At 46.4% G+C, this 60,059-nt stretch overlaps 1 protein-coding gene across 3 annotated transcripts; it reads left to right on the plus strand.

The window, feature by feature from the left end:
* The first annotated feature begins 974 nt into the window (after window positions 1-974).
* Window positions 975-54,455, plus strand: sobpa (sine oculis binding protein homolog (Drosophila) a). Of its 3 annotated transcripts, XM_036542335.1 has the most exons (9): window positions 975-1,275; window positions 8,655-8,726; window positions 11,439-11,604; window positions 15,584-15,790; window positions 20,853-21,004; window positions 21,529-21,552; window positions 41,007-41,102; window positions 47,907-49,928; window positions 53,739-54,455. In XM_036542335.1, the coding sequence occupies exons 1-8, from the start codon at window positions 1,180-1,182 to the stop codon at window positions 49,917-49,919; spliced, it is 2,826 nt and encodes a 941-aa protein (XP_036398228.1). In that variant the 5' UTR covers window positions 975-1,179; the 3' UTR covers window positions 49,920-49,928; window positions 53,739-54,455. The 3 variants fall into 3 exon arrangements, with proteins under 3 accessions (XP_036398228.1, XP_036398229.1, XP_036398231.1); XM_036542336.1 differs by lacking the exon at window positions 8,655-8,726 and having other exon boundaries at window positions 11,469-11,604; XM_036542338.1 differs by lacking the exons at window positions 8,655-8,726; window positions 21,529-21,552 and having other exon boundaries at window positions 11,469-11,604.
* The last annotated feature ends 5,604 nt before the right edge of the window (window positions 54,456-60,059 follow it).

Below are 60,059 nucleotides of genomic sequence, written 5' to 3' on the forward strand. Positions count from 1 at the left end.
GCTTTCAAGAATTGTAATATGTGCATTAGACATACATAAGTGCTGGGAATCATGATGTCGAGAAGTGGGCAGCAATGTATGATGGTTTTCAATCTTAATGTGGAAAGCAACACATAGGACTGACCTACTGAAGATACACCTACTTCACATGCAAACTGAGCTCTGTGCAGTGATTTTCAGTGTAAATGTTCCTGTGTACACTTGAGACAGAATTACTACAGTAGATTTTCTCATTAAAATGAGAAGCTATATTTGACAGAGCCAAATCAGAATATTTCCTCAAATTAAAATGTAACTGTAATACATACAAGAGAAGCTGCTGTATGTCTAGAATATAAGAAGCCATATCCTGAGTGTACACCCATTTAGTGCCAGTTATTTGACTAGGTTTCTCATGAAATCAGATAAAACGTTTGATCAATCTGGTAAATCAAATTATTTGTACTGACAGTTTACTCTGAATACAAATGGCATTTTCTTCCAGTATTTCTTTGAAAAGTTACATCTTCTACATCTTTATAGGTGATTTTTTTTCTAAATTGTTCTTGTGTACAAGGGGGACAGACAGCTGATGAACTCACAGTAAGACCATTCCAATACCGTCACTCCTGAACAACAGATAAATGAATTTCACACACAGGCATACCTCGGAATTAAGCAAAATTAATAGCCACATTTCTGAAACGGTCTTCCATAATATACCCTTCTTAAACGCACCCTAAGGAAGTGGAGAAGAGACCCTGGTTAAGCTTGTGCACGGAGATGAAGCACCAATAATGGGTTTGCGGATTGCCTTCGTTGGTAGCGTGCTGCGGTCGGGCGCGGGAGGAGTACAAGTGAAAACGTATCTGTGGAGAATTGGGAGGAAATAGCCTTCCTGGGATCAGCGCCTCATATAGGGTTACAGTCGAGGCCCCTCCCCCCTGTCTGGGGTTGTTCTCAACCCCTCAGCAGCTTCACAGAAACGGCTCACACCAACTCGCGCACAGACTGTGGAAAATTGGAGGCAGAAGATGGCTGACTCAACCGGGCATCGCGCACCTTCAACGGCATCACCAACTTCACCCAGGCTATCCTCACGATTGACACCCGTCGCTACACAGCTGTAAAAAAAGCAGCCCCACCGGACACCCCATTGGGCTGCCACCACCGCAAATATTGACAGAAATAATAGAAAAAATGGCAGAGATGGAGAAAGAAGGCAGACCCCCAGAAAATAAAAGAAGCAGAAAACCGGCTCACCCGGTGAAAAGGGAAATCAACGAGGAGATGAAGGTAGGGTCGGATTGACGGGTTGTGTCGCTCGCTTTTTCAATTTGCGTGGAAACAAGGGAAGCGGGGAGGCTCGCCTGTCATTTTCGTGGATGTACGGAGCGCGGTTCGGCTCCGCCTCCAGGCTTGAAAACAGACCAGAATTCATAGTCCGCTTGCTATTTTGGATAACTGAAGAACTTTGATATTTTTGTCTGCGCTCTTATGTGTACATGTGTGCTTTGTTTACGAAGCTTGTGAAAATGTGTTTATTAACCGCGCATAACCAAGCTGTTCCAGCTTTTCGTCTAACAAAGTAGCTACCCTGCCTTTTGTAGTAGCTAGCTGGCAAAATACAAGTTGAATGAAAAGACATTTATTTCCTTTGAGTGTGCTTGATCTCACAATATTCACCAGATTTTAGACAGACATACACCTGGTAATTGTAATGGAAATGCCAGAGATGTGTAAAAAGTACACATGAGTAATTATTGCAATATCCGTATTTTCCCCTACATGGTTCCAGTGGAGTTAATGGAAAATCCAGTGCGTCAGTGTCGGCAGCGCTGCTGCTGCTGCTACTACTACTATTACTACTACGTCCGCGGCTGCTACAAAACAATGATATTGATAGCAGTGAAACATGTAAGGATGGGGATGGACGCTTCGGTTGTTCTCTGACATTTTCCTCGTCCAAAATAATTTTCCAGAGGAAAAATGGGTTCTCGTGCACGCCAGCGAAGCGATGCCAGCCCAGCTGCGGTCGCACAGAAGCGCTGGAGGCGAGCATTCCAGATGTGCCTCTATCGGCTGCACGCGCTGGACAAGAGCACATTGTCTCGCTTGTTGTGCAGATGTTAAGTTTACAATACGGCTGGGTGCTGAACCCCTGTTTTTTGATTAATTCCTCGTGTTCGTGTCCTATTTTTGATTTTCGGAAGAAAAAAAAAATTACTCAACCGTGAAAATATGTAGGGGAAATATCGCGGCTTTGTCTGCGGGTGTTCATGTGCTCATTGTTTGTACACATCAGCCGTTTCTGAGGTGGAGCGAATGTTTGCTTTTTTGGTTATTTATTAAGCAACGGTTCATTTAAATACGCATGCATCATAACATGGGGATCTTATATCAAATTAGATTCGTTTGTCCGGTAACATTGTGGACACGTTTTGCTGGATGTGGTTAAATCCCAGGTGCTCGCGTGCATTACAGGGGGGGACGTTATTCCAGGCGCCGGAGCGGTGTGCTTTCAGGGTGCATTTCTGACTTCTGCTCAATGGCGTGGAAACACCTGCCAGAATAGCTTCAGAAAGGGTTTACTTGTCCACGCGCCGGGCTTCCTTCCTCTCGAAACATCCCGTCGTTGCAATTATCGACCCGAAGGGAAAGGCGCATATCCCTCGTGACCGCGGAACCCCAGTGGACTTCATTCTCTTTTGGCATAATTATTAATACACACATTTTGAAATCAGTTTTGACAGCTTTCAGTTAAGGCGCATGAATGACGAATTTGAGCTACCATAATAAATCATAAAGTGTTAAAACAATAACACGGTATTTGGTTCGACTCAATTCTTTCATGGATTGGGCAATTTTTTTAGCATGAGGGTTGTTGTAGTGGGTTACCAGGACAACGATTAAAAATCATTCATTGTTTTACATGCAGAGATTTTTTTGTTATAAAAGGAGCAAAGTTAAGTTGAAAATAGCCAACGGAGGTCGCGGGTTTTGAGTTCGGAGTGAGTCCTCGTGAGAGAGGAAATGCGGTCTTTGTGTAAACTGTGTGGATTGCATCTTTTGGTATCCATGGAGTGTAGAATTACAAATTAACTAATTTTAATCAAAACACGAGAAATGTTATCCTTGCTTGATATAAAGGCTGCCTGTTCTGGATCTGGTGAGTTTGTTTTGTTTACTTTGGCTCAGGCTCTCTCGGCGGTTTGGGAGATAGTTGTTCTTCTATAACAGATGTTTGTCTGAACCGCCGAGAAGAAACAAAAACAACATTGTGTGAACGGGAAAAATTACACAATCTTTTTCTAATGCGATAATAGTAATAAAAACGACATAAAATTAAATCTGGCAAAGGATGATGATTTTTTTCCACTCATGTCTTATGAATACCTTACTGATTCCAAAGCAAATGCTGCAATCTCATCGTTTTAGAATGTAAGCAGTAAGGTACTATGAGGTAATCTGCATCACTGAATCGAATCAAGTCATTCCTTGTGCAGTGATCAAGTGCGTACTTTGAAACGCATGATCAACAGTCATCAGCGCTGTGTGCTGTAATGTATACTATAGCCCTCAATTTTCACATTGACAGTAATTTACAGTGTTTTTTTTAAATGTTTTGATGCGTAACCTCAGGGGGTGTTGTTTTTAATTGTAAGATTGGGAGTGTGTGTGTGTGTGTGTGTGCGTGTGTGTGTGAGTGTGTAACTGTATGTGAGTGTGCATGAGTGTGTGTGAGTAGCAGGCACATTAACAGACTATAATGTGAACATCAGTCACTGATACAAAGCAATATGATGTGAAATGCTGCAGGTATCGCACTATCCAGGTGTGCTGGAAATCCTCCCTTTCCCTGCCTGTGCAAGGCGCACCTACCGATAATGTGCTGACCGCACCCAGAAACACATGACTTCACAGTGTAATGAATGAATCAGTGTGTAAAGTAGAGCCATGCCTGAACCAGCCTACCTGGAATCAGAGGTTTGGGGGTTCACATTCTAGGGTACGACTCTTAATAATTTCCTCATTAACAAAATCAGTTCTGTGAATGGGGCGCATCTGTTGACCAGAAGCAAGGCTCATCTCCCCAGTGTGCTCTCTTTTCAATGGAATTACAAATCTGATACATTCTCAAAAAATCAATGCATCTCAGGTCCCTGGGACCCCTGCGTTGGAGGGCAGTGCCAAAAGGTGCCACAGCAGACTGGCACGGTCGTGGCCAATCAGAGCTGGTGCTTTGATCTCGGCGAATAGGGAGCCTGGAATAGAGAGGTGGGAGTGGTGGGGTGGGGTGGGGTGGGATGGAGCTGCAGTTGTGGTGTGGAGGGGGGGGGGGGGGGGGGGGGGGGTTACAGTAAGTGCTCTGCATCTAGCATGTCACAGGCACTGAGTGCACCCTGCAACACTCTGTCTCACTACATTCCCAGGCACGCCCATTGATGAAAGATTCAGCGGACCCGCTTATTTGAATCCGGTGTATTTTTAACCGGCTTCTAGTGGCGGAACAAAAAGCATGCCTTTTTGTGCTCACGCGTTAAGTGCAGCGGGGAACCCTTTGGTTTTTTGCTCTGATGATTACACAGAAGCGAAGGATGTGTTCTTTACTTTCTTTAATCAAACGGTCAATCAAATCTAAGGGCTGGTTGCTCTGGATTTTCAGCAGACAGCTTCACAACCTTTCAAACTCACTGAGGACAGCATAGCTTGAGCTACTGGTTGTGTTGGACCATCAGATTAGCGGTCGGTCCAATAAAGCAAAAACTATGGATGGAAGAGGAAAGGACAAACCTGTCAGGTCGTTACACCTCATAGTTTCCTTCTCACACTACAGGGACAGGTATGCATTGACCTTAAATTCCAGCACCAGCTGACTGGGGCTGTGGTTTGTTCGGGACACAAGAGGGTGAGCCTTAATCCCCGTTGAGGTGAAGTGGACAGACCCCAGGACTGTGACGTGCAGACTGTTTCTGGGGACTAATCCTGCAAAGAAAGGACCAGCCTGCATCTTGCAGCACGGCTGTTAACCCCGCCTTCCATAGCCACACCCTACACTCCCTCTACCCAGCCCACCAAGCCCTGCTTGTCTAATCTGCCAAACTCTCGCGCACAAATACAGTGCTTGGTACCCATTTTCCTACTATAGCTGAAACTGTGTTTGATTACTGTAGTTTGTAATGCTCCACCCCCCTTCCCCCTTGCCCTCATAACCCCAGGTTTGAGTCCTGACCCCTGATCTCTTCTGCTGCACTTTCACTGCCTCGTTCAGAAACAGCGGAGGGGAATCGGGTCCGATAGTCCGGTATTGTGTGAGGTCCGCTCGTCCATCGTCGTTTTAAGTTCAGGCTGAGAGCGCCCGAGTTGTTTCAGCGCTGTCTCAACATTGTTTCGACACAGTGTGACCAACTCCTAGTCCGGAGGGACGAAAAAGATTGTTCGTTCATTTGAAACATTTCTAAAAGTATGTTTCTCTCCCCCCCTTTCCCCTCCTCTCCCCCTCCTCTCCACTCCTCATTAAAAAAAGAGAAAAGAACACAATGTGCCCTTGTGAAGGATCATACCTTGAAAAACTAAACAGTCTGACTGTGTTTCCTTCATCTCCACCGCTTTCATCTGGACCATGGTAAAATAAGCCGTGGTAAGTAATCGGGGGTAAAGCAGGGAGAAAGGAATGTATACAGCAATAGGCAGTCTAAGCTGTAAAAACTGAAACCCGAGCAGCAGAGCGGGATCGGATATCAAGGCAGGAAGGTAGGAGAAATGAAAGTGGAGCAGGGGAAGAGGGCGAGGGAATGGAAAAGTGGGCTTGGAAAGGGTTGGAGGCTGGAGGAGGGCCCCCTCAGGGAAACTTGGCGGGGGATTAGGGAATTTTATCATGGTGTACTGTGACCTACTCCGATTTCTGCCCACATGGCATCGGGTTCCCCCCCTCCCAGCCCTGTGCACTGAAAGAAAGAAAGGGATTGCTGAAGAGACTTTTTTTTTTCCCTCTCTCAGGGTAGGGAAAAGGCCATCCTTATTCCGAGCGCCTCCAAAGTATAAAGTTTTCTTGTTTTTCAGAAAAAAAAATGACACACAGTATAGAGTTTTCCTCTCTTCTGAGCCCCAGCCATGTTCTCTCATGTCTCCCGGATAGAACTGAGACACAGCCTCATGCACACACACACACACACACACACACACACACAAGCACACACACACACAGAAGCGCGCGTGCATTGAGGGCAGCCAGCATGCGGTGCTAACATGTCGAAGCTCGACTCTTTGCCCTGGCTCTCTCGCCTCGTGGGCCATTCCTGCGCCCTGCGATACAGAGCTATTACTGCCCGCCGCCCGGATTCTGTTCCACGTTCTTTATCTCCTACTTTCTAGAAGTGGCAGTGTGACAGAGCGGACACAGACAGAGAGAGGAGAGAGAGAGTGAGTGCGCGTTAGGCTGGTCTGGGAAGGGGAGAGGAGGGTGGAGCCCCATGAAGACAGACGGTGTTTCTATTTAATAGCACGTAAATCCATGATTAATGTCTGCATTGCAGATTCGCAGACTGGGTGTTTGTCGGAATCTGTTTGATGGTGGAAGGTCTGTTCAGCAGGGAGTGAGGGGCCTGGGGTGCCATGTTTTGGGTGATAATTCTCTGTTTTACCTCTGTACCCATCTGTGCTGCGGGGTCGCCAGTATGCGAACCATGCTGACAAGCCGCTGTGATTCCGAGGGCTCCGTTTGATCAGTCAGACTCGGCCGCTGTGCTCCGCGCCAGGCTTTGATCTGCCTCACCTGGCATTTCTCCTGTCAGCCAGCCACTCCTCCGCCTTGCGTTCCAGCCAATCACCTCACAGGGCAGAGTCAGGTGACAGTCTAATCTTTCTACACGACGATGTTCTGCCGTCACAGAGCATCTGTTTGTCATTTCCTGCTTAATTAGTTTTTGTCAGCTTTAAGTTTTTCATGAGCGCAGTAGTAAATACATTTGTCAGTGATTTTTCATTTTTATTGTGGTGGGTGGTGGTGAGGGGAGTGTAAAAGCTGCTTCAGTTTTAAGATTGATTTTAGCTAGCTGATTGTAACCAAAAATGATTTACAGGGTATTTTGGAGGATCCATCCGTAGACACTGTGTTTGAATTTGAATGGATTGTCAGTTACAAATGCAATAGTGTGTGTCCGTGTTGTGGAACTCTCTGAGTTTTAAATGACCATCCACCTTCTCCATCTTATCTCTCGTCAGGCTAGTGGTGTTGGCTGGTTTTTCAGGAATTTTTCCTCTGGATTAACCCTTGGACCAAAGGACACAATCTCTAAATGATTATTTTATTCATTTAAAGAGCAATTTCTGAATGGTAAACACTAGTACTTTTGTGTGTGTCTCTGAATGCAACTTAATGAGAAGTAATCAATACTTGGCATCATTAGGGACACCTAGTGGCTGAGTTGCAGAACTGGTGTGGAAGGTGAGGGGTTGAATCTGTGAGAGATGTCAGTACAGAATATATATTTTTTTCTGTCCTCATGCTGTTGTCAGGGTAACACCTCAGAGCATGTGCACCCTGCTGACCTCTTGCATCTGCCAGCCATTGTGGAGGATGCTACCTGTGAGAACATGTTTTAGAACCCTCAAAAATACCATTTTGATCAATTGTATGTGTCAGCGTTTTGCTCTACTAGATTTTATATTCTGTGATTTTGTATGTGGTAAATACATACTGTGTTATTATTATTCAGAATTGATCCTTTCAGGTTTCTGTGGAAAACATTTTTACTTTGTCCATCTTTCAAGGCCATGTTCCTTGGATTCCTTTTCAGTCGGGTTTTGGAATTCATAACTATGCTTTATAATTAATATCATTTAATTCAAGAGGCTGAACAGTATGTTTGTAAGTTTAATTAATGTGCTTTTTCGACATTAAAATCATGATCAAAAGCACATGATCAGTTGACTATCTGCAGGGTAAGAAAAGGTTTTATCTTATATTCCCCTAATAAGTGTTTATAACCTTATCTGTAAAGAGAGGAAAGATTAAAAGATCAGTGTTTATCTGTGACTGGTCACAAAATAGTGAGGGAAGGTATTGCAGGTCTTCTCAGATCATGATTAATCTAGAAGCGAATTTTATGGCACATGATCATTTTAATTACACACTCATCCTTTAGACTGCCAGAAATTCTGTACCTCTTCCACACATTTTTCACGCTTTCTGCAAATTGGTAATCTGGTGAAATCATTGCTTGATTTGCCAACCATTTGTATACACCAACCACGTCTCAAGACCGGTAGCCTAGCAAGGTCATGTTGTGGTGGAACAGGCAGCCTTTCCAAAGTATTTAAAATAAGAAATGCTAATGGCTCCAAACCAGGCACTTTAATCCAACTGCTCTTTGTTTTATATTCAGCTCTTTTATAGTAACACTTTGGGGCTTTGTGGATAAAAATGGTGCCATGAAGGTTACAGCACTATTTCTGAGAGCTTATTTACGCATTAGCAGGAAGGATGTGTTCTAATTCAATCTAGTGGCAGGTTTTGGATGAGTGATTATCGGGAAGCCACTGTGCTGATATCTGCCAGAAAGAGTTAAGAAAGCACCTTTACTGTTATTGACAGTTTGCATTGTGATTGACAGTGTACAGCTTGATTGATGGTTAAATGCTTGAATGTAATGAATTGACTCGTGTCTCATCAGGTGCGAGTCGGGCAAGGTCAACTACAGGCAAGCGAGGCGGGGAATCTCCATGGCAACCCGCCCTACTCCATGGTGAGACCCTCTGTGTGTTAGAGTGAGAGAAGGTACAATGAAACAGACTCTTCTTTCAGCGTGAGACAAAGGTTCTTCTCTCCGAGTGATATTAAAGTTCTGTCAGAGATAGACAAAGGTTCTACTTCTAGAACAGTGTGTATTTTTTGTCAGCACCAGGCAAAAGTTCTGTCATTACGAGACAAAGATTCTTTCGTCAGAGCAAGATGAAGGTTCCGCTTTCAGAATGGTATGTATGTTCTGTCAGTGTGGGGCGAAGGTTCTGCCACTTTGAGACAAAAAGTTTTCTCAGACTGGGATTAAGTTTCCATTAGAAGGGTCCCACTGTCACAGAGGGTAGGGTTAACCTGTCTCAGCTTGGGTGGATGAGCTGGTGGCTCTGTATTTTGGCAAAAGGGCAAGCCTCTCTCTGTCAGGGGTGCATAGCTGAGTGAAGCGGATGAGGGGGCAGTGAGAGAGGGGTCGCTGCTCAGGTGCCAGGTTCTGATGCAGATTGTTTCAGCTCCCTTAGCGGCAGGCAGAACGCCCTGGACCACGGTCATGCCCAGACGCTCAGACAGGACCAGAGGGAACCCGAGAGGCCGACAGTGGCCTGAGTGAAAGCCTAGCTTCTGTGTGCTGACCTTTCGTGGGCTTGGCAGTTCTCATGCAGAGAGGCTAGCTTGTAAAGGCCAACAAATGTGGATATTTCTGCTGATGAATAATGCTGTGTCATTTTTTGTCTAAGTGGTTGAGATGCACAAGAATGTCTCTGGTGGTTTTATGGGCAGCAATGCAGTGCCTGCAGGGATGAAAACAGCTAGCTGTCTGTGTGCATTCGTCAGTAGAGGAACTGAGCAGTATTGTGGAGTCTTGGAAGGGACCCTGGATGTAAGATCGAACATGGGAAAAGATTGGATTGTATTGTCCAAAGAAGCGCTCCAACGAATGAATGATGTTATCATGACAAAGTTGCAGTGATGCTTCAGTAATGTGATAATGTTTCAACAGCATTAGAGAAAAGTTATGTAAGAATGCTGTGTGTTCCTAGATGAAAAAAAAACTAGCTGGACTCTTAAGAATGGCCAGTTGAAGGGACTGGTACAGTGATGTAGCTCTCTAACTCAGTCAGAATGGACTTTGCATGTGCTCTGTGACTAAGCTCTAACAATGGGCTCTGCCGCTGTTTAGGGATGTAGATCTCTAACAGTCAAAATGGGTTTTGTCTGTGTTCAGGGAAGTAAATCTCTAACACTGTCAGAATGGGCAGTGCCTGTGTTGGGTGATGCTTATGATGGCTGGGGTTTTTTAAGCTCATATTTGGAGGGACTGTCACCCACCATGATACCACCAATAAACTACAGTTAAATTACGGTAACAGTTCAATTTGACAATACTTTGCAACAATGCTGATATTTATTTTTAAATTTGAACTGTCATGTTGTCTGTTGTTTGTGTGAAAAAACACATGAGGTTACTGTTCGCCCAATGTCAATGTAGTGGATATTAGAGTCCTGCTGTTTATAATATTGGAGTGAGGTTGAATTGGGTGGACACTTGAAGCACGGTCCAGCAGAGCATGTGATTGGGTGGTTCGTCTCGCCGTGGCGGGCACAGTGAGAAATCCTCCGCAGCTGCCTCCAGGAAGCGCTGTGGTGTCTGTGGTGTCTGTTGATTTTCCTGTTCTCTGAAGAGTGTTTGTGTTTGTTTGTTTTAGCTGAACTCGCCGGTTTCGGCCGCGGTGTAACCTGACGCTCGACTGAACGTTCCACAAACTGCCCAGTGTGGCCGTCTTGGAGCTTCCCTCTGTCACTCCACCCACTGCCCCCCCACCCCCCCTCAGAAAACAGGCCTCCCGTGTAGTTAGCATGTCCTTATGTGCCATTCAGTTTCACCATTGTTTGATTTTTATATCCCTTAGGCCACTTAGATAAGAAGATATTACACAAGAGTCATGATGTGCTGATTTTGCTCCTCCTGGCCCAGTGAACCTATGGGATGGGCAGCATGGTTAGCTTGATGGAGGAACTGACATTTCGAATGAGAGAGTGCAATCATTCTTAGCAGAGAAACGGCACAGGAGATCCAAACTCTGTCACGTTTGAGAACGGCACTGTCGATCAGAGAAAACGAACAAGAGATCCAAACACTGACAAGATTAAAGGAAACACTGTTGATCAGAGAAAGCCCACCAATCAAAACTCAGTCACAATTAAGAGCAACAGTGTTAATCAGACAGACCGCAGAGGAGATAAGAACTCGCTGAAGTTTTAGAGCTGCGCTGTTGATCGGAGAAATTGCACAGGAGATTGGACCTCAGACACAATGAAGAGCAACATCATTGATGGGGGAAGATCACGCAGGAGATCACAACCCAGTTAGAATTAAGAACAGCACTGCCTATCAGAAACTGCGCAGGAGGTCAGAACTCAGGCAGGATTAAGCGGAAACCTGCCGTGGCTCTGTGTCGACAGAAGGGAATTCTCTGTGTCCTTGTCACCTCTGTAGAGCGCACACACACTGAGGTAGCACTGTAGCTGCAGTTGACTGACGTCCTCTGATCAGGCTGTACAGGATCATGGGGGGGGCTTCTGGGTGGAGGAAGAGGCGTTGGGGGGTGGCGAGTGTTGATGAGGGTGGGGGGCGGGGGTTGCTTTGCGTGCACCTCATGCGGCGCAGTTGGTTTTATTAAATTGATTTCTCCCCCTAAGTGAATATTAATTAGAGTGACAGATTGCGGTTGTTTCCGTGTCTCTCCTGCAGAGTTTTGCTGAGAACACCATGAACGAGCTGCTGGGATGGTACGGGTACGATAAGGTGGAGCTCAGAGACTCTGACGACATCGAGATCCGGAACTACCCTGATGGAGAGGCACGGCAGCACATCTCTGTCCTGAAAGGTAAGAACAGGTGTCCAGCCATCACAGACAACCAGAGATAGCTGAAAGGTAAGGGCAGGTATCCAGAAATCACAGGTAGCCATACATAACCTGAAAAATAAGAGAAAAAAAGCAGCTGTCCATCAAGCTTAGATACCCATGAATACCTTGAAAGAGCAGGTGGTGACTCACCAAAGGTGCCACAGATAGGCGAGGTAGCCCACGTAGCACCGAGGTAGCCTTGGGCACCCTGAGACCTGTGAACCAGGTGATGACACCCTGGTTCTCCTTCTGACACGACCCTGACACGAGCACTGGGTTGTGATGTGCACATTCTCACCGGACCCCTCTGAATTGCCACATAAAATACATTTACATAATTATTTAAATTAAAACTTGGAATGTATAGCCTAAAACTAAATTAGAATTTAGAATTTGACAAAGGATGCGTTTTTTTTTTGTGTATATTCAATATCGATCAAGCCCTCCATTTCATTTTAAAATGCTCTTTGCTGTTTGTTTTTGTCAAATTAACAAGATTGCATTGTCTGGTATCTCTGGGCCCCGTCACTTTGTGTATTTCCGTGGCTACGGCGCAGCAGGGACACAATGGGGTGATAATTCCCCAACCGTCCCGAGCCGCAGAGAGAAGATTAGGTGTTAAAGACAGGCACGGCGCTAAGAGGAGCCACCACCTCCCGACAGCTGCCCCGTGTCGGTCACGTAATTACATTCCGACGTGAAACAAAATGCGTGCGCAGATTACAATATTTATTATTGTCTGCCGAAGGCCCTGTGAATCATGAGATTAGGCAAGAAACAATAAAACCTAATTAAGTAACTCATTTATCACAAATCCCTAGTAAATATTGAGTGAGAATTTCTAAAATTGCTTAAAACATGCAAACAATTTATTAATTAGGCCTAGCTCTTGCCCATTGGGCCCATGAAACATTGCCGGTCTTGCTTGAGTCCATTGGAAATGCCTTTGAGCCTGCTGTTTGGGTCAGGACCAGTGTTAGAGCGAATTCACTCACATATGACATCAGTTTCTGTGTCAAAGTTGAAAAGTTTTGCTGAATAAAACCCCACTTCTTCTCTTTTTGACATATTGAATGGTGCAATTTTTGCAGCTGTAATTTCCATACTGTCAGGATGCGATTTGCTGAAAGTGTTGTTTTCAGTTCCTAGGTCTAGTTGGACTGCAGCGTCTGAGCGTGCAGGTCTCTTGTCAGGCACGTCACAGTCCTCACGCACAGCTTCACAGCATGTTACCCTGGGATGGACATGCGGATCACCCCATCTGTCTGTAACGTTGTGCTCATGTCAGCCCGTCAGCCACAGAATGTCCCTCCTGGTGGCCTGGGACACTGTGACCATATGTTGTTGAGGGCTCTCTTTCTAAAACACAACACCTTGACCCCAATACAGATGATGAGGCTTTACTTATGTGCCATATCCCCTCCACAATAGGACTGGAGCTACTTTTTCAGCTGCCAGTGGTTCCCTGCTCTCTTAGCCCAACTCTTCAGTGGAATTAGTGTAATAGCCAACACATAGATTTTGGCTTTACTGTGATTCACAGCACTGTGCCCCTGTCTTTTGCTCACTTGTCTTAAATTGTGTGAATTGTGTTCCTTGTAAGTCGCTTTGGATAAAAGTGTCTGCCAAATGACTAAATGTAAATGTAAGTGTGTGAACAGATATAAATGCAGACAGAAAGCTGAAAGGGTTAATCCCCTAGCCGTATCAGGGATGTGCCGAAGGGATCTCTGTAGCACGTTGAGTGATGTAACAAGATGGTCTTTCACTCCTCCCAGTGGCCTCGTTAACTGTGCAGCATAGATAACCTGGCCTTTAACCCCCTGCCTCCGCCCACTCGTCCCCCAATCCCCCCTCCCTCCTCACTCCTTCCACCTCCAGCCCCCCATGAACTGTCCGTGTCCAAAGTCAGGTGTCACCACGGCGACAGGGTCATCATCATCGCCGCATGCTCGCGGAGTAATTTAAAAGGAAAGAAATCAATAGCGGTATTAACTGGACTCTCCCCGGCTCACACTCATGGAGACTTTGGCACAGGGCAGAATGACAAGAGGCATGCTGGAAGGAAGATACATACATCACTGGTAGTGTCACTGCTAACAACCCATGCACAGCGATTATTCAGCTGTTCACTTGTAGGACTGCTGAAAATTTGTCAGATCTGTTTTTTTTTTTTTTTGCGTTACTCATGACAAAATTAATTTGGCATTTATTATAAATATTATTACTTGGTAAGCAACTTCAATGGATGAATTATTTAGGGTATGTCATTATATATAACATGTATAGAACTGACAGTATTTTTGAAATCCATATTATGACCAAACGACAGATGGGTTGTTTTTCATCAATCTGTATGATCCAACCTGTAGCAGTAGTCTTTTCTTCAGAAGATTTGTTCAAAAACACATAAATAAATAAAATAAACTGTTGTTTATTTATGTCTTCACTCAAAACAGGGAGAATGCTTTAATTGCTTGTCCAATTTGTGTGTGAGGTATTTCAATATTTAATTTTCTTGTCAGGGGTAATCACCCATGAATGGATTTTGTCCTGCGTGACACTATGTTTGGTAGCAGTAATTTTCATCTCACTGAAATGAATGAAACATCGTTAAAAATCTGACGGTTTTGGTGGATTGGCATTGCATTGCGATTGTCATTCAGGAGCTGTGATAGAGCTGTCAGTGCTGACAGAAGTGCTGTAGCTGTGCCACGCTCCCTGTCCTCAATCATACACGGCAGTGCTTAGCGCAGACTGAATGATGAGCGGTAGCTTTTATGTAGTTATCTGTGTGTTTCAGAGTATATATATATATGTGTGTGTGCGTTTGTGTGTGTGTCTGTAATTTTTACTTATTTATATTATTTTGTAATCCATAGTTGGTTATTATGCTTGCCTCTGCTAGCACAGAGCTGTAAAGGAAAGCTTGTGCGATTCTCCTGTTCACAACCTTGCAGCCGAGAGCTATCTCACATTATATAAGTCCCATCGAGGAGAGCCATTATGGATTGGAGGATTGCTCTATCCTTCGGTCAGGAGAACTGAGCAACTTGCACGTGTCTGATAAATGACTCGGAAGCGCGAATGTGTTGTGAGGTTATGAACCCTGGCCAATGTGAGGCCGTCCTTTCGTGGTTGTACAAATCCAGCTTTGTCCCGACCGTGGTGGGACTCTGGACATAGACAGAGAATGTTGGGAGGAAGCATCTGAACAAACTGAGTGGCTCCCCCCCCCAAAGACAAATATGTTATACATTTCTGAGTCATACAGCCATTTTGTTGTTTAACCTGATTACCCAGTTTTTTTTGCTCTATTTATCATTTTGGTTCTGTTTTATCATTGTAAAACATACGTTATTACTTTTCACAGTAATGCAGTGTTTCTCTCTGTTAAAGTTTTGCAGGTCTCTTTAGATTGGTAATGTCACTTCATAGCCTTGAAGCACGTCAGGTTATGTTCAGACACCAGCACATATTATTTTCTAATCTTAAGACCATGAAATATTGTTGATTTTAATATAGCTTTATAGCTGACAATGAACAAAAGACCATAGCTTTCAACAGACCACAAGTTTCCATCTGAGATTGCCCCTGGTCACCACTGTAAGGCTAAGCTGTGTGGTGTGATTTACTGGACTTCTTAAACTGGGCAGCTTAATTGCAGGAAGGTGTTTGGTTTCTGATTGCATGACCACCCCCCCCGCTGTGCACTCTGAGACAGAGATATACCCACAGTCATACTCCGAATGTTGTTGATCGTCAGTGTACATGCATGTATGAAGGAGCCACTGTGTGAATCGCTGTATTTGTGATGAAATCTGTGTTTGTGTGACACCAGCTGATAAAATTCAGCTGTTGGTTGAAGCTCTTTCTCCATTAAAAGAAGTGCCATGCAGAGCGTCGCACCGCCATAGGAGGCGGGGAAGATAACTTGGCCTTTTCTGTTCCTTTGTAGAAAACTCTTTGCCAAAAGCCAAGGGGCTGGATGATAGTGCCGGCTCCCCGACAAACGCCAACAGCTCCCACGCTGTGCCCACCCCCAGGAACGGAGTGATGGAGTCATCCAGCGCCCCTTCCTCCTCGTCCAGCAGTGCCAAGGAGCATGGGAACGTCCCCATCATCGTGCCACTGATCCCGCCCCCACTGATCAAGCCACCAGCAGGTGAGACGCCCCGGCGCATCTTTCACACCTAACACGGCTCCCAGACCTCCACCTTTGGTAATTTATTCATGATGGTGGCCATTGTTGCCATGTATGTCCATACTAGTGGAGCATAGCTGAAGCAAGGTCGGGGCGGGTCCATGGCTTGGTCTGTGAGTGCAGGATCGATCTCTACTGCGGTATAGAAATTGGCAAGCAGCTCAACAGAAATCAAACCAAGCTGGATGATTGATTGTATAGCAAGAACAGTGTTGCTTGGCCAAAGCAAACGTGGTTTGAAAGAAACCATTTACTATAATCTCCCCCTCATGTTCTATTAGACACCTTTAACATTTTAATTCTCGTACTATTCACACCTTTCGTAACTCTGTCAGAACTTATACACACCCTTCACTTTAATATACATTTGGGCTCCTTTAACACATAATGGACACCTGAAGTCCTTTCACATGTTAATGCTCACCTGACCTCAGTTCACACCTTCATACACACGTAAGAGCCTTTGAAACACTATACCTTCCTGTGCGCATTTTATGCCTAACACACACCATTCGCACCTGCTCCTCTCACACCCCACACTCACTTACACATTTCTTATACACGTATACATGTCTTACACATCACATGCTGCACATCATATACACACTCTAACAAACAGTTTACACCTGGTATTAGGAAAGTGAATCTAACAGAGGGAGAAACTGGACACAACAAAAAACATATGAATTTACAAGTTTGATCAACCTGGTATCTGTAAATCTGTTCCTGTAACTGAAACCCTTGCCGAGAACGGATCAGAAGATGACGAAGATGATATGTCACCCAATGTACCTGGAAATGAAAAAAAAAGATATATTCCGAACAAAGATCACTGTGTCTGAAAGGGTGGGAACAGTGGGTAAAAGACACAAACACAGCTTTCATTACATGTAATACTTAGTATCACATACATAGTATCTCTCATCTGAAATGTGAGCTGTGTCAACCTTGTGCCATGACTCATGTAGTCAGCATGTGACGAGGCAGGATACGTTTGCTACTGTGTCTTTAAGTGATGATGCTGCCACCCTCTTGGCTCTCGGTGGAAATTTACCACGGCCCACCTGAACAGAGCGTTCCGTTGTGCCGCGAGTGTGTATGTGTGTGCACGCGTGTGTGTCATGGCACGGAAGAGTTATCAGCCCCGACGCGAGTGTGCTGGCATCACCTGAGTCGAGGCCCCTTTGGATCGGTTTCCACCCTCTGCTGGCGTGGCCGCACCACGCAGCGGCGTTGGGGGAAACAGATGGCGGAACCTCGCTAACGGTCCGACAGACTGGCCGCTTCCCCGCCATCCCCTCTCTGAATTATTCATCTGCTCGCTCGGGGGCGAGGAGCGGGCACTGGCCTGACTCGGATTTTGGATTTCCCCCGGCAGCGCACCCCGCCAGAGCACAGAGGGACTTTTGAAGTGCAGGTATGGGACAGAGGGCCCAAGGACCCGGGTCTTTGCTGCAGGAACATAATTACCGCATTTCGACTTGGCCACGGCTCGTTGGCGAACGCACAAGCCAGACGAGAGGGCCTGTTTCAAGATGTCTAGATTGCCAGAAAAACTCAAAAATAAACAGCTGACCACAGGGACTGGTTTGTGAGAAAACATTCTACCCCCCTCACCCACGACACACGTACACACACTCACACGCATGCAGAGGACCGTGGTGGATATTGCTCCAATGTAGGGGTGGTTGCTGGTGTTTTTTGATACCCCCCCATCATCATGGTCTGATGCAGTAAAGAAAATCTGTAGCAGCTCTCCCCTCATAATTTCAATGGCAAAGAAATACTTGGTCCCACACCTGAGCTCTTTGTTTATGTAAAGCAGGCCAAATTTCTTACCGTATATATACACTGTAGGGAGATGCAGTCTGCATCTCATTTTAAGTGTAATGCTTTGACATGGGCTGGGGAATGTGGGTTGTTGAGATTGGTGCTGAGGGTTGGAAGGCTTTTCTGGGTGTGTTTGAAAACAGAAAGGAAGAGTGATGCGGGAACATGGAGTTTCACTCATCATGGCCTTTCAGGGGGGAAAAAACCAGGAATCCTTAATAGCGTGGCAGCCTCTGAGTTCTCTCTGTCTGCCACTGAAAGGTCTCCTTGCACATGGGCGGGAAGCACAGAAGAAAGTGCCATAAAATATTCAGCCCGCGTCTGCAGAGCTATCTTTTGGCCCTAGGGAGTTATTCTCCTTAATTGCAAATTAGTCCTCTCTTTAAACCTGAATTCACTTAAGATGCATTAAGCTTAACAAGAAAAAAAAGCAAACTCAGAGCAAACTTGTCTTGGTCCACTGATCAGAGATCAGGAGGTTAAGCGAGATATGAAAGATTAATGGAAAACCTTTTTCTTGTCCCCTTCCACATACTTAGAGATTGCGATGTGATAACTGTACATTGGTATGAATGGGTCTCAAAGGCAGATTGAGTCCATGTATAACAGTGAAGAATAAAGACTTATGGAACAGGAGTAATTACTAGTACCCATGGCTACAGATTTTGTGTGTGTGTGTGTCAGGTCAGGCTACTTTTGAAGCAATTTAAAAGGAATATGAATGACCTGGTCAACAGCCTATTTTATATACGGTTAAGCTGATAATTACTCAGAAATAAGAAATATCATTAAGTGCGCAGCTTTAAGGGCATTTTATGCATACTGTTGTATACTTCTGTTACTTCTGGTCTGAAAAGTCATTGTGCTGCTGTCGTATTGTGGGGATACTGTGTGTTCAGATACTGAACAGGTATCATAATCGCATATATACAGTAAATAAATACAGTATAGATACAGTATATAGATAAAGGTAGACAGTGCCTTCTTCAGCCCCATCACTGTGAAAGAAATATGTTTTTCACCCGCAATCTTTTGTGTCTCCAGCAAATGTTTGGTTGCAGATATTTCTACTGAATTCCCCCATCTGTTAACATGCTTTCACAGCCTCCCCAGCCGCAGCAGCAGCCCCTCAGGCAAGAGGCAGAGTCTCGCTCTGCCTGGGAGGAGAGAGCTGTCAGGGGGCATCATGGGAGTGATCCGCTGTCACTCAGCTCTCGCTGCGGCGGGGGCACGGGGACACGCCGTGACAGGCGGCGGTGGGGAGCGTGGGGGGGGAGGAGCGGAGCAGAGCAGAGCGCAATGCTACGGTCGTTAACGGTTGCCCGTTGATGTTTTCTGGCCCGGTTCCAGTATGGGAGGTGGAGTCGAATCCTTGGATCAGCACATTTGATGAGGCCTTTCCTCATCTTCGCTGGGCAGTTTCATTTTCGCCCGACAAATAATCGGTGTAGCTCACTGTGTGCAGTGTTACTTTAGTGCCACAACTGCATGGACCTGCTGGGTCTCTTCTCAGCGCTCACATCTCAACACCCCTGTTGACAGTTGATAATTAGTGTTTTTTTCTCTGTGTGTGTTGAACTCGGTGTGGTCTCCCTGCTTGAATTGGGATGTAAGTAAGTACACCCGGTACACTGGCACAGAGCTGTGCAGTTGTCCTGACTCTTAATAGCGCAGTGCCACGGTGCATTTGCCAGAAGCAGCGAGTGTCGGTCTGAGTGTGCTCATACCACACCGCGCCGCGCCGCCCCCAACACCCAGTCTTGCTGTCAGCGCTTGGACACGCCCCCTTCCCCGGGCTCCGCGGCAAACGTATTGATTTGCCTCCCTTTCGTCCTGCCCCTTCCTCGGAATGCGGGACTGCAACCATAGTAACCATGGTGCAGGCTTTTGCATCCTTTGACAGAGCGAAGGCCTTGAGTGAAGGTTCACCCAGCGAACGCTCTCAGACACCTGGGATGGGACACCGGATCACTGATTGGTTCAGAGATGTCATGATTATTGAACGAGAATGCACCTCGACATTAGCCCCGGGGAGGGTAAATTGTAGTCCTCTGCAGGGTATGAACAATCTAAACTATTTGTGAGCCCTGAGCTGACAGAACGTAACAGTGCCTCTGACAGTCTGTCAGGGCCTGCCACTGAAGCTCATGCTAGCATGTGTATTATTTTAAAATATATGTATATTTTTCTTGTCTTACTGTAAAGGCTGTCTTCAACAGCATTGTGTTTTGTTTGATTTAACGTTCAGACATTTGTCTTTGGTGTTGCTTGGCAGATGTGCTGGTGCCCTGTCTGGCCCTGTTTGTGTGCCGACTGCTTTTCAAACAGACACTGGTGTAAGTGGTACGAGTTGTCAGGGTTTGAGCCCGGCATCATGATTATAGCACAAGTCAAACTGGAGAGAGAGCTGGACTCCTGTGGGTCCATTGTCTGACCTGTCTGAGAGAGAGAGACAGCTGTGGAAACTGTCCTTTGGACAGGCACTGTGGTCCCCACTGTAGAGACCAAACCATACTGCAGAGTTACGAAAGGTTAGAGGCGAGCTGCTGGACGTGACAAGACGAGGGAGAGTTAATCAATCATAGAACAGTGACCATTTGTTGCTGCACATGTGACCCAGATCTCAACAGCAGTGCAAACCTCTCAGTGAACTGACTCATACACACACACACACACACACACACACACACACACACACACACACACACACTCCAAGGGCCTTAACACCAGCTGCTGTGGTAGACAGGGCCAGAGCTTTCCCGCTGAATCTCTGGTGTGTGTTTGTGTTTGCTCTGGGACACATCAGAAAGTCATTGTTCATCTGCCATTGCTTTTTCAATTGTAGTGTTTGGGAGAGCCTGAGTCCACCAAGTGGACTTTGGCCTCTTTTACCTTCCTCTATGCGCTGCTTTGCCTTACTGTGGCTGTGTGTTTCAGAGACAGGTGGAGAGGCTGACCGTGTACATTCTCTCCATCTCTCTCTTTCACACGTACGCATTCAGTCTTCTTGTGAGTATATGTGTATGTGTGTGTGTGTTCACTGAGAGGTTTGCACTATATACTGTATGTGTGTGCATGTGTTTGTGTGTGTGTATGACATACTTGCGATCACCTGTACACACCTGCTCTGTACCTGACTTTTCTCTGTCCGTTTGCTTCTCTCTGTCTGTCTCTCCCTCTCTCCCTGTCTCAGAGGAGGATGTGTCCAATGTGCAGATCATGTGCGCGTGGTGTCAGAAGGTGGGGGTGAAACGTTACTCCCTCAGCATGGGCAGCGAGCTCAAGAGCTTCTGCAGCGAGAAGTGCTTTGCCGCCTGCCGCCGGGCCTACTTCAAACGCAACAAGGTAAGGACCTGCTCCTCTCAACCAGTCAGGCAGGGCGCAGACCAGACCACGTGACCGTTGTGGTGACATCACTTCCTCTTTGCTTACACATGGATTTACAGGACAGAACTGCAGTGGTGAAAGACTTGTTTTCTTAAATACTTATGCAAATAAATTAGTCAAATTGTCAGAGATGTTTGTTTATTTTAAATGGATAATTCAAGGTCCTGTTGATCCAGCAATTGTTGTGCCTTCCATTCTCAGCTTGGGGGGATTCTGCTGTGTTTTCCTATAAAATATTAAGTGATATGATTAATGACTTTTTATGCATAACTGAGTCCTAAATAATATTGTTTGTGTTCTTCCAAAAAGTTATTTGGAAATTGTAGTTAATAATGTTACAAATTGTAGTCACACCCCAAAGCCTCAGGTACTGTTGATAATTCAGCAGTGAAACAGTGTTGTCATGAACAGGAATTTGAAACTGAACTTGTTAAAAGAGGAAGTGAAGTGTACATATTCTGCTCTCTTTTTTTGTTTCTAAGCTGGGATATTTAAGGAATTATCCTGTAAGTATAATGTATTTGCTTTTTTCCTTGTTTGTCTTAGATTAATTTTCCATCAAAACATGTCACAAAGGCTTCATAGCACTGTATAATGATAGTGGGCGGAAGGAGAGCACACACACGATGTCTGTTGTGAGTTATCTGTGGGATCGTTAGGATCGCTGTGCACAGATGCAGACTCCCGTCTTTCTTTTTGTCCCTGGTTCTGCACAGCATGAGAAATGTCACTCCGTATTGCACTCCTGTATGTTTCACACTGCTCAGAGGTTTATCTGTGAGGAAAGCACGTCGGATTCAGGCCTCTGTGGCTCCCCTTGAGCTGAGCAGTGCTCTACCGTACGGTCGATCACACGATCCACTCTCCCGCTAGACAAAAACAGCATCGTTTTCCTCCCACAACGCAAGTTTAGTGGCAGTAAAGAATGATCTTACTCAGCAGGAGCGTTTGATCGTTGGGTGCAAATATTAGAAATATCACTGGAAATGAACTTGAAGAATTAGAGGATGCATGCATTCAGTACTAGATATTAATCAACGTTTCTCCATGAATTTTAAGCAGGAGTGAAATTGACTGAACTTTTTCACTGTCAATTGATTTGAGTACATTTATGTATTGGTATCCGCTCCAGGATGTCATTAGTTATCATGCACTCATAAATTGCTGTCGTAAACATAACTAAAATTTTCATAGATAATGAAAGTAAGTATTATTAATAAATGGAAGTATTATAACAGCTTGTGCATGTATTTGAAAGGGCATTTATATAGATAGTGCTTTTTCTTAAAATACTTTCATAGCTGCTAGAGTCACCCCCATTTCACAGCTCCTCACCTGTCCTCACCATTTCTCCATTATTATCACTGTTTGTGTACTATAATGTGTAGTCGGACAGGGGCTTTTGTAAAATAAAAAATGAGAATTAAAATGTTTTTCATCTAACTGGCTTGTATAAAGACATGTCAAATTAAAGCTTTAATTCAAGCTCCAGTAATGTGCAAAGCATATATAATAAGTTAAAAAAGACATTTTCAACATGCCCAAATTGACCTGCATAACAGATGCCGTTAATTTCACATTTTTACAGATTCTAAAACGTAAAGTGTGCTTTGTGCCCTGGACTCTGCACTTACATTCTCTTAGTCATTTTCATGCAAATGGTATTGCACTGTCCACATGGAATGCTTGTCAATATGTATGAGCAATGCTTTTAATGTCTGTTTTAATGTGTGGTTATATCACACTTTACCCACTTTCTTTCTTTCCTTTTTTCTTTCTTTTGGTAAATGAAAACATCAAAAAAGTGTTTCAGTTTTTCATAGCATATTGTAGTTTACAAACATGTCCATCACACCAGACAGAAGTGTGGGCACCCTTGACAACCTCAGTTTCACGTTTCCACAGGGTCATGTGATAAGTAACATGGCTAAAGAGATACATGTGCAGGAGAAGAATATTTGGAATATTTTTTGAATATTTTACGTTCCTGCTATAAAATGAAAATATGAGATTAGCACATGAGATACACAGATCAGGTACAGGTAGTTCAGGTATGCATGGTATCCTTTATTTTTGGGCGATGGGTCATTGATGATATTAAGGTGTTGGTATCCCCATTGGCCTCTTTGCAGTCTGAACACTGGGAAATTTGTGCTTAATTCTATAATGGAGTAATTCTGAAACTCATTCATTTAAATGTAATTGTTACTTTGCACTTTCTATTTGGGTAACAATACACACACTCTGGTGGATGCTTGGATAATTGCAATTTGTCATATTTTTACCATAATATTACCCATTTATTCTGATGTGATTCTGATCCAGTTGATTTATATCCAAAACGTTTTTTCTGTCAAAACTTTCACAGTGTATTAAATTGGTAAGGACAGAACATGTGAAGCCGTTGCTTAAATCCGTCAGCTGTGAGTTCAGGGAAAAATGGGGTTGGTGCACTTGCACTGAATCTCAGCCTGTGTGTCCTTTCATAACATGTAGAGTGTCCCAAACGTAATGTGAATTCTGTAGGGTTTTGCAACAGGTCCGACCCTTTCTCTACAAAAGATCTCAGTGGCCATTCTCTTTGCTTCATTTACATGCAATTACGTTGTGATGATATCACCAGGGTAATAGGACTGAGTGAACTTCAGAGTAGTGCCTGCTGCGTGTGTTCAATATTCATTTCATCCACCCTGCATTTTGTCACATTTTTGTTTGATATAATCCCCGACTGTCAGTTGGTTACTGATAAACAGCAGGAAAAATGAAAATTAAAAATCTCCCTGATAAAATAGTCCCAACCCCCATCTATTATGGAGACCCGGTATTTATTTACGAATGACCCTTTTCGACTGGCTCCACAAACAGGGCCGTGCACCGTGTTGCCGTGTGGAAACGTGTTTCGGTTCGGAGACAGGCCGAGATATCGACGTGATGTCATCACGTGTTCTGCGGTTTTGCCTGTGAGTGTGCCCCGCCACGCGTTATCTCCGCTCGTTGAAGAGAGGTCGGGCAGTTTGATAACCTTCATATCTCTCCAATAACACGGCCGTCGGCCTGGAAACCCAACACCACCGCCATGCAGACCATGTGCTTTTCAGCTCTGCTGGGTGATCATGTTTTCCCGACATCTCAGCCTTGCTTAGCTTAGCCTGCATGAGCAACATGGACGACTCAGTTTGGTTTCAGCGGTATTAGAGGGTTTCCTGGAAACCTCTGCTCTTTGATTTCCATGGAAAAAAGGCATGTGTTTTTACGGGTTGAAGATACCCTGCTGTGGTGGCACGGCTGTAGGATTGCTGGCTGCATGTGTTATCAGGCCTGCATATCTGCTCCAACATTGTAAGTCTCTGATCATCTTTTCCACTGTGAAGCTGAGGCCAAAGACCTGGTATGGTGTAGTTGCTTTTTCATTGCATTGCCCTGCACCTAGAGCTGTAGCACATGATGGCCCTGAAAATGGTACAAAATTCTTTTGTGGACATTTTATATGACATTTTTTTATTAAATTCAGGTGGGTCATGACTTGGTTGTACACTTTTTTACATTGCAAAGTGTAAACCTGATTGAAATGATTGCCTGCTTTTCCCCTGCAATTCAAGGCCAGGGCTTACCTGAAGTAAAATACTCCTCTTCTATTCTTTGTAACACTTAAGTCCTATCATTTGATTGTTCATTGCTTGCTGTGATCATCAATGGTACTGTAGCCCTTTGTTCATCTCTTGAGTTTTTGTGCAGACAGAGGTAGTGTATACACACCTCACCGCCCACAGCACACTTGTAATCAGGCCCACACTCGTTGGCTGAAATGATGTGGTTAGTTTTTGTACTGTTGAAAAAACACCCGGAGACAAAACTACAAGCTGACCTCTACAATGGTGTATTGGTCTGTCCTCAGGAGTTAAAGAACTCACTTTCCCAATCACCAGCAACAGTGTACACCTCTGCAAGATTGCATGTGTTTGAGCGCTTCACTCTTAAGACTCTGCCCCACAAAAAGTGTGCCCCCTCTTCAATACCCATCACTACCCTCAGCATAGGGGCACCCTCTCACCCCTGCCGAGAGTGCAGAGTGTTATATCTCAATGCCCAGCGCTCCTTCCAAACTAAACTCCATTACATCCCTCCCCTGTTTAGCTCAGCGTGGTGAGAGATGCTGGCTTTCCCAGCATCCCCAGCTGTTTTTCCTGTGAGGCTCAGAATTTTGACAGTTGAGGTTTTCCGGAGCGAGTGCTGACAGGCGTCACTCAGCCAAAACGCCAACACTGTCGACAGTGCTTTTGTCTACGTGTCAGAAACATTTAGGACACTACCTGCAGGTTCTCTCACTCTCGCTCTCCCCCTCTCATCCTGAAAAACAAACAGAGAGGATCGTGTATCAGAGAGGACACATTCTGTCTGAAGCATTTGCTTACTGGAGACAGGAAGGGCGGCCTTCTGATGCTGTTTCGCATCCAGAGAAGTGTAAGGAAATCTACACACCTGATGTTTATATCATATGCTCAATCAGGAAGCCATCACGGAGACGTTGTCTTAGATCCAGAAGCCTTCAGAACTAGGTTCAAATCTTAACAGAGCATTCTTTTCAAGGATGGATTGACAATTTACTGGATGATAAAAAGTAATTACAAATGTATTAAGTCATTAGTACAGATGGATACATGGTAAACAAAATCTGCTGCAGATGCACCCAGGTCTGCTGTCTCGTCAGCAACTTCACGCCAAGCGTTATCATGTCGATAAAACTGTAAAAATGATGTGCTGCAAATGATGCCACTTTAATATTTGCCCTTGAAAATGCTGAGCTGTTGGTTGTACCAGATTATAGGCCGAGATATTTCTCCTCAGTCTGGGAAATATCTGGCCTTGGGTGGGCTGGTTTCCCCTCTTAATGTGGTGTTGCTGTCTGTTGTCTTCATTTCGCCGCTTAAAAGTTGTCATGGTGATATAGGTGATTGGTTCCTGGAAAGCGTGCATAATGAAATGTGACCACAGTTCACATTATCTGGCCCCCGTCAATCGCCGGTTGCGTCACGCCGAATTGTTCCCTGTGTCGCGTTACACCGAAAGCCACACTGAAAGATGGTGTTGTCTGTGCTTCAGCCCCACCCGGGGAGAGGATTTCACACGCGAGACCAGTGCCACAGTCAGGTCCCCTCAGTCCTCTTGACTTCAGTCTCCACTACCAGTTCTCTCTGGTCCAATGGGACACTCCCGTCCCCCATGTGGACATTCTCGGTTTCCTGATTATAACGGGATAGAGGCTGTGTCCAACACTCAGAGGTCCATAGTGCTGGGGCTGTTTCCGGTTTCTGCGGTAACAAATTGGTATAGTGAAATAACCCTTGTGGACAGGATTTTCACACAAATAATATATTCCCAGAAGTTTGGTTACCTCCATAGTCTTTGTTTACGTCTCTTGAATCTTAGAAAATACACCTTATGATGAAGGTCCAGATGTCTGTTTTGAATCTGATTGAAGGTCCGTGAAAAAAGATACAACATACGTGAACACTCCAACACACTGCTATAGCAAATTATGTTATTGTTAATAAATGAAGGGTATTAACCGTTCTCAAATGCAGTGATCAAGAGCAGAACAATGTACTTTGTCATTTGATATTTGGAGAGAGATTTCAGTCTGTACCCTCTTGGTGCTGTTGTGTTCCCCAGCCAAACCCACATGCTGCATGCCCTACAGAAGACTGCAGTTAGCCCTGCAACATGTGTTTGTGCATGCCTATAGAAGCACCCCAGAAGATTTCAGAACCATTTTCTATACGTTCTGGAACTGAAATTTGTTGTGCACGTCTGAAATTATACGCCGCATGCGGCTCTGATTTGGTAGTTTGTCAGAAAAAAAAAAAACATAAATAAAACCAGCATGGTTAAATTAAGCCATCAGGGGTGTTTTTACCGGTTATTTTTGTTTAAAACTGGAAAATGCAAACCCTACTCACAAATTATGCTTCCACTTCAAGTTAATAATATTGGAAATTGCAGCAGGCAGCAAAGCATATTGTTGCGTGACTGTTGTTAATTCAGGATGGTGTGAGTATGTTTCCTCTCTGGAAAGCATCTTACCATAACCGAAATCTGCGGGCTCTTCCTTGGGGTTATCCAAGTCTCTCATCTAAGCCATCTCTCTCAGAGTTATTCAACATGCTCGTGTGTCTGTTGGCTGAAAACAACAACATTCCCCTCTTGCCTTAAACACCTGTCACCTGTCACCTGCACCCAGCTTCATCATCTCCCGCCAGGGCTGTATGTTCCTTTGAAATTGAAGTATTCGTATGGTTCCACGCTGATTAAAATCAAGGATCGGATATACACAGGATTGGATGGGATTGATTTCGGTACTTTGTGGACATTCACTTGCTGTGGCAATCCGTGATAAAAAGTCCTTTTGATTGTTACCATCTGGTAGCCGTGCAGTGATTGGACCTCCATTCAGCCCCCATGATGAAGTCAATCAATCAGAGGAGATTTCATCATTTGGGAAGGGCTGCAGTAAAGCCCTCCTATTTCTCTAATTGTGCGTGAACCTCATACCTATGTTTGTTCTCTTTACACCTCTCAGTTCTGGGACCGGGCATAGCAAAAGTGGAACCATAGAGCAAATTCATGAATTTCGCTCACATTGTGACTCTGACTTTAATTAATGTCAAAGTGGAACAAAAAAAAAATCAGGTGACACATTTAGCCCTCCAGTTATCCCACCCCAACCCCCCCCCCAACAACCACCTCCACACTGTGCTGGCCCACCCCTTTCTGTCAATCATCAGCATATACACCCCCCCAACCACCCTCCTCCACAATGTTCTCTCCTCTCTGCTTCAGGCTGCAGCCATGTCACTGCTGATGATGTCACAACTTTGTTTTGTGTGCTAGAGGCATGCTGGGTGATCCCCAGAGGCCCGTGGTGGGGAGTCAGAGAGAGGGGAGAGGCACCTCAGTATCAGTTACATGTTAATGGAGCAGGAGGCAGTCATCGGGTTGCCTGACAAGTGGGAGTGAAGTGAAGAAATCGTGATTGAGAAAACTCCACAGTGGGGTGACCCAGCAGATCAGTGGCGGGCAGTACACATTTTCCCCACACAGAGCAGAGAGAAAGGAAACCCTTATTCACCAAGGCCTTTTTTTTCACAGAGGTTTATGCTGATTCCAGATCCTTCCTGCTATATTATATTCATGCATGATGAAAATGATACATCTGCTGCCTTTTTTTTATATATACCGCAAGGTCGGCCGCAACATACCCTCCAGTTTTTCCAACTGCGGAGTAAAAATGTTGCCTTTTCGCTTGTCAGTGCTTGTCTGAAAGGGAGAGCGTGGGGCCTGGTCGAGGTGTCGGGTTTCCGTAAATACCTGCAGCTGCCTCGTCTACGCAACCCGACCCGGCTCTGTGGTCACTGTTAGCGGGGGGCTCAGGTTTCACCCCCAGCCGTTTCCAAACATCACCCTATGTACAAGGAATTTCCAATTTTTAAACATGGGAGAGGCTGGCTTGCCACGCACAACAAAAGCACAAAGTGTCACCATTCCCATCATCCTAGGCTCCACCCATGAGATCAAGACACAACAATGTCCTTTGGCTGAAATTGGTCGGCCTGTTTCTTTCATGAAACCCTCTAACTTGTGATTTACTGAGATTTGTTGTGTCATGTGGTGCATCTTATCCAACAAAAGGCCAAAAACATGTGAATGTGGAACTTGGGAGTGTAAAAAAATGAGAATGCGGGTGTCCTGGCACTGAGAACATATAAATGCTGAACCAGTAATCTCAGTCTGTTCCCACAGATTTAAGTAAGTCTTGAAATTTGCAACAATGTAAAAATTCTGTTGCTGTTATCTGGACTTCTGGCCTTGCATAAGGCGCACCTCATGACATGACATTAAGTAACCTCAGTGAATCAAAGGGAAAGTAGAAGAAAAAAGTATATGTTGCAATTTATGAAATACAATTTACATATATGTCACAATCAGCATCTCAATTACAAATGTACAGACATAACACTTTAGGAAATACAATTATGGATATATATTCCTGCTGTCTTCTGAGATACAGTGACAGGTTTTGCTGCACACTGTTCAAAAGGACTGAAATTGGCCTTTGATTCATCGTGTCTAGTTTTCCCACCATTCAATGAATGTGAGCTCGGACAGCGCGGCATGCCAGAAACCTCTCTGCCGTTTTATAGAGGGAGCAACCGCTCCCTGGAAATAGTTCCCCGTGTCTAAAGAGGCTGTGTGGCGCTCAGCGGGGTTGCGTGAGAGCTCTGCCCCGAGCCCGGTGGCCAAAACCCAGGACGTTCCTCACCGCACTCGTTTACCAAGTCGCTCGTTTAGAAATCACTGCTTCCTTTCTCTGCTTCAGATTGTGAAAGGCTGAGCAAGAGCCAAGTGAAATACAGCCCTCAGCAATGGCGGCAGGTTAAGGTCGATACTTTGGTCTTGTGCACACTATATATCTCTTAGTATGATGTAGCTCGTGCTCAAGGCATTGCGGTCAAGAATTTATTTAACTTTCTGCTGAGATGAAGGTTTACCTTTGTAAAGGTATTCAAGTGTGGTTCTTTAACAATCCTGATTTATCCCTGTTACTACATTTATTGAGTGCGGACTACAGAGCAAATTTGTCCAGTTAAAAGTTTGTTTTAATTGCCATTTATAGGGCTTGAGACAGTGTTGAAGAAGCTCACTGAATCAGTCTTCAGATCCTGGTTTTATCCTGACAGGTGCAGGCTTTAACTTGAACTTGTTCCCAGTTATTTATTTATTTTTTTGTTTGCTTTTACCTATTTGGGATGAGTAAAAAAAGGAACAACTACTGATAAAATTTTGGAAAGGAAAGGTATACCTCTGTGTATATATGAGAGAGAGAGAATGTTGCCATGAGTGGGGAGAGATGAGAGATAGGAGATGCAGATAGACTTGGCAGTCGCCTTGGTGCAAAATTGTGTCTCATGCATACACACACACACAGAGTCACACACACATGCAGACATACACACACAGCCCCCAGACTCCATATGCCGTCCGACTTAGTGGAAACATGGGGATTTGAATGGTTGCAGTGACCGAGGGAAAAGAGTCCGTATAGCCTGAAAGACTATAGTCTGTCTGCCAACCAGCACTACCTAGAGGAACCAGGGATATAAATCAAAAACAACAGCAGCAGCATGACCCAGTAGCATCATGAACCTGAAGTGCAGGTCTCTCACAGGAATACAGCGATTGGTGTGATTTCTGAACAGAGCAGTGACACATACAATGTCCCATGGATTCAATCAGCATTAATCCTTCCCTTTAACATACAAACACTTATTTTAAATTATTTTGATACATTTTTGCTTTCAGAAAGAACCTTGTAAGAAATGTTGGATCTCTCAATAATGTGTGACCAGTTAACATATACGGGTATCAGGACGTACAGTGTAATATATAATATGACATATAAGGTCACTATTGTCAGATAGATCTTAGGTGCAAACCAGAGACTGTAATATGACAGATGGGCTGACTTTTAAGAGTTTCCTTGGTGCGGGAGTGTTGCATTACCCAGTGTCACAAAGAGCTCCCTCTGCATGGCCTACTTTGGTTCCGGGGTGCGTCTGCACCTCCTAAGAGTGACATGCTCCGTCCCAAATCGGCCTGTCTGTCTGCCAGGCCCGCGGAGCAGCTGAGGGCCATGTAGTCGTCCCTGTCAGTTGTCATTGCTGACATATTGTAGGAGAGAGGCAGAGACAGATTCGCGTGTGACCCAGCGTCTGCGGGACAAAGGAGCAGCACGGGCGACATTGGCAGCATAGCGCTGCGCGTTCGTCAGGGCACAACAATGCGAGCTCGTCCCTTTCCATTTCAGTCCGGACCGCCGGCGTGCCATATATAGCCGTAATATAAACATGTATTTAAATTCGAATAAAGAAAAAAACAAAAACAAATGAAACCTCAGGACTGGTTTGCGTCATGGGAGAAATGGGGGAGAGGCTCACCGCGAGAATGATCAGAGCCCCTGGCTACGGTTGCGCAGAGCGGACTCGGACACCACTAAATCTGCCCTCAAATACGTGGGCTTAGCCAGCTCTCCTGCCAAAGAAAACAGGACATTATTGCCTGTTCAATCTCACCGATAACCAAGGGAAATGCAGTGCCGGCCTTTTAGTGATAATTGTTAATGATTATGCCTCCAGAATATGACAAACTCAATATAACGATTTCCCATGAAGGCCTGTTATTACTGAGACCACTGCCATATATACATACTTTAATGAAACTCAAGAAAGGGCAAGAAAAAAAAAGCTCTATATCAGTAGAGCTTATAACTCTGTGGTGAAATTTAAATATTTAAAATGATTTTTACTATACAAAAAAAGGAGATAAAAATGTTTTTCAGCGTCAATCATCAACACAGAAACCCCAGGGAGACTGATTAGTCACATAGTTAGATTAATGAAACTCACTCTTCGTATTTTCTTAGGTTTGTTGGTTCAATATCTTTAGAGTAGCTAAAGTGATGAGCTTGTCCAGGTACAGACCTGTCTTACAGGACACTAAGGGAAGGTCAGGATGAGATCCTTATTATTAGCATTTAACACTCATTTAAGAAGTGAAGGGTTTTCTGTTGTTTATGCAGTGCCTAAACATGGTTGCAGATTCCTATTTCAACTTTTAATGTGGTCAGATTCAACCTCAGTATGGTGACATGTACAGTCAAGTCAAAAGAGGTGGATGAATCCTGAAAAGGTCTGTAAGATTTTTAAAACGTTAAGATTGACATACCAAATTCACTTCACGTCATTGGCTGTGACAAATATGATTTATCAATCCTGACACTTTCCCGGGGTTTTTTGTTTAGCACAGAACTGGAGTCACCCTCTCACTTATGGTACATTAACAAGGGTCTGGTGTTGAGCCGGGTGTGAATACTTGACAGCCATTAATGGGCATCACTGTAGAGCAGGAAGGGCATGCTACCTCTTTTAGTTTTTGTACGCTATTTTCACTTGCTTAAATGTGTTATTTTTAGAACGAAAAACATAAAAAACTAAAAGGATCCAGTGACATTCCATTGTCTGCAGCCCCTCCCCCTGTACCCCTGGGGCTGTGCTGTCGCCATGGACACCACAGACACAGTCACTGGGCTCTGAGCCCCTAAAGGGATTAACTCAAAAACTATTACCATCACCCCTCAACCTACTGTTATCACCCCCATCCTCCACTGAACAATACCTTTCACCTAATGCCATCCATCATCCCATCATGCTTCTCTAACTAATATCACCACCCCCTGCAACCCTGCAACTAATATAACCACCCCTGCTACTAATATCACCAGCCCCTGAAACTAATATCACCACAATTTGTAACTTATATCACCACCCCCTGCAACCAATATAACCACCCCTGCACCTAACATCACCACACTTTGTAACTAATATCACCACCCCCTGCAACTAATATCACCACCCCAGCAACTAATATCACCACCCTCTCCAACTAATATCACCACCCCCACCCCCTCCAACTAATATAACCCCCCCCCCCCCGCAACTAATATCACCACCCCAGCAGCTAATATCACCACCCCATCCAACTAATATCACCACCTTATCCAGCTAATATCATCACCACTCCACAATGTTATCACCCCTTCCAGCTAATGCCATCAACCCCTTGGCTGAACAGCAATGCATTTCTATAAACAACATTGTATTCCTTTACTGAACACCAGTACCCACCCAATATTATTCAGCACCCCAACTACAAAGTATCTGCACCCATTTCACATTGCCATCATCCCCCTCCAAAACACCCTCTGCCTCTCTAATGAACACCAAATGTCAATGCTCCCATTCCACTGAAATTCCCTCTACATCACCAACACCCTCAATACGAAACATCAGTAACCCTGCCCACAGTCATCCTGACCCCTTCCACTGAGCACATCCCATCAGCAGTGTTTGCTGGGTAATTGTTCAGGTGAAGGAATACAGCAAATCTGAGCTGAGATGGAGGCTGATAAGAAAAAGATGCAGGAGCACTATCTCTCCTTTCATTCTTCCCCTCTCCCTCTCCTCCCCCTCATCTCTGGCTTGAATCACCAGCAGATGTTTGTTCTGAAGTATTAATGAGAACGTATACATTAGGTTATCGAAAGGATTTGTGTGCCGGAGGTTCTTATGGTGGAGTGGGCAGATTGGCACGTGGTTAACTGTGTGTAAATGAATGTTGACACGTGGTTAAATATGCATACGTTAGTGTTTGAGACTTGGTTAAATATGTATCAGTGTCTGAGTGAGTGTAGGCTTCGGATGAAAGCTCTGTGGTAGGATACATTTGTCACTGACAGATGTGTACGTCAGTGAAGACACAGAATCAAAATGAGTGCACCCTTGACCTTTCAAAAGCTTGTTATTGATTCTGCTTTGAGCTGCTGAGCCCCAGCCAGCATCTCTCTGCTGTTCAAACATCAGGAATAGAGGTGGTGATTGACTTTCACCTGATCTCAGATCAGTGAGTCGCATGTCGCAACCTTCGGTGTTCTTCGAGCTGCAGCTCGCTTGTAAAAAGGCTTCAGTAATGCATGTGTGATTGGCAGATGTCTGGTCCTATAGAGGACCCAATTTCAAAGTGACATTCGGTAATAGGATAATGTAGCGCGGGGAGCTGCACAGCATGGTAAAAAGCGATCTTCTCCTTATTCCTGGTGAGCCGTTCACTGCCGATTGAGCTCACTGTCTGCTTTGTGCTTTCTGAAGGATTATCCATCTCCATCTCACTCTGTGTGGGGGCACTCACACTGTGTCTTTCTGTGCCTTTCTTCACCTGTTCTGTACCACCTGCCTGTTCCCATTTCCTCTTTGTACTTAATTATCATTAAGTATCACATGCTCATTGTGAAGCATGTTTTTTTTTTTTACTTCACCTGTTCATTCTGTGGTGAGCATGCATGTGCTTTTAAGGGGCCAGTGATGGGCTGAAAGTCTAGTGCTGATAGAAGCTGGCTTGATGCAAGGTCTATGGGGTCTTTTTATATTTTTAGGCTTGGTCCTCTTTCAGATCAAAGTGTGTGTGTGTGTGTGTGTGTGTGTGTGTGTGCACGTGTGTGTGTGTGCACGTGTGCGCGTGTGCATGCACTGTGTGTGTGTATGTATGTGTATGTGTGTGCGTGTGTGCCTGTGTGTGTGTGTGTGTGTGTGCATGCATGTGTCTGCATACGGTTGTATGAGTTTATAACACTGCTGTGAGAATAAAGAGATGACTTAAAATGAGCTTTGCCAAGATGAAAATCAGCTCACCGTCTGTTTCCACTGCGCTGTCTGTCACTGCTCCCATGTGCTGGACCCATCCCAGTTTGGAAGAAATTAGCATTTCAAAGTGTTTTTACTTGTTTGTGCTGTTATGCACCAGAGATGGGCTACTCTCAGGAAATGTAGCGTTCCATTGCGCTCTGTGGTGCCACATTTCAAAAGCAATCGTGTGTTGTAGTGCTGAACCTATTATCTCCTGTTTCTGTCTCCTCATGACTGAACTCACAGAGCTCATTCTCAGAATCCTGGCCCTGGTACCAGTTTTAAATGTGTTCAGGGGTTATTGAATCAGACGTGTTGTTTGCTTTACTTTTGTAACACTGAAAGGAGAAGCCTTTTTTTTCTGTTCCCTTCGAAGGTGTTCCCTGCAATAACTCTGAGGGCCACGGGGTCCGCAGCACAGAATGAATTCCCCTTCTTTTCCCACTTTGTCTTTCTGTCTTTTTTCCATCTGTCCATTTCAGTCGTCCTCCCTCCCTCTCTACATCTCTGTCCCCAGCCCATTTTCTCTGTCTGCCTGCCCCTGTTAATGTTGAAGATATCCAAATTCCTCTCCAACAGGGAACATGTGGTCTCCAAGTTCTTCCCTCACATGTAATGAGATTCAGGTCTTCTTCAGCACCAGCTTCCATGTTTGCAGGTTGTTCCCATTGTTCCTGGTTTGGTTCATGTGTACAAGGATAGGTCCAGCTCCCTCATAGCCAATGCTATCATTATGGCCTGTGTAGACAGTGGTTCCATTATAGTACAGCTGTGGTTCCACCTTCATCAAGTTGCACACACATTTTGTGAGCTTGTGCCTCATTCAGCCCCGGTTTAGAATGAAACAGCAGCTTAGCCTGGGCAAGAGAACTGACTCTCGGGTCTGTTGAGTTTTGTGGTTTTTAATGGGATTGGACTGAGTGGAGGGTGATGTGCGTGCTCAGTATTTGACAGGGGATACTGAGGCTGTCAGAGTCAGCGTGGAGGACAGAAAAATGGAGGCAATGCTGGATAAGAGAGGACACCAGGTCACTGTACAAAAATGCCAAGTTACTCACACACACTACTTATTTTCTGTAAGTCAGTAGAAACACATTTTTATGAGTTGAGATTAGAATTAAATAGGGCGGCCTCCTCCAAAATGGTATGATTTCCCCATGTATCTTAAGGCTTTTAGATATCAGATATCTTGATGGTAATCTCAGCCAGGTTCATGCAGGTCTTAAATCTACTCATGGCAGCAGATTTCTGAGCCTAAAAAACACTAAACCTCCCTGCAGCCACTATATCTAACAGGACATAAAGAGAACAGACAAGAAGTGATTTAACTTGTGCATGCACACAAGCATATACGCACACACACGCATGCACACAAAAACAAACACAGATACACACACACACACACACGCACACACACACACACACACATTCTTCGTGGAAGAGTATTCATGCCAGACAGATACTGGGAATAACAGTGAACTTTGAGACAAGGCAGAAAATAAAAGACTAATTCAAACTTCTAATTATAACTCCCGACTTTGCTCCTCCATCTGCTTTACAACACTTGCCCCCCCCCCACCATGTTTTCTTTTTTCCTCCTTTTCTGAAATCTTCCCAGAGACTTGCACGTATCCACGCTTCTCTTTCCTGGAGGATCCTCAGGGCTAGAGGGGGAATGTCACATTGCTCCTGACAGGCACAAAACAAGGCCATTTCCATAAACAATGCACAACTTGCATGGCATCCAGTGTAATTTGCCAATTAGGAGTGAGGCGAGCCTCAGTTGAGGGTTTGGATATGGGCGCACCTGTCTGTCAGAGGCAGGCAGGGCAGGAACACTCAGGCCTGCTCACCCTGCCATGCTCGAGTGGGAGAGCAGTGATTATTTCATAGCTGCCAGCCATTAAGAGAAAAAACTCTGCTGCTCAAAGTGGAGGGATAAGAGAACAGCAAAACCCTGAACACTGAGCATGCACGCACACAAACACACAGATACACACACACACACACACACACACACACACACAAGTACATACACACATACACACACACACACACACTTACACGCACGCAAACACAAAACACACATACACTCACAGACACACATATACACACACAAGCTCACACACACACACACACACACACACACACATATGCACATACATGCGTGCACATATGCACAGATACGCACAATTTCACACGCATGCATATAGAGACACACTCATACACATTCACTCACATCTCAAATATATATTTTCTTTCCTGGCTGTGGCTTTCTCCAGCAGTTTTGTTGGGTGTGGCCTTGTCTTAGGATCACCTGGTCTATGGTAGCTATATCATAATTTATACACAGTTGTTTTAAAAAAAGATTTCACCCATTCAGAATATGTACACATCAGCTTGACACTGCCCCTAACTAAGGTAGAGGTTTAAGCTGTATCTCTGAAGTCACAGATACCCTGATATGCAGTGTTTCAACAATTCATCTGGAGAATCTAGCCATGATACCCCTACATTTTGAAGAGTTAAGACTGTAGCTTAATCCCTGAAAATATATAATCCAAAATGTCCACACACATGCGCACACACACACACACACACACACACACACAGGCAGCCTGGGGAGGTGTTGCAGTGTCACAGAGCAGCCAGGCTGGGAAGGCCGTACAGCATTGCGGAGCAGTCAGACTGACAGGAAGCACACCTGTCTGTGCTGGCAGTGCGAATTTGAGAGATAGACAGTGTGGGGCCGTGGCACACGGTGGGAGTCTTGGACCGAAGCAGCCGGATTGCTTCTCTCCGGGCCAGCCTTTTCCTCTCTACATCAGACATCCATGTGTGCGCTGGTCCACGCCGGCCAGGGGCCAGCAGCCCTTTCCCTGCGCTCGGCTCCGTGTTCTGAGCTTCTGGGCCCGCTCGGAGCTTCTGGTGCCCGCCGCTTACCTCTGTTCCTTGGCAGGCTGGTGCGGCCGATGTCTGGTGCTGAGCTCGCTGCATGGGCGCGCTGGCGGGGCCACAAGCCTGTGCCAGGCGCTGCGTCTGGGCATCCTGGCAGGGCTGATGGCCGTCGGGCCGGCACGACTGCGCCAGGGCCTCATTAGCGCTTTATGTAAATGAGCTGGCGGCGGGCCAGGGGAGCCGTAGCTTTAATGCCGCATGAAATGGAGCCTGCATAATGACACGTGAGCATCTGTGTGTGTGTGTGTGTGTGTGTGTGTGTGTGTGTGGTGTGTGTAGTGTATGTAGTGTGTGTAGTGTGTGTTGGTGGTGTTTGTGTGTGTGCAGGTGTATATGTATGTGGTGTGAGTGGTGTTTGTGTGTGTGGGTATGTGTGTGCAGGTGTATATGCACGTGGTCTGTGTGCATGCGTGTATGGTGTTTGTGTGTGTGTGTGTGTGTGTGTGTGTTTGTGGGTGTGGATATGTATATAGTGTGTATGCACGCGTATGTGTGTGCGCATGTATCTCATCTTTTCGACTCATTGCCCTGATGGCATAATCAGTTTCCATGGGTGACCGAGGAGCAGAGGGCGTGGTCGCAGTGCAGTGGGGGGCCCCGGAGCGGTGCTAATGGTCCGCGCTGTGCTACTGCTGTTTTTGCCGGGAGAGAGAGGCGCTAATGAACCAGAGAGTGCTCTCAGACCAGAATCCTGTTCCCTCCATCTGATCCCCGTGTGAGCTTAGGTCGCTCTCCTGCTTGCTCTCAGTGGAGCCTCTTGTGCTGTTTCTATAGACTGAGCTCCTTTTCCATATACACCAGCAGAACATCCACCACCTCAATGCCCCCCTACAAACACTGAAGAACACACAGGAGAAGAACAATGTTGTTGCTTCAAGGCATTGTGTGGAGACCTCATGCAGAGCTTTATTGCGCCAGACCAGCAGGTACATATATTACACCTGATTGCACTGTAGGACAAAAGAATATTTTAGTTTTTAAATTTTGAGATAATCTTCCATTTTCTGTCCATTCATATTTGGGATGAAAATTTTCTGGGATATGTTGAGGTAAAAGGCAATGAAGAAACTCAGCCATTGAGGATTATCACCTTAACGGCTAAGGAAACTGCCATCTTTGGAAAACATTACAGAACAATGCTGCGTGTGTGTAATGTAGATGCTTCCAAATTTAGCCGTATAGCCCCTCTCTCGCTCTTGCTCTCGCTCTGGATAATGTCTTGCTAATTTAGAGGATAAACATCCTCATTGATCCAAAATCTCAAAATCCTGGTATACAACTTTATCCATAATAGCCTTAATAATCCCCATAATAACCTGTGGACAGAATCTCGCCCCAGAAATATCACGTGTCCGTATTTCGCTGTGACAACCTCTTCTTAGGAGCCAGGCTCGCCATTAATCCCATTCTTTGTGTGCATCAGTTTATCTGACACCTTTGTTGTGACACTGAATTAAGCCGCGGTGCAAACTCATGTACGTGCTCAAAGACCACCCGTTCGCTTTGAAGACACTGCTTGACTAGACAGCGCCCTCTCAAAGGTCGTGACAAAGGACAGTGGGTTTAGCGTCTCTTATTTGGGGATATTAAGAGGATCATTAAGCTAGTGTTAAGAAAGGAGGGAAAAGTGAGGCATGTGTGCATACATGTGAAGTGTTTAATTATCAGACTGAGATTAGACCTTTGCATACTGTACTTGTGATGTGATGTTTAATTATAGGTGAGGAATTAGACCTGATCATAACCATTTCTGATGTTTAATAATTGGAACAGAAATTAGACAGGATCACAGATGTTTGTGGTGTTTAACTATGATTTTCAAAGAGAAACGAAACATGGTCACATGTCTGTGTAATTTTTAATTGTCAGAGAATAGGTCCTCTTAACTGTGGATCATAGACTTTAAAAGGCAAAATGTATAGTATAAATGACAGGGATCCACCACAGTGCAATGAGAATAACATTGGCAAGGCTTTTGCCAATTGGCCCTGAAAACCAAGAGAGATTGATGCTAGAAAGTTACTTCAGGGGTGACTTTTTTCTGTAGTATTAGCTCCCTTTCTGTCTGTGTGTCTGGTCTGCTTGTCTGATCTGCCTGCCTGTCTGTATATATGTCCTCTCCTCCTCAGCTCTTTATGCAGTTTTTTTTTTTATCATAGGAAGGAACCATGTTATAGGAGAATGTATAATTGAAGTTCCAAATGAAGATTTTGGAGGATAATTTTCAGACAATCCCTGCGCAGTTAATCAAACCTAGATTATCCTGTCCCATCCACAACTATGAAAATGCCATTTACCACTTCCTTTCTGCGCCAGTTGTTTGTGGAATCCTTCCTCCATCTGGTCTCCCCCTTTCTTTTTGCTGTTTATGATGTCCAGCTGGGGGGAGTCCACAATCTTGGCCCATAGCCAGCCGCAACCCCTCAAAGCTAAATAAAAGTACTGCAGTAACCACATCAAACACAACCTTTACACTTTGATTGCATGGAAATTCATATTTACTGAACACAGTGTATTAATAGGTATGCATTATACAGCATTGCCCCTCAGGTTGCAAAGATTTGTAGGGTCACCACGGTCAGCAGAAGTTGCTGATTTCTCCGCTATGTGGTTCAGTGCATGCATTTAAATTGGGCGTCTTATTTTTCCTGTACCTGAGATGACATACAAGTTCATAATCAAACACATTAGCATCTCACCTAAGAGTGATGATCACCTGTTACTGTTTCAGGGGTATTAGTACGCTACACTGATACTCATAGACTGAGCAACATGAAGTTACTCATGTGGTTTTGGTGTGAGCACGTTGTGATGAGGCTAGTAGATGACCCCGTGGTAGTCTCTCTGCCACACTGTAGTACATGAATCACTACAGTCAGCTGTCTGTCAGTTTTTCAGCTAGCATTTCCTGATCAGAATTCCCCCCTGCTTTTTGTACAAGGTAAAGACTTTAGGAAAAAAACAAACGATTTGTAATAGTGTTCAACTGTAAATTTTCAAGGGCCTTAAAGTGAAATGTACATGAACACTTTGTGTTTATAAAGGCAGTCAGTGGATCAGTAAAATGGTGTATACCTAAGATGCATTTAACACTGCAGAGTGCACCGTGTGTGAACGCGCTAGGGCATACTCTAGGCCTAAGTTTTGACCCACATCGACTCTGTCCACTGGCCTGAGTGCTGGCCCAATGGGTCTGATGGTAGGGGGCATTGGGGGGGCCATCCAGGAAGGCAGATTACGGAGAAAAGTTAGAGGGAGTTAGAGGGAGCGGTCTCTCTGAAGAGAGAGCACAGATGCAGCTCCACCAGCACATGGTCCGCTCTGCTGTTGGTGCATGATCCCGGCTCCAGTGGAAGAGAGAGGGAGGCGCTTGTCGATCCCAGCACAGACGCAGTCTCTTTTACACCTGAATGTTCTTTTCTGTTGCCATGCCGACTCTCACACAGGTCACTGGGTGTTTTTTTTTTTTTTGGGTAGATTTTGATTATGATTACATGTGTGTTCAGATTTTCCACAGGCAGAAGGTGCATGCCCACTTATCCTGTTTCAAATATCATGATTTCCTGACATTTTTTTTCCTTTTGTCTGCAACATTCCATCCTTTTGTTGTTGTTATTTTTATTATTATTATGATTTTAATTTAATTTTTTTTTGCTGCTCAGCTCTTTATTTTGTCCGTCCGTAAAAGAGGCCGTTATTTTTCCCCTCAGGCGAGAGATGACGACGGCCATGGTGAGAAATTGCCCCAGCACAGCTATTCTCAGGACACGCCCAGGCTTGTCTTCAAGATTAACAGCGATGTTCTTGTAAGAATAAAACATTTAACAACAGATAGAGCATAAGTTTGATGGCTAATGGATAAGCGTAATGCATTACTGACATATTTTGATTTGATAGTCATGCCTTTTGAATGTGTTTAATATTGCAGAAGTGTATTTTTTTCACATGCTTTGACTCTAAGCTTTTTTTGCATCTTGGTAGATGAGCAGATTGCATACATTTTTCATTCAAGTTTCTTTTATGTTTTTACATTTTCATTCTGCGTTTTACTGTATGATTCTGGTGTTTTTTTGCTCTCCGTTGAGGTTTTCTCTCAGATGACTGTAAGTGATGAAAAATGTTTAAATAATCCACTAGTAATATGTCATCTTGTAGCCTTCTTAATTTGACTTTAGTCTGTTGGATTGACAACCCAAGACCTGACCTAGCTTTCAGATACAAGCCTATATCCCCCGAGAGAACCTGATATCACAATCCTCTGACAACACTCTTCCCTCATTCCACTAATAACTCAAATATCACAGCATTATATAATTTCCCATTGTGTCAGCGGCCACAGTGTTTCCAGTACAGTAAGTGTTCGTCAAAAGAACTCAGATCACGTCTCCTACAGTAACATTCCATTAGACTTCTTTTGAAGGGACCAAAACCTGTTATCAATTGATTGGGTTATGTTGGGCACAAACAGTGAGCCTTGTTTCTTGGTATTGGCCGAGGGATTAGCAATTATTTGGTATAATTTTGATTTGATAATTTCGATGGTGTTGGCTGTCCAGTACAGTTGTTGGACACCTGGTGTAATTGTGTATTGGGGAGAAAAGTAAAGGGTGGGAGGAGCATCTCAAAGAGAAGAATGCTAAGAATGAGAGCTTTTTTATTTCAGTGCTGTGAGGAGGTTGTCACTGTGTTCTACCCTGTCAGCCTTGAGCTCGACATTTTGATGTGGAAGCACAATGCAACAAATTAGAACAGTAATAAAATAGTTACAGCAGGTGAACTTTGGATTTTGTGTTTGGTCCGGCCATTTTCAGTCTGGCAGTTAGTATCACTCTGATTACAGCTTTTCACACTTAATAAATATATGCAGTAACTGTGATGGATAACCAGCCATCAGCCATGCTTGCTGAGCCTGCTAGGAAGTCTCTGGGAGACTTATACATAGAAACTCATGGAGATGTTTTGGTTATTTGTGGCTCTGCAACAGCAGTGTCAGAGGACAGTGAGATCGCAAAGACTGATCCTGGATCAGCCACAAAACAAGAAAAATATGATCCCTACCATAGGTCTTCTGCGGTCCAGTTTCACATGAAGAGAGATTGTTTTCACAGGGTACTCACTTGCGTTATCATTATTATTGCTATTGTGATTATCATTATTGATTTATTTGACCAACATGCTTATCCAGATCATCTTACAGAGCATTGAAAAACACACAGGTGCATAGTACAAAGAAACAAACAGATTGCCATTTCTTACATTCACTGCTGCAATCTGGTATTGCACCAAATAATAAACTTTGGTATTATATTAATGTGGTAAATATTTGGGCTGGATTTGCTTTGAATTTGATGTTTTTTATTACTATGCATGACATCATAGTAATTTAACATTTTAACACAGGGACGGCTTGTTCTTTCATCTCCTGACCTGAAATCAACTGTTGAGTTTTAATTAATATATTTTCAAATATTTTTTCTATTTGTTAATTTACCTAGGACAAACCAAGAGTTTAAACCCTGCCTACTTGGCAGCCAATCACACACATGCACACACTCTGTCAAACACACTCAATATGCTCAGGGGCAGCGTAAGACAGTCACCTGTGCAGGCATATCAAGGATAGTGTGAGAGAGTCTGGCGTGTTGCCCCCTGCAGGTGAGAAGTGGTTGCTTCCCGTAGTCATTGAGCATTGAAGTAAAACAGACAGCCTCCCTGGAGCAACTAATGTGTCCTTTCCCTTGGGGGAATGCCCTATATTCCTTGGGGAAACACCCCTTATTCCCTGGTGAAAGAGCAGTTAAGATCTCTTTCCCTTACCTTCCATTACATTACAACAAGAAAACACCCACATACACACATGCACACACATGCGTGCGCACACACACACACACACACACACACACACACACACACACGTGCGTGTACACACCCACACATGCATAGTCAAACACACGCATTCACACACATGCTCAAACACACACAGTCATACACAAACAGGTTAATGTCCACCTTCTGGTCCGTGGCAGTGATAGTTAAGACCCCAGCACTCTAATGCAGGGCATATCGGCAGTCACACACGGTACCGTTTAAACTGCTTTTGAAGTGGCTGAGATGATGTGCAACAGATCCATTAGAAGTAAAGTAGGTGCTTAATGTTTTTGACCTGCCGTGTATTTTCCACACTCAGGGAGACGAGGGCCGTTAATTGCTTAACGAATGATCGGGCGAGCGTCGTGCAAGCGCCGTGGGTAATGCATTACCGCGATCCGAGTACATCTTTATTTAATCTGTTAGAAGAAGCGCTGACCTGGTCCGCCCCTGATTCGTTAACAGTTAATCAATGTTGGAGCGAGGCTGTGTAATTACACAGTGGGAGTTGGGGGTGAGGGGATGGGGGGGTGCGGGGGTGCGAGGGTGCGGGGGGTTGGCAATGAGATGGGGTCCATCTCGAGGGAGTCTTAATGACCCAGTTCATCTGGTAACGACCGTAACGTTAGCCACGGTTAGCCGTCAGAGCGCAGGCAGTCCGGCGCAGGCGCTGACGATCACTGATCGCGGTGTCACACAGTCCTGCAGTTCCCGGAGGGAGCCTCCGTTTGTGTCCGCGTTAAAGCGGAGCGAGGACACACGTCCGCGTGCAGCACTGGAAACACACGATAATCCTCTGGGCGAGACCGGAACGTGCGTGGCCCTCTCATGATTTCCACAGTCGTGTTCTTTCCAAACGAGGCGGCAGATTATGATGTCATCACAGGGAGGGGCTGGTCAGGCAGCTGGCCCGGCCCACTTCAGGACACAGTGCAACACAGTCTTTAGCACCTTCAGACAGAGAGGGGCGAGAACACAGAGTACCAGGACAGGACACAAGGGGGAGGAGCACTGGGCATAACGGCTAAGCAGAGGACAAGAGAGGAGAGAGTGAAACAGGAGAGGAGAACAAAGACTCAGACAGGTGACGAAAAGAAAGAGAGAGACCGGAAAAAATAGTACTATGGGTTTTTTTTTTTAATTTTTCAAGCAGGTCCAAAATGTGAGCAGGTGCTTTCCCCTCCTTCTGTTCTCCTCTCCTCTCTCGCCTACGCTTTTTGTTCATCTTGTCTTGTGATGTCATTATAAGTTACAGTGAAATGCTGGACCATTGTAGGAAAAGACGAATAATGTCTAAATATTTGTGTGATTGACATTTGTAACAAGTCCAGTTCAGAAGGCTCTTTGCTTCAGTGGAGAAGAGTCGGAACAGGCCAGTCCAAGGGCCAGAGAGAGGGAGAGAAAAGAGGAAGAGTGTGAGAGAGAAACATGAAAAGAAAAAAATGTCCCGTCCCCCCCCCTTGTTCATACACAGCTGGTGCGACAGTGATGGGCGTAATTACTCTAAAGCACGCGGTTTAACCGTGCTGATGCACGGAGTGGCTCGGTGGCCGCAGTGGAAATAAACGACCGTAATTACCTGCAACTGCAAACATCTGTGTGCGAGAGAGAGAAAAATAACTCCATTAGTGTAATGCGCAGTGAAATTTGCCCACAGTGCTGTGACTCCTAAAGTGTTTTCCATCTGTCTTGTTCCCAGAAAATTAAAACACATTTATAATTTAAAATATTCAAATGCGCCACCACTGCTGTGCGCGCAATGGTTTAGAGCCGTGGTCCTTTTTTCCCTGCTTCGGGTCCGAATCAATAGCCACATTTAAAAGGAAGGCTGAAGATGTCAATGAACGTTTTACTTGCGTCAGTCAGTCCACGGTATCCGTGGTGATACAAACAATCCTACTATTGTGTCCAGCTTGTCAGTTGGAGCAATTCCTGTGCGAATGTAGCACAGCCTATCTCAACAGCAGAGAAGTGCCTTGCTGCCTGCCTTCTCAGAGCTGCGATGTGGTGGTCTCTTACCATACCCCTGTTTGATATCCTTTAAGAGCCAGGCTGTTCCACTGCACTATGACCAAAATGACAATCCCTCTCACTTGCTCTCTCCTGTGTTCTCCTCTTCTAACTTTCTATCTCTCCCACACTTTTTCTCTATCCCTCTCTCCCTCCCTTCCTGTCATTCTCGTCCCTCTATCCCTCTCTTTCTCCCTCAGTCTCTCTCTCCCTCCATCCCTCTCTCCATTCCCCTCTGCCTCCCTTCCTCTCACTCCCCCCCCCCCCCCCCCCGCCATCCGTGCTGTGTGTGTAAAGCGAGCGCTCTAACAGAGGCATATGTCCAGCACAGCCGCTGCGAGGCACCTTGTGGTTTAGCGTGCACCGAAACACATAAGTCTTTGAGAGACTGCGTCGCAGCAGGACTGGCTGGCTGGCGGATCCTCTCCGCGTAAAGCACTGCGGCCTTCCGCTTCCTCCCACCCCAGCGGCGCGGGACTGTAGTTTAGCAACACGCTGCAATCGTTAGATTAGCCCGCCCGAACGCAAACGGTGCTAGAGGACAGAGTGTGAGCAAAAGAAGGAATCCGAGAGGAGGACAGTTAGAAGGAGAGGAGGGGGCGGAGGGGAGGGAAAGATCTCTCATGCCTGCATCTCAGCAGAGTAGCCAAATGAGTTTCACACTTCTCACGTGCTCATAAAAAACTCCTCCTCTCTCCCTTCGTCCAGTCAGTCAGTTTGTGTTCTGAAACACAGCGTGTGTGTCAAGGGAGGCTCATATACCTCCTCGCTGCTGTAATGTTACCTCATGTTCCTGCCATAGTCAGAGGGGACAGGAGGAGAGTACAGGGTGGCCTCGCCTCAGGGGGCATGGGGGCATCGCCTCGGCCCTAAGTGCCAGATGTCCTGTGTGACAGTGCAATCCGGCTAATGCCTCCGGCCCAGGTGACAGGGACTCGTCCTTGTCTGTCTCAGTTTGGATGGTGGCCATACTGGTGGACTCAGAGAGGTGCAGGGGGACTCAAATTTGTGAAAGAGAGGGAGAGAGAAAGAAGAAGGGGTGAAAGAAAGAGGGAAAGGTCAAAGACAATGGAGAAAGAGAACTGATCTCCATATGACAGACTGGGGGTGTGCGCATTATAGCAAGCATATAGTGAGCAAGCATCTGTAGCGTGTGTGTGAGTATGTGGACTGTATGTGAGTGTGTGGCAAAGAGTGAAATAGACTCACAGAAAGAGAAATATTTATATTTGAATGAGTGTGTACGTGTGTTTATGTGATGGACAGTGAGAGACAGAAATTGTCAGAGCAGGAGAAAGAACGTCTTAAGTTTGTAAGTTTGCATTTGAGTGAGTGTGTGTGTGTGTGTGTGTGCGCGCGCATGCTGAGCTCAGTGCTAATCGAATGGCGTCACGCTACACATTAGTGTTCAGTGGGGGATTATGGCCTGGATGATGGATGGCCATCGTTGAGGGGCCTGACAGCTGATTAATGCCTTAATTATCTCTCCTGAGTTGCTGCCACTTCCCCTTTGAGCCGGTAGAGTAAATGCTCTGCTGTGCGGCTAACCTCACCGTGCTCCACTCTGCAATCGACTTGTTGGGCTTGGAGGCCTCTGCTCTGCGCGTGATTACTTAGGCTGTTCTGCTACACGTAGTCTGTGAGGGACTCCAGAATGTCCGTGGTAGTCTGGGTTTGGTCCCAGGGTCAGATGGAGAGGGTTTTTCACTGACGCAGTCTCATGAATGGCCTGGCAGCACAGAGCACCGTTTCACTGGGAGTCAATGACACTAACCATTGAGTGCACTGGCAGCTAGCCATGAAGTGCTGAGAGAGAGAGAGAGAGAGAGAGAGAGAGAGAGAGAGAGAGGAGATTGAACCACATGCAGAAGGGAAACACTTTTTGTGCTTACTATCGTCTCCATCGAACAAGTCAAATCTTTTCCTGCATCAGGGATACCTTCTCACAGAGGCATTGTAGTCTGCTTCACAGCTTGTTGAGACCAGACATCCGATGCCGTAACTGTAGCATCGGTCTGGAAGCTACGATGCTCCTCTCGAATTCTCAGCTCCGCTTCCAGCACACGAGATCTTAAATAAAGCCCCGCCAAGCGTTGTCACCATAACCCCCTACCCCCTATAGGGCAGCCTGGTTGTCCATTGTCCTGTTGTCAGTTGCGTTATGGCCCACACAAGCCTCTCAGTCAACAGCGCCTTAGAGGGAAAACCTTTTAGCTATGGCTAAATGTGTTTGCCCCCGTGGCTTCCCTGTGGGACGTGCCCAGCCTGCTTTCTGTCGGATTCCAGCTCCTCTAGGAAATAATGGAGCAGATGTTAAAGTGAGGCGGAGTGAAGTCACACCTTGATGGCAGGTGAAAATGGGAATTCCATGTCAGGACAAGGTGTCGACTGTAACAGAGAGCATTTAGCGCAATCTTCTGCGCTTTCATTAATTTTTCACTTTAAAACCCAGAGTGTCCTTGGTCCTTGGCAAGGTTCTGTTTTTTTTTTTACAGGAACCATTAGATGTGCATTCACCCCAGAGGTCAGCTGGCAGGGAAGCTTATTCCTTCTGTTTGACGCAAGCGAGGACTTTGACTTTCTGTTCTTCACTTTTTTAAAAACCAGCATAGCAACCTTAAATTGAATAGTAAGATATGATGAAAGTGCAGTTCTTTAGGTGTTGTTAGTACCTGTGTGGAGCCCCGCTCCTGCTGAAGTTGACTGGGTGTCCCCTCTCTTGTGCCTCGCAGGTGTGTGACTGGTGCAAGCACATCCGCCACACCAAGGAATACCTGGACTTTGGTGCAGGAGAGCGCAGGCTGCAGTTCTGCAGTGCCAAATGCCTGAACCAGTACAAGATGGACATCTTCTACAAGGAGACCCAGGCGGCCCTGCCAGGAGGGCTGTGCGCCCAAGGGCACCCCGCCATGGAGAGCAAGCCAGAGAGCAGCGGAGGGGTGCAGCTCCTCACCCCTGAGTCCTGGAACACCCCGCTAGGTGACCTGCGCCGGAAGGCCCCGTCTCCGGCAGGTAGCAGTGTGGCGGGGTCGGCGGCCATCGCGGGTCCATCGGGGTCCACTTCGGCCTCGCCCTCCGAGTCCAGCGGCGTGGTCTGCTCCTCCTCGTCCTCTGCCAAAATCCCCACCCCGGGACCTCGGCCCCACGATAGCCCCACGCTCCCCCCGCCTGTGCCCACCCTGCACCCGCCCATGGGGGTCCCGCCGGGCAGCCCCCCTATGGTGATGACCCCCCGCGGGCCTGTGCCCCTGCCTTTCTTCATGGAACACCAAATGATGCAGCAGATCCGGCCCCCTTTCCTCAGAGCACCCCACACGCCAGGCCCCAACAGCCCCCTGCCCAATCCCATGATCCCCGGCATCGGCCCACCCCCGCCCCCACCCCCGAGAAACTTGGGGCCCCCTTCTAGCCCCATGCACAGGCCTATCCTCTCCCCACACATCCACCCCCCCTCCACCCCCACCATGCCCGGCAACCCCCCAGGCCTGATGCCCCCTCACCCAGGCACTCACATGCCCGGCCTGCCTTTCCCCCCGGTCAACATGATGCCAAACGGACACCTCCCCATGCCACCTATGATGAACTTCGGGGTGCCTTCCCTCGCCCCCTTGGTGCCCCCTCCCACCCTGCTGGTCCCATACCCCGTCATCGTCCCTCTGCCTGTGCCCATCCCGATCCCCGTCCCCATCCCATTCAGCCCCAAGGCCTCGGGCGATCGCCCCGGCAACGGTGACACCATTCCAAGCGGGTCGGGGGAGGGGGGTGAGTCCAAGGACCCCGGACTGTTTTCCCCTGGCTCCTCCAGAGGGGACGGCGGGGATTCCAAACAGGGACCCTCGAAAGCTAATGAACTGTCCCCCGGGTTCTCCGGCCACCTGGTCACCCAGTCTCCCCCAGAACAGGACAGGACTGATGTTGTGGATCTGACCGTGAAGGCGGAGAGCCCGGAGAAGTCGCGCCTCTCGCTCTCTGCCCCCCCTGCTGTGCCCCAGGACGGGGTGATAGACTTGACGCTGGGGCGGCGTTCGCGCCTGCAGCAGGTGATCCAGAGGGCGGTGCCCAGCGTGCAGGTGAAGGCGGAGCCAGAGCCCCAGAGCGTGCTGAACCTGGCCTTCCTGGGTGACACGGGGAACGTGAGTGGCTGTGGAGGGGAGGGGGAGGAGCACAGAGACGCCGGCAGCCCCCTGGATTCAGTCACCCTGCCTTGCGGTGACCCCGCCTACTGCGGAGCCACGCCCCCCATGCCCGTCCCGCACCCTCCGCACCCTGCCCCTGCCCCGCCCAACAGCGCCGGGGCCGATCCCGGCCACGCTGCCCCTTGCAATGTCATCGTCAACGGCACCCGGTCACCGGACGGGCCTGGCAGGAGCGTCCCGCCCTCGGAGCAGCGGCCGGACCCCGCCCGGAGAGCGACCCCGCCCGAGGAGCCGGCGGTCAGCGAGCTGGAGTCGGTGAAGGAGAACAACTGCTCGGGCATGGAGCTGGACACAGGTAAGAAGGCCCCGTCGGAGGAGGCCGGGGGCGGTGGGGACAAACAGGACCCCAACCCGGCTGACGAGGATCATGCCTACGCCCTGCCCCTGCTCCCCAAGGCGGGCTGTGTCATCCAGCCTGTGCCAAAGCCCGCGGACAAGACTGCCATCGGCCCCTGCGGCCTGGCCACTCCGCTCACCGGCCCCGGAGCCCCGGACCTCGAGCCGCCAGTAAAGAGGAGGTGCCTGCGAATTCGCAATCAGAACAAATAGAGGCAACAGGTTGGTCTCATCGCACGCGCCTGCAGCTCCCACAAAAAAGACGCGAGGGGTTGGGGGGGTTACCCGGCCTGACTGCGCCACCCGGGCCGGGCGTCTCACTGACCCTCCGCCACTGCACTGACTGCACTGACACACTGATGAGTTTTGCAGATGCAAACTGCATGATTGTAACTGAATCATTGACATGTTTCATTTAATTCATCTGAGGACTCATTTTAAGAAGTCCTTTGGTTGTAATGCAATACTGTTGGACCAGATGACCTGAACCTGGGGTCAGGCCTGAATAAGGGTGGTTGTGTGGGTGAGGATCCGTTTTTTTCTGCACAAGTCTCGGTTTGGGTGGTCGTGTAGTTTGTAGGTGTGTGCGAGGCTATGTAGATGTAGACTCCTCACTTGTGTATTGTGATTTTCTGTAAGTACAGTTGTGTAAATGTATTCATGCAGATGTAGAATCTCAGTTCTACCTTCTCACACACACACACACACACACCATTCAAACACAGAGGAACAAAGGCAGCGCCTTTTGTCTGGCAGACAGTAGCAGGGTGGATTGGAGACCAGCAGGGGGGAGACATTGTGAGGAATAAAGGTTGAGAGAGCGTATGCACACGCTGACGGCGTGCAGGAGCCAAAGTGACAATATGCAAATTTCACAAGAATAGCGGAGCAGCGCAGCTCCATCTCAGGTTACAGCGGAGGGGGTTGGAGGGGGGGCACCATCAGACAACGTGGCGCTACCAAACCTGAGACGTAGCCCTCGGTGATGGAACCCAAGGTTTTTCATTATAGCGTATAAAGGCATGATTGTGTTTCACGAGGTGCCGTTTGACGCGGAGGTGGTGCCTGTCGGCCCGCGTCCCTGGGCGGGATGCCCCGTTCCTCAGCGGGACTGGTCCCCCTCGCGTGGGTCTGCCCGGGCAGACCGTAAATCCCTGACATTTCTCACCGGGACCGTTAGAGCTGAAACCTTAGAGCAGAGCCCTTGTTGTGGGAGTTGGGGGTTGTGTCCCTCCCTGCGTCCTCTTTGCTCCTGGTCGCTGCTGTCGTCTGGAGGGTTGTGTTTACTTGCCTTTTCAGTTCCTATGTGTCACTTTCTGAGCGCCCCACTGATGCCCCATTGCACGGATCGGGTCATGTGAGTTGTGGGCGACTAATCAAACACTCCACGTGGTGAGGTGTCACCCTCATGTTGACCCTTTTACTCGTGTAAGGACACTGATTCCCAAGCAGTCAGCAGCTGTCAGTCAGGTCTCCCTCGCTTGAGGGAGGCTTTGATTTTGCTTTGGTCATTTTTACTTGTTTCTCTTGTCCCTTAGCAACCGCTTCATGCAAAATCACAGTGCTGTGCCAGTAATAACCACAGGAAACTTTTCCTGCTTTTTTTCCTGTAACCTGAGTCCATGGTCTTACTTTAGTAACCATTTAAAAACAGCTTTTCCCCCTGGCTAATTTACTGCAGAATTTTTTTTTCAAAAAATGTCATTTGTGTTTGCAGCTAAAAGTCTTCAAAATGCATTCTCAGATTCAGACAAAGTCGGCCAAATGGAGAATTTCATGTCAGGAAATACTTGAGTTTCTTCTCAGGTTCCCTGCTTTTATTTTGTATATTTTATTGTGATCTGTGTAAGGCGATCCCTCCGTGTGGGTACGCGCGCGGCGTTTAGATTAACGCAGAGTGGGAAGGCAGAATCCTGACCCCTGGCCAGGCCCGCACATCCTGCCAGACGCGTGACATTTTAAACCCCGCCACTGCGTGTGAATCATGGAGGTGTTTACCCAGATGTTATCGGTTTGATTGTGCACCAGTGCTCGTTATCCCGCCGTTGAAATGTTTAAGAGCTGTTTGCCCAGCATGTGACCCCGGGGGGGGAAGAACAGGGAAAGGGGGAAAGTGCTGGGAAAATAGCGGGAAGGGGCGTGAGAAGGGGTACGGAGGATTTCGGATGGGTACCCCCAGACACTGGGAGTGGCATGATGGGAAGGGTATAAAGGATTATGGAAGATGTGTAGGAGGAGATCTGAGGATGGGAATGGGACACATGATTTTGTCATGAAAAATTAGTTCCAGTGTAGGTTTGGACTTATCTGGTTGCTGCTGTAGGTATAAGATTGCACAAGTTTATGTACAGGTTTGTCTGGTTGTTGCTCTTGGCATAAGAAGTGTAGGTGTGGTGTAAGATTGGGTATGTTTAGGTGTGGTATAAGACTGGGAAAGTTTAGGTGCATATTCATCTGAAATTTGCAAAACACACATGGACATACCACATGTTTAAATAGATATGATGTATTACAGCCTATAAGTATCTCCACCTTTCATTGATGTAGTTGTGTTATTATGCTTAGAATGTATTTCACAACACAAATCAGTTTACAGTTCATTCGACAGCATATAAAACACAGCTACAATGCATAATTCATTTATTTTCTGACACCAGGAAAACGTATCCCTTACATTTCACATTTCATATTATAACGCGTATCGCTTTTCAGTGAGGCCCTGTGCTGTTGCTGAGTCGTCGCTGGGGCTCAGTCAGATCTCTGGCTTTCATGCGTAATGCACACCGGCCGGCCGGGTGCCACGCTGGGTGCACAATAGCAGCCATTGTGCGCGGCGCGGGCCCTCTCGCCGAAACGCCTCTGTGCGGGGGAGCTTTCGGCTGGGCGCCGGATGCAGTCTGACGTGACATCAAAGGGACTTGGAGATTCTGTGATTAGGAGCCGTGTTTGCCCCCGTCAGCACGGACGGCCACAGCATGCCCCCCGAAAACCCGCGCCCAGCGCACAGAGCTTCAGAGCCCGTGTGTAATGTTACCCGGAACTGCTCGTATCGCCTTATCCTGGGAGCGGGCGTGCACTGCGGCTGGCGTGATGAGAGGCGATCCTGTTCTCATGCATGCTGTGGGACATGAGCACGTGTCTCACCTCTGACCTTTGACCAGAGAGTGTGGAGGTCAGATGATGCTAAGTCCAGCTCTTGCTGTGAAAGCCGATGATTCCCAGCACTGTAAAAGAAAAGTTACTTGAAGCAAGAGTGGTGTGGATTGAGGCTCTGTCTCAGGCCAACGGGATTTGTAAGGGACATGACTTTTCTTCTTCTGTAGGGGGGGGTTGGAAGGTTGAGTCTAGTGGTGGGGCATAGGTTTAGGGGTGTGGGACAGTGATTCCAAAGCTGTGTGTCCAAGCTCAGAGGTGGATTATGGGAAGGGTTAACGTGGGTCACATTATACATCTGAAGAACGCATGCCTCTTCTACCCCTTCCATGGCTATTGACACTAATCAAACTACACACTGCACTGGTTAGTGTCCATGATGTTATTTCAAAAATGTAATTCCATATCTGAACATATAAGGCTACATTTCTATGAGGATGGATCACTGGAAATATTTGCTCATTAAGTGGGCCTAGGGAATGGGAAGTTTGGGAACTTCTATTGTAGGAGTAGGAAGAAGAGGAGGGTTGGAGTTCAGGGCTTGAGCGAAGGGGGATTTTGGTGTGGTTATTCAGGCTTCAGTGAGGATCACCGTTTCATAGCCGAAGGGTTTTATGGGTAGGTGTTTATTCAGTTTTCAAGAAGTGAGAGTGACATTTTGGAGAAAGAGAGAGAGTATTCTATGACTCCAAAGCATCAGTCACAAGGCTTTGCTGTGATTGGTTGTTTTCTTTGTATACTTTCTTTGTATGCTGCTTTCCTCCTTTGCATTATCTCAACCTACAGTAAACATAATGCGAAACTGTACTGTAGTATGGACTTCTTCTCCCCTCCCCCAGAGATGTGACCTTTGACCTTTTCTCTCATTTCCTATTGCAGCTGTGGTGAAAGACAGCGTTTCACTAACGGGGTGAAGAGAGATGCACCATGCCCAGTGCCACGCCCTGCCCCACTGTGGACAACACCAGCTCCCCCTCCTCCCCACTCTGCAGTCCTCTCCCAGCCAACCAGCACTTAGAAAAGCTCCACCTTGCACCACCATTGGACAGGGAACCACTCTGTCACCTTCATCCCAATCACAGCACAGCCCGTTGTCCCTTCTCGGAGCAATTTCTAGTGGGTCCTGTAAACTCCAGCCTGCTGCCTGGTTCCTCTCTCTCTCTCTCTCTCTGTCTCTCTCTCTCTCACAGAATCCATCATAGTGATGCTGGAGATATTCCCATATTCCCTCACCCCCCCCACCCACATACACACACCCTGGATTTCTGTGACAAAATGACTGGAGCTCTCAGAAATGCGTAAATATGGGGGTATCAGCTAGCCTAAACACGCTCCCTCATCCTGGGGAAAAGTATAATTTCTCTCTGGTCCTCTCTTACAAAGACCCAGATTGTTCTTTATTTCCAGCACTGTATCTCCAGTATGGCTTTGTGTGGACTGACCCACTCGAGGGGGACTGGGCAAAGTTGAGACTTATGGGTTTCTAGTTTGACTGTGTGCCAAGAAAACTTGGTAAGTGTTCACTCTTCTCGGCTTTCCTTCTTATTCCCAATCCACCAACCCCTGCCCCCCTCCCAAACCACCAGATCCAGGGTATATACCCCCCCCCCCCCCCCCATACCCCCACCCCCCCGTACCACTCATCTCCATTGGAGTGATTGTTCAGAACTGGAGACCAAAAACTCCTGGAAGGTGTAAAACAATCTGAGGGGAATGTTTGCAGGGTGTCGTGAGAGGAATTTAAAGAAATGAGACGTGATGAAATTTCAACCTGGACGGGCCTCAGCGCTGGTGAAGACGTCAGGGATGCGAGGTCCTTTCATCGTGGCTGCAGTGGTACGGACAGGGCCGGAGGGGCGAGCAGACTGAGCTCCGATGGTGTCCTCTCTCCCTGCTCCTCATGTGTTTTCATGGTTTAAAGAGAAATGTGCAATCGAATCCTCATTCACTGGCTCCAGGACAACAGGGTAGAAATGAACTTGTATGCACTTGTGTGGATCTCACCAGCAAGTCCGTCATTAGCAGTGTGCTGTGGGCAAGCCCCACATGAAGGTCCCTCCCCACCCCACCCCCCTCCCCAAAAAAAAGAATAAATAACACCAGGTCCAAAATTTATTTGTTCACCGTAAATTCTCTGAAATGATCATGAAGCTGTTGCATTTGTGCAAATCTCCTGCAGTAGGGTGTGGTTCTTAGTCACAATATCAATCCCCACTCCTGCTGACACGGTTCCACCAAAGATTCAGCACAACCTGACTGTGCCTAGGGCTTCACTGAGGGGCTGTGAGCCGATCCATGCCATCACTGTACAGGAGGCAGCAGCAGCCTTGTGTCTCCAGGTCCCAATCCAATCAGAGCCGAGACCTCACCCACCAACACTGTGACATCACTGGAGCTCAGACCTAGTCCGAGCTTAGACCTCACCCACCAGCTGCCGACATTCAATGTGGCTCTCTGTTGGTCAGAAACCTCCTGTGGATGACCCAGAGCAACCCATGACCAGGTGCTAATAAGTGTCACTTGTGTTCAGTGAGAGAGGGTGGGGTGAAGCTTTGATGTGTGGATCAAGACCCAGAGTGAGCTGGCAAGCTTCTTGTGCACTTATTGCAATTACTGCATGCTAGCCAGATGTCACTGAAGAGTGCCTCATTGAACCTTGATTCTGATCCATCTTCAAGATGAAAATAAAGGAAATCCACTCAATCAATCAATCAATCAATCAGTCAGTTGGAGGTCTATTTAATAATTTAATACTAATAATAATTTGATCTTAATCAGGATGCTCCACTCATACAGTTCCTGGTTAGAATCTTCAATGTCCATTTTAATGATGTGCTTGTTGCCACTGGCGATGGTATTCAGGCACACTGGGTTAGTGATGCGTGTCAAAGACTCTCTGGCTAGGGGCAAGAGAGTTCATTTGAATTCAGTCAGTGCTGAATCTGATTTATGAGGCTGACACCTGTTCCAAAATGTCACATCCTCCATCTCCCTTCCCAGAATGCCCTTGTGGGATGGGCTTGCCATTGTACCCATTCGAGATGGCTGATGCCAAATATTTGTTTCTTAGATTTATTGTCAGTGCTCATCAAAGGACCTCACCACTACACATGAGACAACAAATCTATCAGTATTATAATTTATTCCTCAGTATGAACGTAATGCGATTGTTGTTCAATTAATAGGTCAGAAGCTGAAATCTGAACTTGAGCGTGAGCATCTTCTGAAGCATTGCCAAGATTAATTGCACTGAATGGGATGTTCTGCTGAAGCCAAGCCATTTTGTTTCAGAGGAGCATAAAAGCAAAAAAAGACAGAATTATTGCGATAGCGTCTGCTAAATCATGGGCCTCCTGCAGCCAACAGCCAGGGAGCCTCCTCTGTGTCAGATCAACGGAGAGGCAAGGGAAAAGATGTTCTTACTTTCCAAAATGTGCATTTGCTGAAAACTCATTTAGATATTTTAAAGGTGAGTGCCAGATTTTTTTCCCTGTTGCTTGATGCTGGAATCCTTCGCTCTGATTTCCTTGTTCCCCTCAATCAAGCTCAGAGGAGACGTGATGTTGACCAAGAGCTCCCCCAACATCCCCTCTTTTAGCCTCTCTCCATCTTTCAAATAAGTGATTTTTTTGTACTCCTGGATGCCAAACAAAGTGAAATGCAACCCGACACTCTGGTACACATTGATTCCCCCCCTCCCCGTCCTCTTTCTTGAGGAATTTGGTTTCATGCTGGTTTAATTGGCTTTTTTAGCTTTGAGGTCTAATTGTTACACATTTCAGCTCGTCTCCTTTTCAAACCCGGGTCCATCCGCCGGTTTTATTTTTCCTGCTGGAACTTTTTTTTTTTTTCAGAAACTGTATCTGTTCGCAGAGCGCCTGGCCGCAGTCTGCCCCTCTCGCCGGTGTCGAGTAACAGAGGGATGAAAAGAACTCCCTGTCGGACGGGCCTCCCGAACCATGGCCCCTCAGACAGGCGCCCCCCACTGGCACCCAGGGGTGCGAACTGCAGCCCCCCTCTGCGGAGTGGGTGGGATAGGCAGGGTGCTGCAAGGGTCAGCCGCAAAAAGGCCTCCGGCTCCCCCGATCCCTTTCTCTGTCTCACCCTCTCTCCCTCTATTCCTCTCTCTCACTCTCCCTCTCTCTCTACCTCTCTCTTCTTCTCTCTCCCATTCTCCTCCCTAAATCTCTCCCCCTCTCTCTTTTTCTCTCTCTCCCCCTTTTTTCTCTCCCTCTCTGTCTTCCCCCCTTTCTCTCATGTTTGTCTCCTTCTCTCCCCCCCCCCCCCTTCTCTGGTGTTTGTCTCCCTCTCTCTCGCCCGCTGTGTGTTTCTGCCTGTCTCGGTGAATGCCAGGCCTGTGGAACCTGAGCGCAGAGTCCAGATTAGAGACTGTTGACTCAGAGTCGGCGGTGAAACTCTACCCTGCCTGTGTTGATGGTCAGGCATTTAGGAGTTGGTTCACTTACGCCAAGAAGGGGATCCGGTGTCACACTAATTATTGCCTCTGCGTTTCTCTGTTTTTTCGTCTCTGTGATTCTTCCAGCTACAGCCCGAACACTTCTGGGGTCGAAGCGCTCTCTAACGCACAAACGCACACCCCAGACCATTGACCATGTCCTCACACACACACATACACATACACACACAGTCACACACGCACACACACACAGACACACACACACACACACACACACATACACACAGACGCACACACGCACACACACACGCGCGCACGCATACACACACAGACACACACACACACATACACACAGACGCACACACGCACACACACACACACGCGCACGCTTACACACAGACACACACACACACACACTAATAAACACACACTAACACATGTGAGCACTTTTACATGCACACACACATATGCACACATTTTTCGCAGTATTAGCTTTGTGGTACTTTATTAAAGTGATTGTTAAAAAAAGGAATCTGCTTCTCCAGATGTTTAAGGTTAGAGGCAAATGTGATATAAGTAAATGTTTTGGAGGTAGCTTGTCGTTACCAAGGCAGGGTAAAAGAAAACTGTAGGGATATATACACCCATGGAAAGCTTGTATTCACAATTCCAAAGGACCAAATTAAAGACCCAAGTGTAAATCCCAGCTCCCAAGACTGTGAGAGTGTGGCAGTGACGCGTGAGATAGCGGATATCATGCTTCGCCCTCGCCTGTCTCTGCCCTGCGTCACCTGGCCCCCCTCCTTTCTTCGACAGAGGGGGTAGTTTCCATCATCACGTCACTCCTTTAAGTGCTCCATCGCCATGACAGTTAGGAGGTTTCCAAGCTCTCAACACACTGTGGTTTCTGTCAGACCACACATACACACACACACACACACACACACACATCCCTGCTCCACACCCACCTGGTCTTAGCACTACAGGCCATACTTGGCCTGTTTGAAGTTCTCCTCCACTCTGGCTTATAAACACATTCATACTGTCTCTCAGTTATTGACATTCAGAACTGCGCTCTCTCTCTCTCACACACACACACACACACACACACACACACACACACACACACACACACACCTCCATGTTGTGGAACACTGTGTAATTATGGTTTATTTGCCAGAAACTGTAAGCTGCTTTTTGAAACGATAGCATGTCATCCTTTCTTAAACTTGACGTAATCACACTTTAACTGCATTATGAATCTCGTACTAATTAACTCATCTTTGAGTAAATCAATTACTTTTTAGGGCAGCAACCCAAACTTCTCAATAACAATTACAGAGGATGGTAGACACAAAGTTAGTGAAATATGATTTTCATTTTGTGTGGATATATTTGTGTGTGCTCGACCTTGCCAGTGAAACCCTAGCCCTGAGACGGTTTGGACAGATATAGCCTTGAAACTGGAAACTGTTGTAGTGACTGCGGCTCCTGACAGACGTGGGAGACGGTTTCAAACAATGATACTAGCAGTGCTTTTGTCTGGCAGCACAATGTCTGTGTGTGCACTAAACTTAGGCAGCCTGGCCCGTCTCTGCGGTTAACATGGGAGCAAATGGCCCGGTAACACAGGAAAATAGACTGTCACTTCTACTCACTTTACCTGGAGAGCACCGAGAATGGAGCCTCTTCCCACTCTGTTTCAGAGGCCATCATTGTGCTGCTCAGCCAGCAAGAAAAGCAGGATTAACACCACTTTCCTATTCACCACATTCAAAATCTAAACAGCTTTTTGTAAACTTTGTTTATCATACCCCGTTGCACTCCATCGATATCTTATTACATGATGTGAGCGAGCCCAAAATGATCCTTATAAGCAGATTGCTTGATTTGTTTTTTTTTTTGTATTTCTTGCAAGCAGAAAGTTTGATAAAGAATGATTCCATCCCAGTGGCTATGATCACTTTATGCAGATGATTCTTATAACAGTTCGTGTTATAAGTGGAACGCACTATGGCAGGATTCTGTATCAGTGTTGTGCTTATGAGGATGAAGACAGGTTTTAACTTCACCGTCACTGTCTGCAGGCTGGGGCCTTGTTGTGACAAAATTTGCCACCAGGTGTCACTTTAGCTACCTGTGGCTTAATCACAGAGTTCAGCCAAAAACACCCTGGTTTACTACATTTCACTGTACTGTACCATACTACACGATTCTACAGCTTGCAGTAATGGTATCAGAAGTAACATGGTGGTATGCAGGTTTAATGCTAGGGAGAGTCATTTGCGCCAAAACCAGAACTGCCATTAAAGATATCAGTTGCTGAAAGATGGTGACATTTAAATTTCTAGCATAAACAATACAGATGGCCTTGATATTGGGAGGGAAAAAAACGTGTGGATATTGAAAAAGGGTGTCCGTCGTTGGTGTTAAAAGGCTTCAAATCACAAATGAAGTGGTCCGATCTGTTTCTTTGGCCAGGCTCTTTAAGTCAATGAGCCTGTGTACAGGTCGTGCTGGATCTTTGACCGTGGAACGCACCCCTCTTGCCCCCACAGAACTGTGTTCGTAAAGCACACATCAATCAGTGAGAGACCACAGCAACCACACACAGCTATGACCGAACCCCAGCTTTATTAATGTAGTCACCTGTGTCACCGACTCCACATGTTCATCTGAATTCAGTAATGCATTTTTATTCTGGTCTGGGTTAGATATGAAAATTGTACACCACAAATGAAAGTTAGACTGTGTCTGTTGTGTCAACAGCCTGTGCTTATGCA

This window comes from Megalops cyprinoides, chromosome 12 (genome assembly GCF_013368585.1).
Source record: "Megalops cyprinoides isolate fMegCyp1 chromosome 12, fMegCyp1.pri, whole genome shotgun sequence".
Lineage (NCBI taxonomy): Eukaryota > Metazoa > Chordata > Actinopteri > Elopiformes > Megalopidae > Megalops > Megalops cyprinoides.

Excerpts from the sequence above, each read along its gene's own strand:
- sobpa (XM_036542335.1), top strand. The coding sequence starts at position 1,180 with ATGGCAGAGATGGAGAAAGAAGGCAGACCCCCAGAAAATAAAAGAAGC. Across the intron at positions 11,605-15,583 it reads GCACATCTCTGTCCTGAAAG|AAAACTCTTTGCCAAAAGCC; the intron begins GTAAGAACAGGT and ends GTTCCTTTGTAG. Across the intron at positions 41,103-47,906 it reads AGATTAACAGCGATGTTCTT|GTGTGTGACTGGTGCAAGCA; the intron begins GTAAGAATAAAA and ends TGTGCCTCGCAG.